General features: G+C 35.0%; 7 protein-coding genes across 11 annotated transcripts in view; all 7 read right to left on the reverse strand.

The window, feature by feature from the left end:
* The window catches only part of LOC100251458 (uncharacterized), a 1,090-nt gene extending 792 nt beyond the window's left edge, over positions 1–298 (reverse strand). The window contains exons 1-2 of the mRNA XM_019218853.1: positions 178–298; positions 1–89 (exon numbers count right to left, since the gene is read on the reverse strand). The exon at positions 1–89 is cut by the window's left edge and continues 525 nt beyond it. Of these exons, the coding sequence (XP_019074398.1) occupies positions 1–89; positions 178–298 (210 nt within the window). The remainder of the gene's footprint in view (positions 90–177) is intronic.
* Positions 299–658: 360 nt separating this feature from the next.
* Positions 659–1,143, reverse strand: LOC100251560 (basic form of pathogenesis-related protein 1). The gene has a single exon (XM_002273319.4). The coding sequence runs from the start codon at positions 1,141–1,143 to the stop codon at positions 661–663; it is 483 nt and encodes a 160-aa protein (XP_002273355.1). The 3' UTR covers positions 659–660.
* Positions 1,144–9,466: 8,323 nt separating this feature from the next.
* Positions 9,467–12,023, reverse strand: LOC109121552 (protein trichome birefringence-like 13). The gene is made up of 4 exons (XM_019218854.1): positions 11,977–12,023; positions 11,609–11,749; positions 10,571–10,631; positions 9,467–9,730 (listed from the first exon to the last, which is right to left on the reverse strand). Exons 1-4 carry the CDS (start codon positions 12,021–12,023, stop codon positions 9,467–9,469), a joined length of 513 nt encoding a protein of 170 aa, XP_019074399.1.
* Positions 11,638–17,136, reverse strand: LOC100246312 (probable E3 ubiquitin-protein ligase ZFP1). The gene is made up of 2 exons (XM_010649699.3): positions 14,968–17,136; positions 11,638–11,749 (listed from the first exon to the last, which is right to left on the reverse strand). Exon 1 carries the CDS (start codon positions 17,134–17,136, stop codon positions 15,751–15,753), a length of 1,386 nt encoding a protein of 461 aa, XP_010648001.3. The 3' UTR covers positions 11,638–11,749; positions 14,968–15,750.
* Positions 17,137–19,480: 2,344 nt separating this feature from the next.
* On the reverse strand, positions 19,481–20,172 carry LOC100256689 (basic form of pathogenesis-related protein 1). Its single transcript, XM_002273163.4, has one exon. It carries the CDS (start codon positions 20,101–20,103, stop codon positions 19,618–19,620), a length of 486 nt encoding a protein of 161 aa, XP_002273199.1. The 5' UTR covers positions 20,104–20,172; the 3' UTR covers positions 19,481–19,617.
* A 2,514-nt stretch (positions 20,173–22,686) lies between these two features.
* Positions 22,687–32,249, reverse strand: LOC100256594 (protein trichome birefringence-like 13). 2 transcript variants are annotated; one of them, XM_059735964.1, is made up of 6 exons: positions 31,686–32,249; positions 30,450–30,627; positions 25,817–25,957; positions 25,144–25,264; positions 24,213–24,347; positions 22,687–23,179 (listed from the first exon to the last, which is right to left on the reverse strand). In XM_059735964.1, exons 1-6 carry the CDS (start codon positions 32,113–32,115, stop codon positions 22,916–22,918), a joined length of 1,269 nt encoding a protein of 422 aa, XP_059591947.1. In that variant the 5' UTR covers positions 32,116–32,249; the 3' UTR covers positions 22,687–22,915. The 2 variants fall into 2 exon arrangements, with proteins under 2 accessions (XP_059591947.1, XP_059591948.1); XM_059735965.1 differs by having other exon boundaries at positions 30,450–30,632; positions 31,690–32,225.
* Positions 32,250–37,849: 5,600 nt separating this feature from the next.
* Positions 37,850–50,402, reverse strand: LOC100244559 (probable pectin methylesterase CGR2). Of its 4 annotated transcripts, none has more exons than XM_002269328.5 (7): positions 50,268–50,402; positions 48,883–49,025; positions 48,600–48,639; positions 48,311–48,352; positions 46,875–47,249; positions 46,029–46,084; positions 37,850–38,337 (listed from the first exon to the last, which is right to left on the reverse strand). In XM_002269328.5, exons 2-7 carry the CDS (start codon positions 49,003–49,005, stop codon positions 38,185–38,187), a joined length of 789 nt encoding a protein of 262 aa, XP_002269364.2. In that variant the 5' UTR covers positions 49,006–49,025; positions 50,268–50,402; the 3' UTR covers positions 37,850–38,184. The 4 variants fall into 4 exon arrangements, with proteins under 4 accessions (XP_002269364.2, XP_010647997.1, XP_059591949.1 ...); XM_010649695.3 differs by having other exon boundaries at positions 50,094–50,274; XM_059735966.1 differs by lacking the exon at positions 50,268–50,402 and adding an exon at positions 49,977–50,066.
* Between the last annotated feature and the right edge of the window lie 21,687 nt (positions 50,403–72,089).

Raw genomic sequence — 72,089 nt, forward strand, 5'->3', positions numbered from 1 at the left:
CAGCCCAACAGCACCTGATCTGTTCCTCACACTTCCGTGAGATCCTACTTCCATGATTGAAAGAGCATTATATTCCCTCTGTACTGTGGCTGGACAAAGGCAAAAGATGCAGAATCCATCACGGGAACCCCGGATTCAAGATGCCATGTATTGAAAGGGGGAGCCGAAGAACTAGACCTTGCTGATCCATTAATATACTGAAAATTCCCCAGGACGCCTTGAACATTCTTTCATTCATCTGTAGAAACTCCAATGACTCCGTGATTGCTGGAAGATGGCAACTGATCAGATGGTCCATGATTTATAGAAACAGGGAACCCTCTGTATCCAGATGAAGGGGTCAAGTAAGGATTATAAATGTTGGTATAATACTTTAGCAAAAGCTGACGTTTTGGGTGACATGTCCAATATTGACAGGTTGGATCTTTCCTGATTCAGTCACTCCTCAATGAATAAACCATATTATTTAGATTAAGGATCCAAATCTGTATGATATATTACCCGAAACTTGCAGAAAAATGAGAGGTACAATTTCATTTTTTTTCTTTGGATTCTATGAATTTTAGGTTAAGATTAATTGCGAAAAAGAAGAGAATGAATTAATTTCATTTTCATTTTATTAATTGATGAAAAGCAATAAGCATGCATGTAAGCTAGAGACTAGTAAGGACGCTCCCCCTCAATATTTCCAGGAGGATAATAGTTACAGGTGATGAACCACCACCCATTTTTGCACTGAACCCTAGCACACCCAAGATGAAGTGAGCCACCCCAAACAATCTGAGTATAGTGCAGGCACTCTCCACCAACACACGAGTTGGAGTTGTGGTCATAGTTTGGCTTCTCAGTCAGCCAAAACTCCACTGCATCTGAACCTGACATTGAACCATACCCTTCAGCAAGGTTCTCTCCGTAAGGCCCTCCTGAATGCTCCATGCTGCACTGCTCAGCAACCCGGCTGCTAGCATATCTCCTGGCGTAAGCTGCCACTGTCTCATTCCATGTGATGGGCTGCACTCCTACCTGTGCCCGTGCAGCGTTGTGGGCGTCCACATAGTCCTGGGGGGAGCTCTGAGCTAGTGAGAAATGAGCCAAGGCTGAACCAAAGATGTAAATGGCTAAGAGAAACTTGTGAAACCCCATTTTTGAGGTTGTTGACTCAAATGGGAGATATGGTTTAAGGGTATTTATAGATAAAATTAGAAATCACAAGGATTAATTAGAAATCAAATATTTCACTGTTCAATCACATTCATGTGGGTGACATCATGGTGATTGGGACCTCATATTTCACGAGCCTACTCTATGTAAGACTTTAATATTTGTTTATACCATATTAAATCCTTTGCAGAGAAAAATACTGGAAAAAAGTCTTAAGAATTATTCACAGGAAATTTGGACTTAGCTTTCTCTGTTGTCTGTTTGTCTGCTGGTTTTATGCTTTTGGGTTTGAAATTTGAGGGACGATGATGAGGGAGATTCACGGAATCAACGGCCACATAATCAGGAATTGATGGAAGATAATGGAAAATTATTGAAGCAGTGGCAGGTCATAATGACGAAATAATGCAGACAAGAAATTGTGCTGTAATAGGATCTAGATTTTTTTTTTTTTTTTCTGCCAACTAAATATAGTAATTGTCTTATATTTTTAAATAAAATTAAAAAAATCAAGGAAAACAAAATAGAAAGAGAAAAAAAATTGAGAGAAAAATAAAACAAAAAAAATTAAATCAATGAATTATTTTTATATATGATATTTAAAATATACAAATTTCTAATTTATTTAACATTTTTGCAATAAAATCAATTGTTAATAATTTTTTTTTTTTGGTGTTCCTCCAATCAAACATAGCATAAAAGTGATGAACATTATCAAACACTAAAGCCCATGCCCTTCGGCCCTGTTTGGATTGAGTCAAAAGTTCATTGATCAGTCCAAAACCCAAATGGTAAAAGAGGTTTTGTTAGCAAGAGTTTTGATGCAAACTTAAATGAAATGCGACATAAGAAGAAGAAGAGAGGCGGATGGAGAGAGAATAGGCAATCTTATTGATGACAATATGAAAGATAACAGAGCAGAGAGGAGATGAGCAATTCACACAATTCCCACAACATCCCTGACCCTTCATCTCTCTCACACTCATATACTATCTCTATAACAAATTGCAACAACTTCTCTAACAAACTCTCGAGAATATCGCTAAGCCGCTTCTCATAGGAATAACAGAAATGAAGAAAGGAAAAGATAAGGAAATGACAGAAAGAAATGAAATAAGTGCTAGCTGGCTTGCCTATCCATTCCTTTCGCATAAAACGCACCGCATCACTTTTCTGGTTTGCATGAAACACACCGCATCGCTAACATGGTTCTCCTCACGGTGTCGTTTACCAGCTGTTCGCATCAATACTCCCTTCTAAGAAACTTCCTTGTCCTCAAGGAAGAAAGCAAGAAACCTCCTCTTCAGATCATCTGCAATTTCCCAAGACGCATCAGCTGGTGATTTATCAACCCAATGTATCAGTAATTGAACAGCTGGGACATTGTGTCTTTTGACTAAACGACGGTCCAGAATAGCTTGTGGGAGCAAGGTGGTGCTGGTATTAGAGATAGGTAAAGATGAGCAAGCTTGAATTGATGCATGAGCTGGCTTGAGAAGGGACACGTGGAATACGTTGTGTATTTGAGCATCAGGAGGCAACTGGAGCTGATAAGCCACTGTTCCAATTCTGTCTATCGCCTTAAACGGGCCATAATAGCGGGGTTGGAGTTTGGGACCTCCTGAATGCATACTGACTTGCTTATAAGCCTGGAGTTTTAGTAACACCATATCTCCAATGTTGAATTCTCTGTCAAACCTGTTTTTATCGGCTTGAATTTTCATCCTCTGTTGTGCCTTGGAGAGATGGTGTTTAAGCAGTTGCAGCCAACTCTCTCTTTCATTTAACACTCTATCAACAGCTTCAACATTTGAGTCCTTTGGAAAATAGGGAATTTGTAGCGGAGGGGCATAACCATACAAAGCTTCAAACGGTGACATCTTTAAAGAGGAATGGTATGAAGTATTATACCAAAACTCTGCTAATGAGATCCAGTTTGCCCATTGGCCTAGGTTATCGCCAATGTTTTCAGAACCGGACCGGTGATCGAACCAGAAAAGTTACCGGTTCACGGTTCACTGGTCAGACCGGCGGTCGGACCGCTATCGAACCGGTATCGAACCGGTGACGTCATAAATATATAATTTATATATTATTAAAATTAAAAATAATTATAAAAATTAAAAATATATAAAATTACAAATTTTAATAATGTTTGATTTTTATATTTGGTATATTAAATTAAATGATAAAGTTTAATATTTTAAATTTTATTAAATAGAAATATGTAATATTTAAGAAAGAAGATATATTTAAGATGAAAAAATTTAAAATATTTAATTTTATCCTTTTGTCTTTGTATTTTATTGTTTTTAAATAATTTATATTATTTTTTATAATTATTATAAAAATAAACAGGAATTTAAATATTTATATTTTTTAAAGATTTTATATGATAAAATTTTGAAATAAAATCAAAGTTCCATAACTTCCATGCGTCCAAAGCAATGTTTTCCTCTAATAGTCTCATTCCCAATCCCACATCGGAAGCACAAGAATTTTATGTGCTCCATGTGCTCTATAAATGCCTTCCAACCTTTAAGCCAAACAAGCCACCAAGCTGGGCCTGGAAGCATGGCCCAAATGCAAGTGTTATTTTTAAATAAAGAATGCTACAAATTGGGCTTGTAGACATGGCCCAAATAATAGTGTTTTAATCTTTTCATTGGACTGGGCCTTAGTGGCATGGACCAAAGATGGTTTATTAGATTTAGTTGTAAGCATTGGGCCTGAAATGGCCTTTTCATAGTAAAAAACAACTTGTTTTAAGTTATGACCGGTTTGCAAAAAACTGGACGGGTCGTCCGGTTCGACGGTCCAATCGTCGGTTTGAACGGTTCAATGCCGGTTTGATAACAAAACGGTTCATTGAGCGGACCGAACCGGATAGTTCACCGGTCGACGGTTGTACCGATCCGACCGGTCGGTCCGGTCCGGTTTTTAAAACCATGGTTATCGCCTGCCATGCACCGAAGATAGGTTTCAATACACCTATTCACCACTTCTGTCTGACCGTCCGTTTGAGGGTGGTACGCAGTAGATAGCTGCAATGAGACGCCCTGTAATTTGAAAAATTCCTGCCAAAAAACACTGGTGAAAATAGGGTCTTTGTCACATGTGATGGAGTGAGGAAGACCATGAAGTTTATATACACTGTCAAGGAACACTTGGGCAACCATCTTGGCTGTATATGGGTGTGGTAGCAGCATAAAGTGACCATACTTGGTAAGCCTGTCCACAACAACAAAAATTGTCGTTTTACCATTAGATTTGGGGAGGCCTTCGATGAAGTCCATTGTGATGTCTGTGAAGACTCCCTCTGGAATAGGCAATGGTTGCAGTAAGCCAGAATAAGGTTTATTTTCTGGTTTGAAGCGCTAACATACAGAGCAATTTCTCACATATTCTCGGACAAACTTCCTCAAACCCTTCCAATAAACTACTGCAGATATTCGCTTTGTAGTCACATACACGCCAGAATGGCCTCCAGTTGGCGAATCATGAAAGTTGTTTAAGATCTCTCATCGCAGTTGTTCATTGACTCCAACTACCAATTTCCCCTTTCTCCGAAGTTCCTCTCCTCGCCAAGAATATTTAGGATAAGCAAAGGGGTCTGCTTCCTTAGCCTTAATGATCTTCTGTAATTCAGGATCTACACCCCAAGATTCTTTAATCAAGTCATACAACTGAGTGTTTAAAATTGTTGTAGATAGAACAAACAACTCTGCTGGTTGGATTCTAGACAAAGCATCCACAGCAACATTCTCTTTTCCTTGCTTATAGCGAATTTCGTAATCGTATTGCATAAGCTTGGCAACCCAAGCTTGCTGAGTAGGTGTAGTTACTCGCTGTTCAAGAAGATATTTCAGACTCTGGTGGTCTGTTTTGATTACAAAATGGCGATCTACCAGATATGACTCCCACTTTTTGATGGCCATAAGAATAGCCAACATCTCTTTTTCATAAGTGGATAAGGTTTGAAACCTGTCAGATAAGGCCTTGCTGATGTATGCAATGGGATGTCCTTCTTGCATTAGGACTGCTCCAATACCCTGACCAGAAGCATCTGTTTCTATTATGAACTCCTTTGAAAAATTTGGCAGGGCAAGCACTGGTGCGGTTATCATCGCCTGTTTCAAAGCCATGAAAGCTTGATTACTTCCCTCTGTCCAGTGAAAAGCGTCCTTTTTAAGCAGATCTGTCAGTGGCTTTGCAATTTTTCCATAATCCTTTACAAACCGCCTATAGTACCCCGTGAGGCCGAGAAAGCCACGAAGTTGCTTAAGTGTAATGGGAGTTGGCCAGTCTCTAACAGCAGCAACTTTTTGAGGATCAGTATAAACTCCCCCGCTGGAAATCACATGGCCCAGATACTCAATACTAGAGTGGCCAAAGAAACATTTGTTGCTCTTGGCATAAAGCAAATTCTCCCGTAAGACCTGCAAGGCAATACTCAAATGATGTATGTGGTCAGAGAAGCTTCTGCTGTATATTAAAATGTCATCAAAAAACACTAGAATGAACTTCCGAAGATAGGGTTGGAAGATATTGTTCATAAGGCTCTGGAAGGTGGATGGAGCATTCGTGAGGCCAAAAGGCATCACCAAAAATTCGTAGTGGCCCTCATGTGTCTTGAAGGCAGTTTTTAGCACATCAGGTTCATGCATTCTGATTTGCCAATAGCCAGAGCGTAGGTCAATTTTGGAGAAAATTGTTGAACCTCCCAATTCTTCAAGAAGTTCTTCAATAACAGGTATTGGAAATTTGTCCTTGACAGTAACTTGGTTCAAAGCTCTGTAATCAACACATAATCTCCATGATCCATCCTTCTTTTTTACTAGAACCACCGGACTTGCGTAAGGGCTCCTGCTTTGTCTAATTACTCCTACATGTAACATTTCACCAATCAGTTTCTCAATAGCATCTTTCTGCACTGCAGCATACCTGTAAGGTCTGCAATTAATTGGTCCCGCTTCATCCTTTAAATCAATCTGGTGATCATAATCCCGGACCGGGGGCAATCCTGTGGGCTCTTCAAAGACGTCCGCAAAAGCCTGCAACATTTTTTGCAACTCCTCCTGCTGTTGCGGGGTGAGAGTTTCCTCTAAATGAGTGTTTTCAGCCACCTGAATAGCCCAGAGAGTGGCATCTGAAAGGTCCTGTATTGCAAACAAGCCAGGCTGTTCTACCAAGCCTTTTAGCTTATCTGCCCAAGGTGACATCCTCTCCTGAAGCTTATTTTTGCCCTGCAAGAGATATGGTTTGCCATTTAATTCAAAACCCATCTACAATGTATTAAAGTTCCACGAGATATCTCCCAGAGTGGCAAGCCATTGAGTTCCCAAGATAAGATCATAAGTCTCCAGAGGCAGAACATAAACCTCCGCAATAAATTCTTGCCCTTGCATTCTCCACCTGAAGTCTGAACATAGAGCTGTACAGTGAAGTTCGTGCCCATTTGCTACGGTCACCCTTATCCCTCTAGCCTTCTGCCAACAACAGTCAACCCTTTTTGCCACCTTAGAACTCAGGAAATTATGAGAGCTTCCTAAGTCTATTAGCACAAATAAGGAGCGCCCCTTGTAATTTCCATTCAAGGTCATAGTTTGTGAGTCTTCATTGCTCATAAGAGCATTAAGAGACAGCTGAATCTGTTCATCCTCCTCACCCAAGCCTTCCATTTGTAAATTCCCTTCAGGCCCCTCACCATCTGTCTCCACCTGAATCTGCATAACATACAGTTGTTTCCTTTTGCATTTATGGCCAGGAGTAAATTTCTCATCACACCAGAAACATAAACCCTTAGCCCGACGCTCGTCTAGGTCTCTGTTAGAGAAATTTCGATGGTTTCTAGTGGTGATTCCAGGATTGGTTTTAGGTATATTGGTTGATGGTGGTAAGGGTAGCAGTCCGGCATTTGTAGTTTTCGGGAAAGTGGTGTTACTGAGGTTGGTAGCATTTTGGGAAATAGAGGTGATTGGCGTGGCTTTGTGGTAATGGTTAGTGGTGGGTGAGTATAGGCTAGGTCCTTTGGAGACTGGTTTTGGTTTGTTCTACAAAGCGGCTACTGCTATTTCTTGTAATCTGGCCAGAGAGTAAGCATCAGCAAGTGTTTGTGGTTTGAACATTCGAACGGGCATCTGGAGTTCATCAATCAAACCAGACAAGAAAAAACTTAAGGCATGGGATTCTTTGATATCAGCTCTAGGATACAATTCATCAAATTCATCCATATAGCTCTGCAGTGAACCTGTTTGCCTTAAATTGCGCAGATCCGCAATCGGATCATCAAAAACATGTTGCCCAAATCTAGCATTCAAAGCAATGACATATTCAGACCAATCAAGGTAGGCTTCATTACCTCTACACTTAATATAACCCTGATGCCACTGGATCGCTTTTCCCTCTAAGTGAAGAGCTGCCAGGCGCACTCTAGCTTCCGGAGGAGTCCGATCGACTTCGAAGAAATACTCCACCCGAAGTAACCAACCATCTAATCCACCTCCATTAAACTTTGGAAAGTCCACCTTGGTCGAATGACCGAGTTGATTCTCCCACCTACGTTCTTCTCCCCTATTGGTCATCACCTCCTGGTTCTGAAGGCTCAAGCCTCCGATCAAACTTTTGAGATCAGCAAAAGATTTGACAGCTTTTTCTTTTGATTCGCGACGCCACAACTCCTGTTTACTTTCGAACTCTTTCATCATCTCAAGCATTTCGCGTCTGACTTCCTGTGAACGAGTTGCTTCTGCCATCGTTCCTTCCACAAGCGAAGAAACGTCGACTCTGATACCAACTGATGCAAACTTAAATGAAATGCGACATAAGAAGAAGAAGAGAGGCGGATGGAGAGAGAATAGGCAATCTTATTGATGACAATATGAAAGATAACAGAGCAGAGAGGAGATGAGCAATTCACACAATTCCCACAACATCCCTGACCCTTCATCTCTCTCACACTCATATACTATCTCTATAACAAATTGCAATAACTTCTCTAACAAACTCCCGAGAATATCGTTAAGCCGCTTCTCACAGGAATAACAGAAATGAAGAAAGGAAAAGATAAGGAAATGACAGAAAGAAATGAAATAAGTGCTAGCTGGCGTGCCTATCCATTCCTTTCGCATAAAACGCACCGCATCACTTTTCTGGTTTGCATGAAACGCACCGCATCACTAACATGGTTCTCCTCACGGTGTCGTTTACCAGCTGTTCGCATCAAGTTTGGAGATAGCCATCTGACTTCATTCTTTGTTGGGGTTGAAATTTCAAATTTGAGCAAAGTTAACGGAATCAACGGCCACAATCAGAAACCGAAGGAAGAAAATTGGAAATTTTTAAGAAGTGGAGGTCCACACAGCCCTTGCCATCAATGTCAGATAATTTAAATGATTATAACGAATGATTAAAATATCGGTAATTACTAATATATCAATACTTCGATTTTATAAATATATCATATAGATCAAAAGCATAACAGATATTTTGACACAAAATATCATAAAAATTAATAAAAATTCTGAAAAATATAAAAAAAAAATCAAATTATATAAGTAAAAATAGATATTTTAAGTTATTTTTAATATATATATATATATATATATATATATATATATATATATATATATAATTTGTCATATTTGATAATAATATGGATAAAAAATATAAATTTTATAAATATACATTTATTATTAAATTGCATTTTAAATTATTTTATAACATTATTATAATAATATGTCTAATTTTAAAATATATTTAATATTAAAATTATGATCCATTTTAATTTAAATGTACTCAATGATATCAAATAAATAATAATATATGCATCATTTTTTTAATATTTATTTTTATTATATTTAATAAATATATAGATTATATAAAAAAGAAAATTATGTTTTTATATTTTTGGCATTAAATTAAATCAAATATAAAAATAAAATAATTATAATTTATTTATTTAATAATAAAAAAAGCAAAACTTGTATGGAAAAATCAATTAAATGTCGATAAAATATCTAGAAATATTGTTTGAAACAAGAAAAAATCAAAAAATTGATAAAATATCTAAAAATATTGGTTAACGGATACATCTTCTCAAATTGGATATATCATAGTTAAATGGAGGATATATCCAGATATTTTAATCCTTAGGTACAACAATGAGCCTTTAATGCTATCATCCAACATTTACCTTTAAAACAAACCAACCTAACCTCAGACAAAACCCACCTGTGAATCAGTGCCAGAAGAATATTCAAACAACTAATTAATAAGAAAATGCAATTTGGGGATGATATGAATCTCAGTTTTGAAACTTGATATTGTTTAGATGCGTTATGAACAAGTCATTCCAAGTATCCGTAGTTCCTGGTAGGCACCAGTCCATACAATCGTCATGCTTCTTTTCGCCAGCTGTGGAGGGATGGGCATCTGCTCTAAACTCGTTCATCCGGGTTATCTCCAAAATATGGAAATCAGAGCCTTTCAAGGCCTTGTATAGGTGCTGGTTCACGAGGCGTGTCTCCACATTTGTCCCATTGTTCTTCAAAGAGAAGAGCTCTTCAACCTGAAAGACAACACTGGAACTTACAACCTTGGTGGTATTGGAAAAAATACGACCCTTCAAACTCCGAGTAGCAGGAAGGACATGATAACATATGGGGAAAAGCCCATAAGAGGAATGAATGTAATAGGGGAGAAATTTCCCTCAAACCAACTAATGTGGTCATTTGTTGACCAGAAAGAGAAAATCCAGATGGGCATGAATTTAAGCAATTTTTAAGATTATGACTGTCCGGTGTTCTTAGTAGTTCCTTGCTTATGAGTCTATAGCGCTTCCTTGAATCTTATTTAAAATTTAGAAAGTCTTCTTAGCTGGAAATTACTTAATTCAAGAAATTTCTATTTCAATTCTATTTTCTTTAGGTTTTTGTTTTTGATGAGTATCTACTTCAATTTCAATTATAAGTGTTTTCTTGGGTTCCAAACCAGCCCATCAGGAATTAAAGAAACTCAATTTCATATAAATCTTGGTTAATTTTGTTCGTATAAGATTCTTTTGCTAGCCTAGAAAGTTTTCAGGAGTCCAAACAAGATGTTATTCACCAAAATGAGCTTAGAGTTTGATTAATGGAAATATGAAAGTTCTAGTTTGAAGATTGAGCATCACAGACATGATTGTCTAGGTTCTTCTTATTTTGTCATTTTGTTTAATTGTTCCTTTTAATTTGGTGAATCATTACGTGAACTTTTCACAAGATCGACCCTTTCAATAAGTATAAGCAACTTTTTAACCAAGATACTCTAACCTATCTTAACCTCACCTCCCTATCACTAAAATCGTAAGTTTTCCTTGTTAAGAAATTACAACAAGCATTTCCCTAAATTGCAGGCCCAATCATTTAACCAGCAAACCAAACACTACTTCCTGGCCTGTAAAACCATAAACTTTCCCAAACCTTGGCCAACTGGTAATGTAGAGCGTAGAAACTATTATCTTGAGATCAAACCATCACCTACCAACACAATGTTCAATGACACTCATAATACTGAACGATTCTTCTCTCCACAAATGAGATCTATCAAAAATGTAAATATAAAAATTAAGAAAATTAACACTCCATAGTAAAGAATGTGGCATTTTTGGCACTGCCAAATCTCTTCATCCATCTAGGCTCAGGTCTGCACCCCTAATATGTGACATGTGATCAGTTCTTAGATTATTTCACAACTTTTCCTCTAAGATAATACTTAAATTATTTATCCACAAAAGAAGAAACTCATATAAGCCAATAAAACAAGTAGTCATATCACAGTTTAAACAGAGGCAAGAATTTTAAGAACAAAAATGAATTCAAGTGTACTAACAAGACAAGCATTGATGCCTCCCTACTGCTTGGGTTTGAGAACACAAATCATGCCTTGCCATTTTCCCATACTTGTGCAAATGTAAAAACTGTATCTTATGAGAGAATTTTCAGAGTGGTCAAATGCTGGTTTACAGAATTATGGCTGCAAAACAGTCTCCACATTCTGCAACTACTTGAAAATGAGTGTTTAGATCAGTCTCTAACATCCTCTGGTAAAACAAATTTTACCATGCCTAATGTGAATAGTTGATTTAGAAGGGTTTTCATCTTATATCACAGCCAGAATCTTGAAAAACAAACATTTCTGTACTGAGCATTGAAGGAACCATACACAGAATATGCCAGGTTCTTTTAACTGAAAAAAGGAAGGGTCTAGAGCCCAAATGACAAACATTTCTGTCCCACCATGCTAGTTTCATGCTCCCCAGGTGCTTTCAATGAAATTTACTAAGTATGCAGCCAGATACATACATTTGCCACCTTCATAAAGCAAAATATAATTCACATTAAAAATCTAGCCTAAGTTGTCAATGGAAACTACAGAATATGGGGTTTCAGGGGAAAAACAATATTACCAGTGTCCTGTGTTAAAGATAAGAATATCATGGAAGCTTGGAGCCTCGGCCCATGTACCATCTGGGATATCAACATCAACTCGAAAACCCTCTTTATATCCAAGTGATTCTAATGTGCCACCATTAGCATCAGCTGACCACCTACATGAGATAGGAGTGAAGCAAGCCTCCATAACAGTGCAGTAGAAGAGAAAAAAATATATATATAGCAAGACACAAAATCAACAAATCCAAAACCAATGCTCAAAAGTCAAAATGAACCCAACTAAACACCATCAGTGAAATTCCAGACAATCTCATTTATGTGACATCCTAAAGGAAAAGAGGGAAACAGCATCCGCAGTGACTACATGATCTACAGCACTAACCCAGACTGGGGAAACAGGAGTTCAAAGAATGTGCCAGATGACATCATGCCCGCATCAATAATGATTCACCAGCACATGATTATCATGAAGCTTAAACTAAATGACTCATCCTGGCAGAGGACTTCACTTTAAAGAATAATATCTAAAATTGCCAATGGTAACTGCTTTACATCCAATGCCTTCAGATTTGACTGAACCCCAATTATTTTTGTACCAGCAGTCAGAACTCCATTAATACAATGTAGAAAATAACATGCCCTCTAGAATAAATCAAGCTTTTCTTCATCCATGTCAAAATTTTCTGGTTCTGAATTGTTTGGGGTTGAACCAATTAATGCATAGAAATGTAATCACTATCACTTCCAAATTCATAGGCCACAAACTTAGAAAAAGTTTTTTTCCAAGCTGAACACAATTTCAATAAAAAGTCTCTACTTCAAATACTAAGATACAGGTTTTCACAACACTTTTTCCATTACCACAAATAGGGAACCATCATCTCATGAGCATCAAGGAATCATTTGATTATGTGAACTCCAAGTTTTAGAGCTCATCAGTAATTAGGACTAGATACATTGAGTTTTAAATATCTGATTTAAACTCCTAATAGAAACAGGTTGTAAAGTTTTCGACCATTCATAAATTTGGTCAAATTAATTAAAATTACATCTAAAAAATTGTCATATAAGGATATCCCCAATTCCCCCACAAGGGTTTGAAACATAGGGAAAATCCTAGCCGATCATGCAATTATTTTAGTGCAATTGATCTACTAATTATACAGCGCATCATGAAGCTTTTTGCTCTTTATGGCCTGTTTTAAGGGAAACCAAGAACCTGTGCATTTTGAATATGCATAATTATCTGTTAAACAAACTTCAACCAATGACACACCTTCATTACATTTAGGAAATCATGTCTTCAACAGATACTTGCCCTCCACCATCAGAGATCACTAATTGATGGGTCTCATTTAATATATCAAATGCACAAGAGGTCAACTAGATTATTGAGTTCTAAATATCTTATTTTAAATTTTTATTCAAAAGCATATGAAAGGTTTTCCACCATCACAAATTTAGTTGAATTTGATTAAAACTATACTATAAAATCAAGCCAATTTTTGTGCTTTTTAAAAAAAAAAAAAAAAATTGAATCACTATAGGTATCTGCAGCACTACTCCTATTAGGGTTTTGGGCAACAGGACTAATCCCTGATTCAGTCCAAAGAGGCATGTTTTAGAGGAACACAAACCAGTGCACTTAGAACTATATCGAAGTCAATGTACTTTGGAACTCAATATGCAACTGATTGTACACCAAAAAAAAAAAAAAACAGAAGGATTCTTGAGGTCAGTGAGATAAGCTATATACTCACCTAGATGGGCATCCTTCCAATTCCACAATATCTACACTTGATGATAGACTACAGGTTGACAAATCGGATTCTTATGCCATTCCCAGTTCTTCAAATCTGAGATAGTTAGCCTCTTTCTATCAACATTCTAGCATGACTTAACTGGAAACAGTACTGTAGCATTCAAAATTCTCTACATCAAGTTGACATACTCTCAGGAGGATTTTATTTGGACCTACCCATCCTACTAGACTAAAACATTGGAGATTTCCCTTCTAATCCATCATAGATAATTCAATCACCAGTCCAGTAAAGATATGAGACTAGGAAATTAAGTTTCTAGCTCCTTATGAAAGGGAAATGATTACTCAACACATTAAACACACCCTTGTAGGATATATGTTCCCACAAAGCAATACAATCAAAATAACGTTCAGTGGTTGCTTCTTTGAGAATCATGTCCAAATAGAATTAGGATATTTAAATAGAAAACATGGAGCATCATGTTTTCCTTTTTCTAAATGTTATTATGAAAGAAATCCACCAAGGCAGAAATGGTAGCTTCCATAATGGTCTATAGAGGAGAAGCACATACAGGGACCACACACACATTTTGGTAACTTTAACAATCTTATGCTTAGGCAGGTCATACAGGGACCACACACACATGTTCACCTATCCAAATTCTTAGTTATATCTAGAGAACAGACATATTCACCTATCCAATTCCTAGTCACAATCTTATTCTTGAACAAAAAGTTTGTGAACAATTTTTAGTTTAATAAATGAGAATTACATATTCAGTCTGCATTAACAGCAATCGGAATGAATCCCATAAAAGTACAACTGCTTCAAAAAGAAGATTAGCATACAAATAATCCATTTTCCCCCATAACCAGAAAGTAAACCAAAAGAATAAAAGGAGAAAAATAAGTATTTAGCAACAATATTACATTTCTAATATGAAGCCTTTCTACAAATGACATTCCTAAATTTTGTTTGAACCTGATAAAGGCAAATCAATGGAAAACAAACCCTTTTTCCAATTGGCTCCAATTTACCCAATCTTTCATTTTCAGGTTCAACCAAGGTTTAAAATTACATGATTGCTTCAAAACTATGATGATTATGCTGAATTGCACATGACCCAAGCTTGTAACCAAATATTTTACAAACAAGCAGTATTCAATTTCTCAATTCCCTTCACATGTTTGGAGGCCAAGAAACTACAGGAAACTAAAAGAATCAATAATTTAAAGTCTAATCATTTTCATCCTGCAACCCCACAGAAAGGAGAAATGCCTGTCTACCCAGTTCAATAGAAAACAATATCTACCTTACTTTTAAGCGAGTCACTTGGCCAAAACAATGCAAAGCACAGACATTAAAAATTACAGGCGCTGTGGCATTTTTGAAGACAAAAGAATGAACAAATTCATTTTTATTGTTTTCAAGCAATGCATTTTAACAAATTCGAAAAGAATGAGTGAAAAATAAATATAAAATGTTTTCAAAAACAGTTCTTGAAATCGTATCAGCAACTTTTCGGTTCTGTTTTATTTTCCATTTATGCCACCAAACTGGCCTATAATTTCTTTTTTATTTTCCAAGAAATCAAAAGAGAGGCAATTTACTTTTCAAGTGAAAGAGAGTACAGCGATGGTGTTCCTGAACCGCTCCAAAAATCGAACCGGATCAAATCGAGGAAGATCACAGCCTTTGGGCTTCCAACGCCACTTGATAATATCCAAACCATTGGATTTATTACTGGCAATGCAATTCCATCCCTTGAAAATCTCCTTACATGTGTGATCATACGGCGCAGATCTCACACCGGGATCATAGATCCAAATCCCATCCGAATAATCGTACGGCTCAACCAAGATCGGAGTTCCAGAGGAATCGCTACGTTTGAATTGGAGGTTTTGGTGGTTATGAGGAGAAACATAGGATTTGAAGGGAGAGTGGACGAGGAAGGGAGAGGCGAGGCAGAGGAGAGAGGTGGAGCAGGAGGAGGAGTGAGAAGCGTTCGGATGGCGCAGCTAGAGGATTGAACATCAAGATCGGACTCTATATTTAATTATTAAATAGAGGAACTATAAAAATCGTGTCTTAATCATTGTAACAATAAAGCATTAAAGGGGATATGAAGATGCCATTAAAGGCACCATGGAACCGACGTTATCATTAACAGGAAGTGACAATAAAAAGAGAATCTCAGCATGAACAAAATACACAGATTCATCAACCCATAAAGGCTGTATACTAATCTTAAATTGCATCAACATTTATTGGTTGGCACAGTCCAAACAATCTGAAGGTAAAGCACAAGATATTGAAGTCAACATTACAACACTACATGGTGTATTTCACATCAAGCCAAGTTACTGAATAAGCTTTCAACCATCGTCTCTCCTCTATACATCCTTCTTTTTTGGGGTCATCGCTGGGGCTCTGCAGAGGGGGCAGACATTCTTCACCAGCACCCACTTCTTCAAGCAATCTGCATGGTACTCATGCCCACAATCAAGAAATCCAATCTTCTCTTCATTCTCATACTCCTCCTGGCATATAATGCAAGAATCATTTTCCTGATCCATACTTGCACCCTCTTCCAGATTCAGACAAGTTGAAGATATATAAGTTCTAGTTTTTAGACAATTTGTAATGGATTCCTCTGAAAGCCCTGTGCTTACTTCCCCTACTTGATAAGATGCTGAAAGATCTAGTATGGCAACTTCTTCTTCTGGGAGCGTTCTCAAGTAAGGCAGATTACCATGTCTCGATGTTGCCTCAGGTGCGACTCCCCCTCGATGAGATCGATCTATCCTGATCCAAGTAGGTGGAACAGGTCCTGGATGCCTGTGCCCTGCCTCTACACCGACCTGAGGAGGCACAGGACTACGTGAACTAATCGTGGCAAGTCTATACGAAGATGCCACTACTTGAGGGTGGAAATGGCTTCTTGCCCCTTGCATAGGTGGTGGTGGTGGTGGATAATGAAGATTATGGTGCCGGTGAAGGACAGGAGGTTGAAGGTAATCTGTGGAACTTCTGCCACTAGATGTATCATGATATCCCTGTATACCCACATTCCCAGCCTCTCTAGAACCTCCACTGATGTTGCTCCCATGCAAATAAGGTAAAGCAGGTCCATGATTCCAGGCCAAAGTTCCCCCACCACTACCATTATTGCCTGATTGTTGGTCAACCCAGGGATCGCCAGAAGGCTGAAAAGGATGGCCAATATAGTTTCCTTGCACCAAATGGTAATGATTATGTGCCAGAACAGAATCCAGCCCAACACCACCTGATCTGTTCCTCACACTTCTGTGAGATCCTACTTCCATGATTGAAGGAGCATTATTCCCTCTGTACTGCGGCTGGGCAAAGGCAAAAGATGCAGAATCCATCACGGGAACCCCGAATTCAAGATGCCTTGTATTGAAAGGGGGAGCCGAAGAACTAGAGCTTGCAAAGCCGTTAAAATACTGAAAATTCCCCTGGATGCCTTGAGAATTCTTTCGATCATATGTAGAAACTCCAATGACTCCGTGATTGCTGGAAGATGGCAGCTGACCAGATGGTCCATGATTCATAGAAACAGGGAACCCTCTGTATCCAGACGAAGGGGTCGAGTAAGGATCATAAATGTTGGATCGAGGAGCAACAGCTATATCAAGACTTGGGAGTGGATGATGAAGGCGAATCCCATAGAACATAGCAGAGCCATCATAATGCTGAGGTAAATGAGGCGCATCAAAATGACTTGAATTCTCTGGAGCTGAAAACATGGTGGGCATAACTACTAACACTAAACATTTGGTAATCTACCCTTTATAACAACTAACACTTGAGAAAATAGAAACACTTGCGAAAATAGAAACTTCTAATTCTAATATATTTCTACCGTTTAAAACTTTACATCTCAGAAATAGAAAGAAAAAAATATTCTCTTTTCACTTTTTAGAAACCAAATCTTATTATTATTATTATTATTATTATTATTATTATTATTATTAAAATGATTTTTACAACTTTAATTCAAAAAAATCCCACCTCATTCTTATTAAAACAATTTTTTTACATAATCCTTAGAAAAAAAAAATATCTCCAATTCCAATTGAAAGAAGAGAGTTTTTTTTTTTAATTTCATTGAAAATGTATCTCACAAATTGAATTTAACGTTTAAAAAAAAAAATCTTCAATTTTATTAAAAAGAGTCTCAAATTTTATTCTAAGATTTACAAAGAAAATCAAATTTATTAAAAACTATAAATTTTACAAAAAAAGCTTAAAAAATATTTAAGAAAAAAACACAAAAAGAGTTCAAATTTATTTCCTATTTTTTAAAAAAGATTTTGTAGTTTCATCCAAAAAACATTTTTACAACTTTTATTGAAAAAACATTACTTTAACTATTATTATTATTATTATTATTTAATAATATTAAAAATGATTTTTTTTTATTTAATTTTTAAAACATTTTTTTCATCTGACTTGACATTAGTTTCACCTCTAAATAAGTGGTAGGTGGAGATGTCCCTTTCATGAAGTCTAACAACCAATTTAGATGCATACGAGGAGTCATAGACTCATAGTAAGGTGGCACATCAAAGTAGGAAATTTTGATGCATGTGAGATCAAGGTTGAATTTCAAGTGCATGAATAACAATGGAGAGGATGGTCTTCAATGATATGAAACATGACAATATTGCACAATGAGGGTCTTATATATAATTTTAATATAATGCAATAATAACAATTTTCCTTTGTTTATGCAGTGATTGATAACATGTTATATTTATACACAATCTATGCATTGATGGATAACATGTTAATATCATGCAGACTTCTTCTTTTTTTAAATAATTTTTAAAACATTTCTTTCATCTGCTTGACATTAGTTTTGCCTCTAAATAAGTGGTAAAGTTGTCATTGTTTGTCAAATTTCAGCCATGGCGGGTGGAGATGTTCCTTTCATGAATTCTAACAACCAATTTAGATGCATATGAGGGGTCATAGACTCATATAGTAAGGTGGCACATCAAAGTTGAAAATTTTAATGCATGTGAGATCGAGGTTGAATTTCAAGTGCATGAATTCGATCAACATCAATAACAATGGAGAGGATGGTCTTCAATGATATGAAACATGGATGTGACAAATGACAATATTGCATAATGAGGGTCTTATATATAATTTTAATATAATGCAATAATAACAATTTTCCTTTGTTTATGCAGTGATTGATAACATGTTATATTTATACGCAATCTATGCATTGATGGATAACATGTTAATATCATGCAGACTTCTTCTTTTTTTAAATAATTTTTAAAACATTTCTTTCATCTGCTTGACATTAGTTTTGCCTCTAAATAAGTGGTAAAGTTGTCATTGTTTGTCAAATTTCAGCCATGGCAGGTGGAGATGTCTCTTTCATGAATTCTAACAACCAATTTAGATGCATATGAGGGGTCATAGACTCATATAGTAAGGTGGCACATCAAAGTTGGAAATTTTAATGCATGTGAGATCAAGGTTGAATTTCAAGTGCATGAATTCGATCAACATCAATAACAATGGAGAGGATGGTCTTCAATGATATGAAACATGACAATATTGCATAATGAGGGTCTTATATATAATTTTAATATAATGCAATAATAATAATTTTCTTTTGTTTATGTTTAGAGTTTATTCTAATTCTAAACTTCATAGGCCCATTGTACTATTTGGTTAGTTTGAGGATAAAATTATCTAAAAGGATCACATTCTCTTTACCTCATAAGTCCCTCAAAGGTTATCAAGTTTACAAATTATCTTGAAGTTGATGAGTCATATTTACAAAATTTGACTATCTCATATTTCCAATTATATCTTTTGTCTGTCTTTTTCTTCTATGGTCATTTACCTTTACTTTTCTAACCTTTTTTATTATTATTATTTTGTCCTTTATTTGCTATATATATTAAGACTAATTCCTTCAATTTTCTTCTTTCCCCATTTTTTTTCATATTTTTTTCCTTGGATTTTTTAGAAGTTTTTGTGTTTTCAAGTATGGTAGAACTACCGTTTGGTATGAAGTCACAATAGAAAGCAAAATACATAAAAACAAGTGATGTTATTTATCTTGTGGGAATCAATACATACCCTTTGTGTGTTCAATCGTTTCCCATCTATATGAAGTTGTATTCCCAAATATTAGAAAAGAGAATGAAGAGCTTTATATTTATTTTATTAATTGATGAAAAGCAATAAGCATGCATGAAAGCTATAGACTAATAAGGACGCTGCCCCTCCATATTTCCAGGAGGATGATAGTTGCAGGTGATGAACCACCACCCATTTTTGCAATGAACGCTAGCACACCCAAGATAAAGTGAGTCACCCCAAACAATCTGGGTATAGTGCAGGCACTCTCCACCAACACATGAGTTGGAGTTGTAGTCATAGTTTGGCTTCTCAGTTACCCAAAACTCGACTGCATCTGAACCTGACACTGAAGTACCATACACTTTAGCAAGGTTCTCTCCGTACGGCCCTCCTGAATTCTCCAAGCTGCAATGCGCAGCAACCCGGCTACTAGCATATCTCCTGGCGTAGGCTGCGACTGTCTCATTCCATGCGATGGGCTGCACTCCTACCTGTGCCCGTGCAGCATTGTGGGCGTCCACATAGTCTTGGGGGGAGGTCTGAGCTAGTGAGAAATGAGCCAGGGCTGAACCTAATATGTAAATGGCTAAGAGAAACTTGTGAATCCCCATTTTTTATGTTCAGGGAAGACAGGATTTGAGGGTTGTCGAGTCAAATAGGAGATCTAGTTCAAGGTTATTTATAGATTAAATTAGGGTAAAGAAGTTCTTATCTTCTTAAGGGGATCGAAGGACATCATCATCTCAGACGAAGTCACAAGGGTTTAAATGGTGTTTCCTCGGTCTCACATGATTTCACAGGATTTGGTGAGTAAATTTGGAAGATTTGTTTAGATTTTTTAATATTTGTCAGGATTTAACTCTTTACTATAAGGATTTGGTCATTTAATTTGTTATTATAACCATTTTATTTTATGAAGATTTATAAAATTTCAATTAACCCTTCAAATTAATGGAACGACTAATACTATTAGCTTTTATTGATTAAAATAATAAATAAATAAATAAATATATATATATATATATATATATATATATATATATATATATATAACTACAATTCTAAGGTCTGGTTTGGGATAAATTCTTATTTTAGGTTTTAGTTAGGAACTAAAATCAAAGTGAGAGTAAAAATTTTTAAAAATAATATTGATATTGAAAGTGTTATTAAATGTAGAGGAAATTTTTGTATAAGTCAAAATAGAGTTTATATAAGAAATAATATTTTTCTAACTTTTATATTAAATTCTTTTTTAATTCATAATTTTTTAAAGCAAAATTAAACAATCAAATATAAAAAGTCTTATTAATTTTAAAATAAGCTTTTAATTTCTCAATTTTTGATCCAAATTGACCTAAAATTTGTTGTGACAACTATTTCTTGTTTTATTTCAAATTAAATGAGAATCTTGTTTTAACTATATATGCATTTATAAATTTTCTATAGGTCAGGCGAAGACATCTCACTGTTGTCTACAATTATCAACATGCACCAAAAATAATAAAAGAGAATTACCTAATAGAGGTTGAGGGTGAAAATGAACCGAAAGGGTTACTCGATATGATAATTCCTAAAAAATGAGTGTTTTTTTTTCTTACCTATTTGCTCTTTGAGTCAATTTTAAAAATAAAATAAAACTTGTTAGAAAAGAAAGAAGGAATAGAAATTGTACTTCCATTCATAGTGCCCTGTCCATCGAAGGCTTCCATTTTCTCATCATCATCGGGGTGTGTTCATCGTCTTCATTGTACCCTCAACATCACTTTGGAACTATAGTTGTCATCATATGTCAAATATTTTCTTGTATTTTATATATTTATATTTGACAAATGTTATTTTCTTTGATTTCACTTTATAGGGTTCTTTCACACTTATTTCAATTTCTAGATATTGGGAATGGGAGAGAACTTGCATTTGTATTTCTTCCGTAAGATTAATAGTTTTGAATATGAAATATCTTGCAATTCCATCAATCATGTTACTCTACTTTTTGGCCCCCTACACAAGATTTCTTCGTTTATTCAATTTTTTTCCCCTCATTTGGCTACAAAGAAAGTATATAAAATAAATAAATAAATGAATGTTGGCTTTTATAATTCATGTTGTTTTGGTTTTCATAAAATAAAATAAATCAACCTCAACTAATCCATATAGTTTAACTAACCCTAGTTCAGTTGGTCTTGACTTTATTTCATTTTTTTTTCTTACATTTTCTCATAAACCAAATGAAGCATTATTTTAATTTTTTCCATAATTTTAATGTCTAATTTTGTCTTGATGTTAATATAATCAGTATTTTTACAAAACTGGCATTTGGAGGAATTTTCACACTTTTAGCCCATACTTTAGAGGACTTATCAACAGGGGTTACCCTTCCAAGTTATTTTCACCCTCAACCCACCCTAATGGGTAATTCTCCCAAATAATAATAATAATAATAATAATAATAATGCAGACAACACTGCAATATGATAGCATTTAGATTTCTTTCAACAAAAAATAGTAATTATTTTTAAGGTTAAATTCCACTTCTAGTTGAGGCATGTTTTGTCCAAACCTATAGCCGGTATGAAATTAATCCTTATCTTTTTTAAAATGTCGACATATAACTTCCTACCTATTTAATTCACACGAAAATGAGGATAACAGAGATAATTAAGCATGACTATGATTAGACAAGTTTAGGTTTTTTCAAATTATCCAAATATTTTATGTCACAAAATAAAAAGATTTTTTTTCCCAAAAAAATTGACGAAAAGTAAAGAGAAAAGAGAATACAAATAAATAAAAAAAATTAAAAACAAATAGGATGAAAGAAAGATAAAGAATGATAAAAAAAATTGATTTAAAGTTAATAAATTATTTTTATATTTTATTTTAAAAAAAAAATTATTTATTTTAATTCTTATATATTTTATGTTATTTTATAATTTTCGTGTAAGGAAGTCTTTTTCATTTTTCTATTTTTTAAAACCAAACATATCATAAAAGTGATGAGCCTTATGACACATAAAACCCTAGCCCTTCAGCCCTGTTTGGATCGAGTCAAAAGTTCTTTGATTAAGTCCAAAATTCATATGGTAAAAGAGGTTTTGGTTTGCAACAGTTTGGCCATAGCCATCTACTGACTCCATGCTTTTTGGGGTTGAAATTTAAGCAAAGTTCATGGAATTAACGGCCACATAATCAGAAACTGAAGGAAGAAAATTGGAAATTTTCAAGAAGTGGAGACCCACACATCCGTTGCTATCAATGTCCAAAGATTTAAATGGGTACAATAATGGGGCTTTAATGCCATCATCCAACATTTGCAATTAAAACCAACCAAGCTAACCTCAGACAAAACCCACCTGTGAATCACTGGCAGAGGAATATTTAAACAACTAACTAATAAGAGAATGAAATTTGGAGATGATATGAATCTCAGTTTTGAAACTTGATATTGTTTAGATGTGTTATGAACAAGTCATTCCAAGTATCCGTAGTTCCTGGTAGGCACCAGTGCATGCAATCGTCATGCTTCTTTCCACCAGCTGTGGAGGGATGGGCATCTGCTCTAAACTCACTCATCCGGGTTATCTCCAAAATATGGAAATCAGAGCCTTGCAGGGCCTTGTATAGGTGCTGGTTCACAAGGCGTGTCTCCACATTTGTTCCATTGTTCTCCAAAGAGAAGAGTTCTTCAACCTGAAAGACAACACTGGAACTTACAACCTTGGTGGCAGTGATAAAAATACAACCTTCAAACTATGAGTAGCAGAAAGGACATGGTATCACATGGAAAAGCCCATAAGAGGAATGAACATAATAGGGGAGAAATTCCCCTCAAACCAATTCATGTGGTCATTTGTTGATCAGAAAGAGAAAAATTAGATGGGCAAGAATTTAAGCAATTTTTAAGATTATGACTGTCCAGTGTTCTTAGTAGTTCCTTTCTTATGAGTCTATAGGGCTTCCTTGAATCTTATTTAAAATTTAGAAAGTCTTCTTAGCTGGAAATTACTTAATTCAAGAAATTTCTATTCCAGTTCTATTTTCTTTAGGTTTTTGCTTTTTATGAGTATCTGCTTCAAGTTCAATTATAAGTGTTTTCTAGGGTTCCAAACCAGCCCATCAGGAATTAAAGAAACTCTATTTTATATAAATATTGGTTAATTTTGTTTTTATAAGATTCTTTTGCTTGCCTAGAAAGTTTTCAGGAGTATAAACAAGGAGCTATTTACCAAAATGAGATTGGAGCTTGATTAATGGAAATATGAAAGTTCTAGTTTGAGGATTGAGCATTTCAGACATGATTGTCTAGATTCTTCTTATTGCTCTCATTCTTCAGTCCTTTCTTTTAATTGTCCCTTCTAATTTGCTGATCATTATGTGAACTGTCCACACAATCGGCCCTGACGATAAGAATAACCAACTTTTTAAATATGACACCCTAACCCTAGCTTAACCTCACCTTTCTAGCACTAAAATCTTACATTTTCCTTATTGTCAAGAAATTACAAGCAGCATTTTTCCTAAATTGCAGGCCCAATCATTTAACCAGCAAACCAAACAACATTCTTCTACTTCACTGGCCTTTAAAAGCATTAACTTTCCTAAATCTTGGCCAATTGGGTGAATGGAGAGCGTAGAAACCATTATTTTGAGTTCAAGTATTTTATCATGTGTCACCTACCAACATAATGTTCAATAACACTCATCATTACAGAATGATGCTTACTTGTTCTGGCAACAAAGGCTGTAGGTGCTGACAAAAACCACCTTGGTCCCAATCACCTCCTTCAAAATGTCTTGGGGATTGTGTGCGGAAGAACTTGATCCCACCGGTTCGCATTCTTCTCTCCACAAATGAGATCTATCAAAAATGCAAATATAAAACTTAAGCAAATTAACACTCCATAGTGAAGATGTGCAGAGTAACATCTAAAATTTGTTCCCATCGAGACTTGTTATCATTTCATTATTTTACTTCACGTTATATTGGTCATCTGATTTAAAAATTAAAAAACAATTAAAAAGAGAAAAAAAAATGAAAATCCAGACGATGTCACTGGATAAATGGTAGCAAAGAATGTGACACTGTTGGCGTTGACAAATCTCCTCATCCATCTAGGCTCAGGTTTGCACCCCTAAACATGTGACATGTGAACAGTTCTTCTTAGATAATTTTAAACTTCTGTGCCTGATTATTGCACAACTTTTCCTCAAAGATAATTCTTAAATTATTTATCCATAAAAGAAGAAACCCAAACAAGCCTATAAAACAAGTAGCCATATCACAGTGTAACAGACAAAAGGATTTTAAGAACAAAAGTGCATTCAAATGTACAAAACAAGCATTGATGCCTCCCTACTACTTGGGTTGGGGAACACAAATCATGCCTTGCCATTTTAGCCATACTTGTGCAAATGTAAAAACAGTATCTTATGAAAGAGATTTCTCAGAATGGTTAAATGCTAGTTTACAGAATTGTGGTTGCAAAACAATCTCCACATTCTGCAACTACTTGAAAATGAGTATTTGGATCAGGTGTCTTAACATCCACTGGTCAAACAAATTTTACCATGTCTAATGTGAATAGTCGATTTAGAAGGGTTTTCATCTTATATCATAGCCAGAATCTTGAAAAACAAACAGGTAAACGTCATACCATGTGTTTCAAAACCAAATCAAGGCCAACATGGGGAGGTAGAGCAGGAATCAAAGGCAGACCGTTCTCAAAGAAAAGCATGGGTGACTTCACAGGGTCAAACTTTGAAGGAGCCCACCACCTAGAAGCAAAAAGCCAAATAAGGTGTGAGAAAAATCTAGTAGCACCTACGAAATTGTTTCAAACTCAAAACAAATTTAATGTATACAAGAGACTAGTCATTTTCGTCCATAAAAATATTCCTCCATATAAAAAATAAAAAACAAAAGAAATTCCTATCCAAAAGAAGAAAAAAAAAATAGAATTGAACTAACTTATAACTTATAAGATAAATGTGACTATTAGGTGTGAGGAGCTGGGCCCACATACCCCTGAATAAGTGCACTGAGCATTGAAGGAACCATACAAAGGGAATATGCCAAGTTCTTTTAACTGAAAAAAGGAAGGGTCAATGACAAACATTTCTATCCCACCATGCAAGATTCATACTCCCCAGGTGCTTTCAATGATGGTAGCACTAACGTTTCTTAATATGTCTCAATTTACTAAGTATAAAGCCAGATACATACATTTGCCAACTTCATAAAGCAAAATATAATTCACTCTAAAAATCTAGCCTAAGTTGTTAATGTAAACTACAGCATATGGTGTTTCAAGGGGAAAACAACATTACCAGTGTCCTGTGTTAAAGATAAGAATATCATGGAAGCTTGGAGCCTCTGCCCATGTACCATCTGGGATATCGACATCAACTCGAAAACCCTCTTTATATCCAAGAGATTCTAATGTGCCACCATTAGCATCAGCAGACCACCTACATGAGATAGGAGTGAAGCAAGCCTCTGTTACATGCAACTAAAGGATAGCAGGAAAAGTGGGGGGGAAATGTAGCAAGACACCAAATCAACAAATCCAAAACAAATGTTCAAAATTAATCCAACTAGACACCACAAGTAAAATTTTAGAGAATCTCATTTGCATGATATCCTAGAGGGAAAGAGGGAAACAGCATCAGCAGTGATTACATGATCTACAGCATTAACCCAGTCTGATGCAAAAGTTGTTCATAGAACATGCCAGCTGACATCATGCACACATTCATGATGATTCACCAGCATATGATAATCATGAAGCTTAAAGCAAATGACTCATCATGGCAGAGGACTTCACTATAAAGAATAATTTCTAAAATCATCAATGATAACTACTTGACATCCCAATGTCTTCACATTTGAAATGAACCCCAATTATTTTCTACCAGCAGTCAGATCTCCATTAATACAATGTAGAAAATAACATGCCCTCTAGAATAAATCAAGCTTTTCTCCATCCATTGCAAAATTTTCTGATTCTTAATTGTTTGGGGTTGAACCAAATGCAAAGAACTGTAATCACTATAACTTCCAAACTCATAGACCACAGACTTGGGAAATGTTTTTGCCCAGGCTGACCAGAATTCCAGTAAAATGTCTCTGTTTTAAATATTAAGATACAGTTTTTCATAACACTATTTCCATCGGCACAAATAAGGAACCATCATCTCAGGAGCATCAAGGGATCATTTGATTTACGTGAACTCCATGTTTTATAGAGCCCATCAGTGACTAAAATCCACCACTTGATGGGGGTCAAGTGTAAAAAAAATATGAACTAGAAACGTCAAGTTTTAACCATCAGATTTAAATTCCTAATAGAAACAGGTTGTAAAGTTTTCCACCAAGTTTAATTAAAATCACATCTAAAAAATTATTATATCAAGCTCATTTTAGACTTTTAACGTACTTCTTTATAACTAAGGATATCCCCCCCACAAGGGTTTGACGCATAGGGGAAATCCTAGCATATCATGTAATTATTTTAGTGCAATTGATCTACTAACTATATAGTGCATCCTGGTGTTTTTTGCTCTTTAGAGCATGTTTTAAGAGAAACCAAGAACCCATGCATTCTGAATTATACAGTGACTCGTTATACATAATTATCTCTTAAACAAACTTCAACCAATGACTCACCTTCATTACATTTAGGAAATCATGTTTTCAACTGTTACTTCATCCACCATCAAAGATCACCAATTGATGGGTCTCATTCAATATATCAATTGTACAACAGTACAAGTTCTAAATATCTTATTTAAATTTTTATTCAAAACCATATAAAAGGTTTTCCACTGTCACAAATTTAGTTGAATTTGATTAAAATTATATCAAAAATCAAGCCAATTTTTGTGCTTTTTTTTTATTATTATTATTTGAATCACTATAGGTATCCCCCCCAGCACTATCCCATTAGGGTTTGGGCAACAGGACTAACCCTTGTAGATCACATCATGTTTTTTGTCCACTTAATCTACTAATTATACAGCAGGTCCTGATTTATTCCAAAGTGGCATGTTTTAGAGGAACACAAACCTGTGCATTTAAAACCATATCTAAGTCAATGTACTTTGAAACTTAATACACAACCAATCATGCACCAAAAAAAAGGATTCATCTGGTAAGTGAGATGAGCTATCTTACCTAGATGGGCACCCTTCCAATACCACAATATTTATACTTCATGATAGACTAAGGGTTGAATGAATCGGATTCTTATGGCATTCCAAGTTCTTCAAATCTCAGATAGTTAGCCTCTTTCTACAACATTCTAGCATGACTTAATTTTAAAAATAACAGTACTGCACAATTCAAAATTCTCTATATCGAGTAGAAAATGCTCTCAGGAGGATTTTATTTGGACCTACCCACCCTACAAGACTAAAACATTGGAGATTTCCCTTTTAATCCATCATTGATAATTCAACCACCTGTCCACTAAATATATGAGACTAGTAAATTAAGTTTCTAGTTCTTTGTGAAAGGGAAATGATTACTCAACACATTAAACACCAGGAATGCACATAGCACCGATACTGGAAATATATCACTTGCTAATCATATATTGAGGACTTCTGATATAAATCACGGGCACGCAACTGTTATATTGTTTTGACATATTTTCAATGGAAATACAGGGGTATTGATATTATCACGCTAATCTATTGATTATTCTTGATATTTTATCCCTTTAAGTACTTATTAAGAGAAAAAGAAAATAACTTTAAAGTTACTCTTGACTAAGACAGGTTAGCAACAAGAAAAGAGAAAGAGAAAGAAAAAGTGATTTAACATGTGTGTATGAGAGCGAGAGAGAGAGAGAGAGAGAGAGAGAGAGAGAGAGAGGGGTCAATCAAAGCCCACCCTTTTAGGATATAGGTTTGAACAAAGCAAAACAATCAAAATAATGTTCAGCGGTTGCTTCATTGAGAAGCATGGTCAAATAGAAATAGGCCAATTAAATAGTAAACATGGAGCATCATGTTTTCCGTTTTCTAAGTGCTATCGTGAAAGGAATCCACCAAGACAGAAATGGGAACTTTACTAATGATCCAGAGAGAAGCACATAAAATCAGGACTTTTTTTTTTTTATAGGTAAGTAGAGCTTGTATTAGAAGCGCCTAGAAATGGTGAAAACAGTACACACAAAGTATACAATCAGAATGCCAAAAGAGCTAGGCAAAGAAGACAAAAAACCTTTCCCCTAGCTAGACATATAGCCATTCTATAAAGTCAATCATAGACAAAGTATGATCCTCTATAAACACCCTAGCCCAATTTACAAGAGTATACAAAAAGGAATGTTTTAAAGCTTGGTTCAACCGTTCGATGTCACTGAATGCTCTTTCATTTCTTTCATTCCATAAGGTCCACATTTAGCATAAAGGGGCAGCCCTCCAAGCCTTCTCCCTCCTCTTACCCACAAAGGCACCATGGCAAGCAAATTCCTTTTAATTGAAGAATGAAAAACCCACTGCACACCAAAAAGGGAGAAAATCAAACTCCAAAGCATTGTAGCCTTTTTACAAAACAAGATTAAATGATCACTAGTTTTCTCTTTCTCTTTACACAAGTAGCACGTATTCGGCATATTCCATCCCCTCTTTTTTGAGCTAGTCGATGGTCGAAATTCTCTTCCAAGACGCTTCCCAAGCAAAAAAAACCCACCCTCATAAGAGCCCAAGACCTCCAAATAAGACCCCAAGGAAAAGGGTCACTATAGGCCCTCATGAGGGAGCGGTAGAGGGATCTAATAGAGAAAATGCCATCCCTACTTTCTTTCCAACTCAAAGCATCCTCCACTTCTCTTCTCACTACCAAAGGATGCAATTTTCAGAACAAGCTCTCCACCTCTTCCAATTCCCAATCATTAAAATGCCTTGAGAAGTGAGGATTCCAACAACCCAACTCCCCACTCCCCTCCCAAGCATTTGACACCCACTCATCTTTGTTTACCGCCAACCAGTATAGGTTAGGGAATGCTTCTTTCAATGTTTGGTCTTTACACCACAAGTCCTTCCAAAACTTGACCTTTCTCCCATTCCCAACAATAAAGCGAGATCTGCAACGAATACCCTCCCATTCTTTTCTAATAGCTTTCCACAACCCCATACCATAGCCTCCCCTTGCTACTCTCGAACACCACCCTCCTTCATCTAACCCAAACTTGTTGATGATGACGTAAAATCAAGACTTTCTATCATTATTACTAATCATCGCACGTTACTTCGATGCTATGATCTCCCACATTATTTGGGAGGGACAAGTTCCTGTGTAAGGGACAACCACTCTAAAATGAGTAGTCACATTTTAAAGACATGAGGGTTAAGGGAACCAAAATGGATAATATCTACATAGGAAAGAATGTTGTGATAGATGAACTTCCTATGGATGAATCCTCATGTTTCCTGATAAATTCTCCAATAAACCACAGTCAAGTGCCCCTATTTTTATACCCCTTCTCCCCATCCCTCCTCCCCCCACTCCCTCACCTCCAGTTTTCATTTCCCCCAGACAGCATTTATTTTGGTAACTTCAACAATCCTATGCTTAGATGGATCATACAAGGACCACAACCACCACACACACATTTTCACCTATCCAAATTCTTAGTTAGTTCTATAGCACAGACATATGCAGCTATCCAATTCTTAGTCGCAATCTCATTCTTGAACAAAAAGTTTATGAACAATTTTCAGTTTACTAAATGAACATTACATATTTGGTCTGTGTTAACATCATTTGAAATGAATCCCATAAAAGTAGAACTGCTTCAAAAAGAAGATCGAACATACAAATAATCCATTTTTCCCCACAACCAGAAAAGTAAGCAAAAAGAAAAACAAGAGAAAAATAAGTATTTAGCAATAACATTACACAACCTTAGTAAAACAATTAGTTACTCTAAGCACTACAGTTAGCACAGCTTACCTACCATAGCGCGCCAAAAGATTTGTTCGATGATATGCAATAGTAAAGTTATACTGAAGAAATGTAAACCCCCGATCAGCACCAGCAGGACGCCACTTTTTCACTTCACTTGACGCTCGCTTCAGAGTGCAGAACAGAGAAACAAACATATTCCTATTCAAGGAATCACCAACAAAGCCTGCACTGTTGAAAATTCATAATGTCCATAAAAAGCATGACACATCCAAGTAAATATAATTAAAAATAAACCAAATTAAATTAATAAAAATCCAGAAACACATAAACTGTAAGATCGACAAGAGTGATGGAGAGTTCCCACAGCAGGAGCTTCAGGCACAATATCCATAATTGGAATATGAAAGCCTTGGTGCAGAAAATGGACAAGATGAAGGCCAAAAAGAAAGTGAATCGAGGTGGTGAAAAAAGACTCAATTGCCAAGAACTAGAAGGAAGTAGTTTGCTGATTTGAATTTAGTAATATAGTGCAACCTCATTTCTAATTTGAAACCCTTCTGCAACGTATTTTATGTCTTAGGTTGTTAGAACTCATAAAAATGACATTCCTAAATTTTGTCTGAACCTAATAAATGCAAATCATCGGAAGACAAAACCCTTTTGCCAATCAGCTCCAATTTACCCCATATTTCATTGGCAGGTTCAACAAAGGTTTCACATTACATGATTATTTCAAAACTGTGGTGTTTATGCTGAATTGCACATGACCCTAGCTTGTAACCAAATATTTCACAAACAAGAAGTATTCAATTTCTCAATTTCCTCCACATGTTCCGTTGACAAGAAACTACAGGGAACTAAAAGAAACAATAATTTAAAGTCTAATAACCTTCACCCTGCAACCCCACAGAAAGGAGAAATGCCTGTCAACCCAGCTCAATAGAAAACAACTGTCTACCTTACTTTAAGTGAGTCACTTGACCAAAACAATGCAAAGCACAAACATTCAAAATTACAGGTGCTCTGGCATTTTTTAAGACCAAAGCAATTAACATATTCATTTTTATTGTTTTCTAGCAATGCATGTTAACATATGGAAAAGAAAGAGGAAAAAAAAACATTTAATGTTTTCAAAAACAGTTCTTGAAATCGTATCACCAATTTTTCCGTTCTCTTTTGAAAAAAATTCCCATTTATGCTAGCAAACTGACCTATAATTTCCTTCTTATTTTCCAGGCAATCAAAAGAGAGGCAATTTGCTTTTCAAGTGAGAGAGAGTACCAACGTTGGTGTTCCTGAACCGCTCCAAAAACCGAACCGGATCAAACCGAGGAAGATCACAGCCTTTGGGCTTCCAATGCCACTTGATAATATCCAAACCATTGGATTTATTACTGGCAATGCAATTCCATCCCTTGAAAATCTCCTTACATGTGTGATCATAAGGCGCAGATCTCACACTGGGATCATAGATCCACATCCCATCCGAATAATCGCACGGCTCAACCAAGATCGGAGTTCCAGAGGAATCGCTACGTTTGAATTGGAGGTTTTGGTGGTTATGAGGAGAAACAGAGGATTTGAAGAGAGAGTAGACGAGGAAGAGAGAGGCGAGGCAGAGGAGAGAGATGAAGAGCAGAGACGTGGAGCAGGAGGAGGAGTGAGAAGCGCTCTTCTTCGCATGATGGAGGGAGTGACCTCTGATGGGCATGGCGGATGCTGCAGCTAGAACCAGCGCATGTTAGCCCACACAATCCTTGACGCTCTCATCTGTTTGGTTAGTGGGAAAAAATAGTCCATCGCAAGTCTCTAATCTCAATCGCCAATATTAATATTTATAAACAATAAAACAAGGAAAATGATTGAAAAGATAAAACAAGAATTCTAAGATGATTCTGCTTCAAATTTTTATTATTTAATATTAAGATAAGTTTAAAATAAAAAATAAAAAAATTCATAATGGATTTTTATTTAATGCTGTTTAGTGATTTTGATTAATGATAATTAAGATTAATTAAAAATTATTTATTTAATAAAAATTCAAAGGAAAAAATATTTTATTCCATATTTACATCTTTTATTATTTGATGCTAAAATTATTTAGTAATTTTATTTAATAATAATTTTTAATAAAAAATTAAATAAAATTATTTTTATTCATAAGAATATTAACATTATTTACTAAATTTAATTAGTTATATTTTGAAAATAATTAAGAGTAGGATATTTTATAAAATATTTAATTAGACATCAATAAATAATAAATGCTTATTTATTAAATATAAAAAACTTAATTAAATATAATTATATTAGTTATGATTAATTAATTTAATAAAAAATAAATATTTTTTATGTAATATCTAGATTTGTTGTAACATTTATAGTAAAAAAATAAAATAAAGTAAAATGCTAAATGATACTGCCACGTCAATGACCATTTCTACCACCTTTCTATGCCACATGGCAAAGGGTAATACTAACAATTTTTTTTATTTAATATATGAGAACCACCTTTTATTTCATTTGATCTTGCTAGTAAGTACCATGCTGTTATTGAAGAGCAAAATAAATAACATATATTTTACGTTCATATAAAAATAAAATTCCGGTTATTTAATTAGAAGGGTTTTTGAAAACCCCAATTTTGAAATTTAACCACCCATCTTTTTTTGACCTCATTTGGACGAAAAGAAAAATAATCTTTTTAAAAATCTACATGTAAATACATGAAATAATAAAGGATATTTATGTCAAAAATGAGTTATATTTAAAAAAAAAAATTGAGAACGATTTCATGATTATTTCATTCCTTTTAACCAAATATTTTATAAAATATTAAAATATGATGATAAAAATTAGATTATAATCATTTTTTATATCAGCTTTGATTTATAAATATGCTTTTCCACCACCTCATTTTTAAATCATCCCAATCCAAAACCAAAACCATACCCAATTCTACAAAGAGAGATTGGTCTTAGATTGGAATCTTGTCACCAATAATACATTGAATTTATTCGATATTGATTGTTATGAGACTATCAACACATGTAGGTTTGAGCCCCCGTAAAGAATCCTAAAGATTTGACCATTGAAGGTTCCTCAATTATCATAAAGAAAGAAGGGAGAATTGTGTTTTGGGCCCAAAAATTGATAAAAGATCCTCATAAGTTTCATATTTAAACCCAACACCTAAAGAAAGTCTACAAATTGAAAAGAAGGATATGAAACATTTAATTTTCCGAAAATGCCCTTTATTGTCAACAAGAAAAAGAAAACAACTAACTTCTCACTCTCTTTCATTCTTTTTTTCCTTCTCTCTTTCATCATTCACCTTATCTTTTTCTCTCACATATTAATCGGTGGGACATGTAAATTAATTCTTTTCTAGAAAGGTGTTACTATTTTCATCAATTATTTTTCTCCCAAAAACCATGCCTAATAAATTAAATATTGGTAATCAATGGTTGAAAAGGATTATTACTATATTTTTAAAGTAAAATTTTTTTAAATACCTCATAAAATATTTTTTTTTAACTTACAAAATATATAATAAATAATTTTTAAACACCTTAAAAAATATTATTATTCTTTTTTATCCAATATATATATAAATATCTTTAAGGTTGTAGACAATTATTTGAATATTTTCCCTATTTTTTTGGACAATACATTGATATTATTTTAATATATTATTTTGTAACATGATCATCTTTTAACTAATAGTGATAATTAATTTTTAATTGAATAATGTATTATAACTTAATAATTTGAAAAATATTCAAATGCCTTTTTAAATCTAAAATAGATATGGACTTGACATGATTTAAATTATTAAAGCATGATGTCATTAAGTCAAGCAAATGTATCATATTAAGAGATGTGTATGTAAATTATATCATAGTTTTCTCTTTTTTAATTTTTTTCCTCGTACATGATATCTTTTGTATAAAGTTTTGTAGATGAAAAATAATAAAATCTTTTGTTATGTAAAGAGGTATAACAACACATTAAAATTGAAAAGAGAATATAATGGAATACAAATTAGATGAAAATCACTTTAAATAAGGATATAATAGAAAACATATAAATGTAAGAAAAAACAAGTTTAGATGAAATTTAAAATAAAAAATCAAAGAAAATAAATTAAAAGTAATAATATAAAAATCGTAGAATCTTTAAAACTATAATTACAACAAAAAAATTATTTTAAATTAACTTGATAATTTAAATTAATGATTTTTTATAAAAAAAAATTACAAATGTTACAAAGATAATTTTTTATCCTTTTTAATTCTATTTAAATATGATTTTTTTAATATCTGCTAACATTATGTTTATAAAGGTAAAATAGTAAAAATATATATTTCATTCGGTTTACTTGTAATAAACATTTTAAATGTGATTAATTTTAATTTTATTTCCTATGTTTTAATTTTGGTAGAGAAGATCTAAATGACATAGTTTGGTAGAAAAATATTCATAATTTTTCCTCAACAGTTATTATATGTTGTTTATATTGTCTTAAGTTATTTGAAACAATGACATTAATGTGTTATCCATTTATATTAATTTGATTTCACAAAAAAAAAAAAAAGGCAATACCTAAATATTATGGTTAATTTTCCTTTATATAGGATGTAAATGTTGTAAGAAAAAATATTGTTAAAACTAGTTAAATGAAATATGCAATTACAAATTTTGGATGATGAAATTTAAAATTTCAAATTAAAACAATTTTTAGGTGAAAGAATGTGTGGGGGAAAAATGTTCAATCCTTAGGTGACAAGAAAAAAAAAAGTTCAGAATTGATTAAAATCTTGTATAAAATATAACCTTGTACACCCTTGTATAATTAGTACATTTACCCCATACAGTTAGTACATTGCCTTACATAGTGAGTGGAATACTCTTTTAGAGTTAGTGTAACACCCTTATATAATAGTGCAAATTTCATAAACAATTTATGGGTAACAAAAAAAATAAAGAAATGATTCAAAATCGACTAAAATCTTTCACAAATGGTAACCTTGTACACCATTATACACTTAGTATATTTCTCTTGTACACTTAGTACATTTCCCTTGTACAATTAGTGTAACATCATTATACAATGGTGCAATATATCCCTCTTAAGTTGTGTGTACACGTAGATATATTAATCTTATTTCTAATGGTTTGGCTAACAAAATGGTGGATGAATTATGATTAAATTTTTTTTCCCCAAACATTATTACTAAGAAAAGTATCGAAATTTTCATGTGAAAGTTAAATAAATTGCATGACGTAGGTATGCAATCTATGGGTGACAAGGAAAATGAAAAAGTGATTCAAAATCGATTAAATTTTTTTATAGATGGTAATCTTGTACACCTTTGTACATTTAGTACATTTTCCTTGTACACTTAGTACATTTCCCTTGTACAATTAGTGTAATATCATTGTATAATATATCTATCCTAAGTAATATGTCCATGTAGGTGTGTTAACCATATTTCTAATGGTTTATCTAATAAAAGGATGGATGAATTAGGGTTAGTTTTTTTGGTTAGTTTTTTTTTTTCCAAACATCATTATTGGGGAAAGTATCGGAATTTCCATATGGGAGTTAAATAAAGTGCATGACATGAATATGCAATTTGTGGGTGATAAGGAAAATAAATGAGTGGTTCAAAATAGATTGAAATCTTTTATAAATGGTAATCTTATACACTGCTTGTACACTTAGTACATTTCCCTTATACAGTTAGTAAATACTCTTGTATAGTGTCACAAATTTCATATTCCCGTAGTGCATATATGCCTATATTTGTATTAAACATGATTCTAGTAGTTTGATTAAAAAAATGATGAAAAACTTCAATCCAATTTTTTTATGAACATATTACATTTTTGTGAAAAAAATATACAATTGACCAATTCCTTTATTTAATTGTGAACATATTATATTTTAAAAATAAAAAAGAATAATTAATAAATGAAATTTAATTCTTTTTATTATCTTAGTACTAAACAAGGTCTTCAATTTTCATTTTTAAAAATATTTTTCATTTTTTTAATTAAATGTATTTTCAAAAAAAGACAATATAGAAAATAAAAATAATTTTTAAAAATGAAAACATAATAAAAACTAGAAAAAATATTTTAAAACCAAACTCAAACATAATCTATATAATTTTTAACTACTTGTTTTTATTTAAAATGAGTAAACATATCATTTAACCCTTTTGTATGAGAAAAAAATCAATCTCTACTATACTATGTATTGATATAATCAATTTCTAAATACGAAAACATTTTAGTTGGATATTTAAAATAAAAACTCTTCATCTATCCTCTTTCTCTCTTTTTCTTTTTTCTCATTTCAATAAATTTTCAATTAATTCAAATCATTAAAAAAATTCCTTAATAAACAAATTTGGAACATTCATATAACTTATTACAAAAATCTATATTCAAAAAATTATTAAATTAGGGAAAGAAAAAGATTAAAAAAAAAAAACCTTTAAACTTTTTATTTTATAATAATAAAAAAATAAACTTTAAAATACTTTTTAGTATAAAAGAAAAAAAATAGTAAATATATTTATTTTAAATAGTGTTTTAATCATTAAATTATTTACTTGTAAAATGTAAAAAATAATTTTCATTCATTTAAATTAATATTTTTTCAAAAGTATATTCCAAAATAATTTTTGAATCATTAATATAATTTTTATTTATTTATAATTTAAAAATAGAAAATAATGTTGATTTTTCAATTATTTTTAAAGGAGTTTAAAAAATAAAAAAAATGATTAAATAAAGGAGAATTTTATGGATGGAACATGTAAAGAGTGATGATATAAAGACAAAATGACGGGTGTAAGTAAAAAAAAGTATTTTTGTCTATTCCAACCTGATATCCTTACAATCAATTATAGGTGTTTGGAGGATTTTTTATTAATTTTTGGGCCTAGCTGGGCCCAAAACACAATTCTCCCAAAGAAAGAAAAGAGAGAGAGAGAGAGAGAGAGAGCCAACAAAAGGAAATGAGTGCAAAACCAAACAAGAAAATTTTTGGATCCATGCTAAAAAATAAATTATCTATCAATAAAAAAAGGTCGTGCGAGAGAGAGAGCGCAAAACCAAACAAGAAAAATTTTGGATCCATGCTAAAAAATAAATTATCTATCAATAAAAAAAGGTAGAGAGAGAGAGAGAGAGAGATTCACATGCTCCGTAACACCCCGATGATCTAATGACAGGTACATATAGCGAAATCGTAATATGGCAGAAAATTTCAATTCCTAGCAGTAAAAAATGGTAACAATGAAGCTGATGATTCCTATAAATGTGTTGGCAACAGTTGAAGCTTCAAAACTTACAATCAAATCGGCCCTTCCATTCAGACCGACTCCAGGTACTTTCTCCAACCTGGCAGAACAGGAAGAGACATCCAACGGTGAAATATATCTGTGAGACACTGCCATAAATATGTCATACAAAAATAGTTATAGTCTGTTTCATATTCGTCAGAACTATGATGGGAATTACAAGCAGCAGCAGCAGCACTGGGAAACAACCACCTAACTTACAAAGAATACATTTTAAGAGGCCAGTTCACAAGAATTTACTACCACAACAAAAATAAATTTCAATCAGAAGTATTTACAGTCTTATGAATGCATTACAAATACGGCCAATACAAGTTCCACCTAAATATGCTTTCCCTTATGCGAGATGAGAATGCTTGTCATGTTCACTGAGCTAAAAGAGTCGAGATGCGGGGCTCAGATTATCAGTGGTTTGACTTGAGGTGGAAAACTTGGCATGCTGGCTTGTAAGACCTCTTCATTGAAGTCTGTTCAAACTTCTTTGTTGCAGCTTCATTCTCTTCTAAGCTGGTTTGAACAAAAAACCTTATCCACCAAGATGAACTCCGCAATTTTGCCTTCACAGAAAAATGTTCCACATTGTCATTTGTTTTAAGTCACTGAAGTTTTCTTAGCAGCAATAAAAACTCACAAGCATGCAAACAAAGGCCATCAAAATGAAGAGAAGCTTGCAGAAAATATGAAAGTTGTCATTTACTAAATGCATTCTACCCTTGTTTATGCTTTTATGATTTCCTATTTTCAAGAACTGCCATGATATGTGGGCACAGATGATAGTGATGATGTTGTCTAACACAGGCATGAGGTGCGAAACCCTAAAGATTACCCAAAATCTAGAAATCAGGACAAGTTTGAGAAGCTATGACATTGAGAATATATAGTAATCTCATGTTTAATTTTGATTTCATAGAAAGAAAAACAGTTCAAGCTTAAAATAATAAGAAAAGTCTGAGCATGGGATATGCTTTTAACATGACTGATGGTAAAATACATAACTAGCTGCTATGTCCAACAAATTAAAAAAAAAAATTCTAATTTCATTTGAAGTAACCTTAAACTCGTGTTGGTCATGCCTTGGAAACTTCAATTTAGCCTATGAGATAAAATGAAAGGGAGCAGCTCAATTCCTTAGCCATGTCCATGAGTCCCAAAAACTGTGAATTAGATAGCTCTGACATTAAGACACACCAGTGCCTGACACTGGAACCTGTCCATGTAATATAGCAATTATATTTCCTATTCTTGAGCACATTGTTTTGAGTAAATAAAAGTAGACACTTCTACAAGTCAGCATGCCAATCAGCTACAGGGAAAGTTTTCCACAGATAATAGATCTATAATATGCTCACTGTCTAACAAAACTTGCATAGGTCATTTTCTTTAATCATTTTTCTAAGACCAAATTCTTTTCTCCTTGATTTTTTACTTACGTTTTTTTATTTTCAAAATATTGCCAACCTAATTAGATGGCATTAGGCTAGTTCAGCAGAGCTGTCCTAAGTCTAACTAAAAACATGGGTGAGCTCCCCAGGCATTGCATATAACACGCACTACTCCGAAAAATATTAGGAATACAAACATGAGGGTGATCGGATTTCTCTTGAACCATTTCATAGATCATCATTCTGATGCTAAGTACCCGAGCAAGAGGCCAGATGCTCAGGCCCCTGGAAGGGGTATCATTGTTTGGTTGTTGCCAACCGGAGAATCAAAGGAAGGGGATCAAGCTGAACAGGTTTCAGGATGCTTGAGCTCCATCAACCCATAAAGGCTGTATACTAATCTTTTTTTTTTTTGATAAATAAGCGCAACTTTATATTAAAGGGCAAAATAAGCCAAAAGCATACAGGATGTATACAACCTCAGCCCCACCCCAAAATGCAAGAAAGACAAGCAGCCTCACACGGCCCTTAGGTAGCCGCTAGCCACTCCAAAAAAAGTAAAAGCGAAGAGGACTCCTCTCCCATGTACACTCTAGCCCAACTCCACAAGTTACAAACAAAGTAATTTTTGAGTTTCTGTATGTCTAAAGAACCCCCTCGAAAGGCTAATCTATTTCTCTCCTTCCACACCGTCCAAAAAATACACACCGGTATGGAATTCCAGATTTTTTTCCTCTTTTTCCCCACAAAGGAGCCCCTCCAACTAAGTAACACCTCTATGACCGTCTCTGGGAACACCCAATGAACCCCAAACAAGGCAAGGATGATATCCCAGAGAACCCTAGCCACTGTACAGTGTAAAAGAATGTGATTTACATTTTCCTCTTCACAACCACACAAAAAACAGCAATTAGTAAGCTGCCACCCTCTTCTTTGGAGCCTATCCAACGTAAGGATCTTCCCCCATGTAGCTTCCCAAGCAAAAAAAGCAGCTTTAGTAGGGACCTTGTCCACCCAAATGCATCTAACCGGGAAATCAATGGAGTTAGGAGCAGCCAGCAGATTGTAAGCACTTCTGACTCCAAAAGTACCTTGACCTCCGCCTCTCCAAACCACCGAGTCCTCCTCTTGAGAGATCTTGAAATCCCTCAGCATGTTAAACATAGCTTCTATTAAATCCAGCTCCCAATCATTTGAATCCCTAGTAAATCTGAGGTTCCAACCTCCTTGACCAAGGCTAGAGTCCCAAACCTCACTGATAGTTTCATTTTTGTGCACCGCCAAAGCAAATAATTGAGGGAAACTTCTGGACAGCGCCTCATCACCACACCAGTGATCAGTCCAAAAGTTTACTCTCGTCCCCTTCCCCACCTTAAACCTAATGTTATCCCAACACCAATTTGCCTCCTTCAAGATCTCCTTCCAAACCCCAACCCCAAAGGCTCCGCGGGCTTCATTTGTCCGCCAACCAAGGCCTTCTTGACCATATTTCACCCCAATCACTTTCTTCCAAAGAATATCCTCTTCAAAGGCAAATCTCCAAATCCACTTGCTCAATAAGGCTTTGTTAAGGAGATCAATCTTCCGTATTCCAAGCCCACCATTCACTTTGTGAGTGCACACCACCTCCCATTTGATAAGGTGAACTTTCCTTTCCATCCTCCCCCCTCCCCAAAGAAAATCTCTTTGTAACTTTTCAAGCCTTTTCGCTACTGACTTTGGCATCCGAAAGAGGGACAATTGATAAATTGGAATGCTGGCCAAGGTGCTCTTGATGAGGGTTATTCTCCCACCCTTAGAAATGTATTGTCTTTTCCAAAGGGCTAATCTTCTCCTCATTCTTTCTTCCACCCCATCCCACATAGATATGGCCTTGTGATGGGCTCCAAGGGGCAGCCCCAGATAAACTGAGGGAAGAGCTCCCACTTTGCACCCAAGCTCCACTGCCATTTCCTCAATATCTTCAACCTCCCCAATAGGGATTAGCTCGCTTTTAGCTAGGTTTATTCTTAGACCAGACGCCGCCTCAAACCAAGCCAAAATCCAGCATAAAGAGGTTAGATACTCTTTCTTAGCTTCACAAAAAATAATTGTGTCGTCTGCAAATAGTAGATGAGAAACCTCCATCACCAGCCCTCCTCTCCCCTTAAGGCTGCACCCTGAGACGAACCCTCCCCCAACAGCCCTTCTTATGAGAGCACTTAACACTTCCATACCCATGACAAAAAGATAGGGAGATAGAGGGTCCCCCTGACGCAGCCCCTTGGAACTTGGGAAAAAACCTGCCGGTACCCCATTTACCAAAATAGAAAATTTAGCAGTTGAAATGCACCACCAAATCCACTCCATCCACCGAGTCCCAAATCCCATCTTTTGTAAGACCTTCATAAGGAACTTCCAGTTGATGCTGTCATATGCTTTTTCGATGTCCAATTTGCAGATCAACCCCTTCTCCTTACGCTTGTACCAGAAGTCAACCACCTCATTAGCAATAAGGGCGGCATCCAAGATCTGTCTCCCCCTCACAAAGGCGTTCTGGTCCATTGAAACCACCTTTCCAAGGACCTTCTTCAATCTATTTGCCAACACCTTCGCCACAAGCTTGTACAAACCCCCTAACAAACTAATAGGCCGGAACTCCCCAAGATCCTCTGCTCCCCCTTTCTTAGGGATAAGAACCAAGAAAGTGGTGTTGAGACTCTTTTCAAAGGATTTTTGCACATAGAACTCCTTGAACAAATCCATGATCTCCTCCTTCACAAATTCCCAACAGTTTTGCCAAAAAGCCCCTGTAAACCCGTCTGGTCCAGGAGCTTTGTCCCCATTCATGCCCATCAAAGCAGAATGGATCTCTTCCATAGTGAAGGGCACCTCCAAACCTTCAGCCTCACAAGAATTTAGGCGAGGGAGGTGCAGCCCCTCAATATCCGCTCTCCAACTTGGCTCTTCAGTGAGAAGTTGCTGGAAATTTTGCACAATCCCCTCCCTTACCTCCTGCTCCTCAGCCCTCCACACCCCATTGATTTTGATTCTGTCCAATGAATTATTTCTACGATGGGCATTGGCCATGCGATGGAAGAAACCTGTATTTTTGTCTCCTTCCTTCAACCACAACTCCCTTGACACTTGTCTCCAATGGGTTTCTTCCAGAAGAACCCACTTCTTGAAAGTTTCCTTAGCTTCCTTTTTCATTTCCGTTTCGTTCTCTGACAGGCTCCTTTCACTCTCCACCCTGTCCCAGAACTCAACCTGCTGGAGGGCCAAATTCTTGTTAACTTCAAGTCTGCCAAACACCTCCCTATTCCACTCTTTGATTTTCTGTTTCATCACCTTCAGCTTAGAGGCCAATCTAAAGCTGGCCTTCCCCCTCACCACAGTCCCCTGCCACCATTCCCGAAGGAGGTCCTTAAAGCCATCAACTTTCAGCCACATATTTTCAAACCTAAATGGAGATGGGCCTCGTCTTAACCCTCCACCCTTCAGCATAATAGGGAAATGATCAGATGTGGGCCTCGGCAACCTACATTGAACAATTCCACAAAAATTGTCCAGCCAGCACTGGGTCACAAGGAATCTATCCAATCTTGCCCATGCTTGGTTATTTCTACCCCCACTCCATGAGAACACACCACCTTGCAGCGGAAGATCTAGAAGCTCTAGATCGTCAACTACCTGGGCGAATCTTCTCATTGCACCACTTATCCTTCCCTGACTGCTCCTTTCTCTTTGAGACAGGACGACATTAAAATCGCCCCCAATACACCACGGGTCACTCCATATGCCTCTAATTGCCCCTAACTCTTCCCAAAAAGCCTCCCTGTCCACCCTAGAGAACGGCCCATAAACACCTGTGAAGGTCCAGACAAACCCATCCTCCATATTCCTTAGCCTACAGGAGATAGAGAACTGACCCACTTCCATCTCAATCATTTCCAAGGTTCTTTTATCCCAACAAATCAGCACACCACCCGCAGAGCCATGAGCATCCAGAGCACCCCATTCCAGGAACCTCCCAGTGCCTAGACTCCTAACCACTCCCTCAGCCATAGGTTGGATTTTTGTCTCCTGGAGGCAAAACAAATCCACCCTTTGACTCCTAATCATGGCCTTAATCACCTTCCTCTTGGAGCTGTCATTAGCTCCCCGCACGTTCCAACTTAACAGTCTTAACTTCATTGGATAACCAACATTTGATCCCCTCTTGCTTGCATCCCATTCCTCAGCTTCTTCCCCCTTTCATAATTAATGGAGCATTCTAATCTTTTCAGCTCCCGTTCAAACTTCGATTTGTCCAGAAGAATTTTACTATGGACCTTTTCCCTCCTTTTTCTGATCTTCACCAAAAACTCCAATATATCCTTCTCCAAGCCTTTTGTTGAAAACCCCAGAAATTTGCTAAACCTGGCCAATTCACTATCTTCCCACTCAACCTCTTCCCATCCTTTGTCTCCCTGTGTCTCTGTACGGATCAGACGTAGCTCCTCTCCACCTTCACCATTACTACCATTGCTGGCCTCCATCAACTCCCAATTGGCTACTGCCCCTTGCTCCATAACCTCTACACCGTTGCCACTGCAGCCCTGGGAGTCTCTCTGGGCAACCTCCCAACCAACACCAGAAAAGTCGTAATACCCCAAAGGGGTCCGACTAGAAAAAATAAGGGAGGAAGCAGAAGCAACAGGGACCAACAATCCACCAAGGCTAGATAAATTTCCATACCTCTGAGCTTCTTCCATAAGGGCACCATCAGTATTTGGACTCCCCGCAGGGCTTGGATCCTCCAGCTCCTCCATGCTCTTCAGCCAGAAGGGAGAAATACCTGCATCTGGCCCTTTCATCAACCGTGGGCCAGTCCATCCCAGCATGCAAGCCTTTTTTGACGGGCCTAACTCTTTATACTCCAGCCCAGACTCTACTGGCTGCAAAAATGTCTTGGCCCGTTCCACCTCCTCCCTTTGCATGAGCCCAACATCATGTGGTCCATCCCCCAACAGTCCAGACGACCCACCCCGCGATGGCCCAACCCCGCTAGCATTTGGGTCAGGCCCAGGAGGCCTAAAATTCAACACATTATTCCTAGGGACAACATCGGAGCCCCTTTCGTTCAGCCCACCCAAACGGGCCTCCACCGGACTCCCCGACCCACTAGACTGGCCCCTTGTCCCATCTACCAGCTGCTGCAGAGCCTCGATCCTAGCGACATCCTCCATCTCCATCACGCGCCTCTGTGCGCGTGCACTAGCCTCACCCCCAACCTCGACCACTGCAGCTTTCTTCAACCCTCTCAACCCTGCCGACCCTACCTTCAAAATCGGCCTGACCTCCCACCAAAGGGTTAACACATAGCACAGATCTTCAATCCATACTTCTACCACGTTGGGTAGTTCTTCTCCTTTCGTCTTTACCAGGATCCGCGCCCACTGAAGTTCTTCAAGCCTCTCTGTTTGGGGATCGATTGCTAGAAACCCCCCACACTCCTCACCAATCCTTCTCAGAATGATCTGATCCCAAAGAGAGACCGGGAGGCCCACGATTCTCATCCATGCCTCCCGCCTTCTTTCCCCTTCCAGCATGCACCCCGTCGCAGGCCTCCATTTTTCCAGTCGGACCTGAGTCCCCCTTACCGTAGTGCTTCCGAGACCTAGAACTCTCTTTGCTTCTTCCAATCTTTCAAACTCCAACAAAATCTTGCCCCTCTCCAGCTTTGCAATGCCCAGATTACCCTTCAGTTCCCATTCTTTTGCCAAGAGGGTTCCCCAAACCTTCAGGTCGTCCCCTCTCCCAGATCTAGGGTTCCAAGACCCAACCAAACAATGACCCAGTTTTTCCATATTTCTATTGATCTCCTTCTCTCTAACCGCCACTGTGATTGCTGCATGATCTTTCCTCACCGGCTGTTTTATCACCTCCGCAAAGGTCTTTGTCGTGATAGGCTTCAACAACATCTCCTCAGTCTTCTTGCCCTCATCCCCTTTCGTAACAATACTCAGACGCCTTAGCGCCTCGATCATTGAGGTCCATCCCCCCACTGCTCCTCTCCCTTTGGGGATAAAAATACTAGCATTTTTGTTCTCCAAATCCACCACTCCTAATCTGATGTACCCCCCGCCTCTGTTCTCATCTCTTAACATAGAGTAAACCCTTCCATTTTCCTTCCAGCTTCTTCTCTATTTCCCACCATTCATATCTTTGCAGCAGTGGACTAAACCCTCGAGAAAAATCCCTAGGCTCTCTACTCCCATCCGAACCCACGACGAGGTCCCTCGTTTCCTCTCCACCACCACCAGCTGCGATTTGCCCTTTTTTACTTCCACCTCGAGCTCAAAGGTCTTCGATTCGACACTGAACCTGTTCTTCCTAGGTTTATCCCGGTGCCCCAAGAGATCAGCTCCCTCTATACTTTCACTCCGGCTCGAGTGCCCGCGATCTTCTCCCCCGCTCCCATCCAGCCGTAGGAATCCTCTCTTTTCTTCATCGGTACCCTTCGGTCGCAGAAGCCCTCGCTCTTCGCCTTCGCTCTCCTTCGATCGCAGACCCCCTCGCTCTCCTCCCTCGGATTCAGACACCCTCACTCTAACTATCTCACACTCTCGCTCTCTCTCTCTCTCTCGCTCTCTCTCCTCCATTCTTTTTCAAGGCTGTATACTAATCTTAAATTGCATCAACATTCTCCAATTAGAGAAGTACAATTCATTGAATGACAAGTCCAAACAATCTGAGGGTAATGCATACAGCAGGTAAAGCACAAGATATTGAAGTCAACATTGCAACAATATATGGTGCATTTCACACCAAACCAAGTTAATGAATAATACTGCTCAACTAGTAAAGAACAGGGAGAAACACCTAAAAAAATAGTTACTTACTGGGCGGCCAAATTTGGATAGCTCTGCAACTTTAGCCCTATGCTGACCTGGATAACCTACATAACCAAATGAAAAATCAGCAAAATTTTGAGGAGATGACATTTCTTTATGAGAAAATAAAAAGGGGGAAAATCACATGAGCAACTGATGGAAATAAATTCTGCAGCAATTTATTTGATCATTTTCAGAAGCATTAATTGGGTAGACATTCAAACTGCAGATTCATAGCTCAAAGTGGTTGTAGTTCACTGGTGAGAATTTTGTAGAACATCCCATCAACTGGAAACACAAGAATTCTTCCCCAAGAAATGTGAACACCAGCAAAATAAACTCATAACTAACCCACAACAGTAACACCAGTTGATTGAATTGAATATTTCACTATGACAGACCATAAGCTTAGTTTACTTCCAACAGGAGGAAACGCATACTAACAACTTGACCAAGGCTATTGTCAAAATATTCAGGTCACTAGAGAGAGAAAGAGATGCTGACAATACCAAAAATTAAATTGACCAGGAGACAGAATGGGAAGAACGAATAGAAAGGCATCTGCGGGATTTTCCTGACATTCCAACTGATTAAGATATCAGCTAACACCACCAGTAAACCTTGTGTCAGTTGGTTAAACTGAATTCATCAAACCAGACTTAATGACCAGGTTAATTTCTGGTTGTTGTCAGGTTTTTCTTTTTTCAGCCCCATTGGGACTTGAACCTGGGAACCTCCCATAAACTCACCCCAACCCTTTACCACATGAGATCTGATTTGCTGTCTATACAATTATAACTAACATGAAATTCTTTTCTATATGATGAAAGAACACAAAATGTTTAAGGGGTTTACCAGCAAAAATAACAAGACCTTCAGCAGATACCCTAGCCAGTTCTGGAAGAGTCCTGTTAAGGTATTTTGGAGACAAGTAATCTGATGCATCTGACATAATGACAAGAGAAAACGATTTTGCTCGATAGGGTAAAGGAAATTTGATATCAGCCACACGCACAATGCCTTTGCGCACAAGACTTTTGCAGTTGGCATCAGCATCATCTATGTCATAAGGTTCCACACCCCAGGCTTCGGTATCCTCTTCTTTTAATAATTTAGAGACCACCGAACAAGTGTAAGGCCCCACATGCAGTATCTTATGCATGCTGTCACCATATACTTTCTTTAGAATAGGTAAAGCTCTCTGAACTTCTAATGTGCATGAAACACCACCTGCATATTCAAGTGATCTTTAGATTGGGGAAAGTTACTCCATCTAACAAACTTGCATACCACCAATACTATACAAAAAATCATAACTAGTACAGCTAAAAAATTTCTTGAAAGAAATTTAGGAGAGCATGAAATATCCACATTCAGAAAGTTAAAAATGCACTTTCCTGCCAATCTCAGAGGCAGTTCATACAAATGATTGAACAAGTACGTGTACCAAGAACTCCATGCATGCCTAATTTCCACCTGCCTCATCAGTTACATGTTTCCGCTAGTATAAAACTAAACTAAAAAAAAATCAGATCCTTCATGGACACAATCCAAGCATCTCTGCAAAATCAAATAAATTCAAATGCAAATCATCATTATAAAAATTACAAGAAAAATGGCAATTTATAATCTGATCGAATAGTGTTTCTTTAATTTGATTTCTTATTAGCTGAAGACCCTGTTTAAGTTATTAGATGCCAAAGAGTGCAACATCATTAAGCAGAGAATCTCATAATCAAATGTCAAGAATCTCAGGAGTGGTTCCATGAAGAGATTCTCTCTAACCTGACTTCTTCAGGTACTTCTAGATTGGATGAGTTTAATGTAGGTTGCCCTCTTGCCGACTAGTATTAGCCCTATTCCTCACCCACCACCAAAATGGGCTCTAGGAATTTCACATAAATTCATAGAGGATTCACACCAGGTTGGCTGTTAGTCAGAAAAATAATAATAATAATAAAATCAAAAAATAAATCAACCCCCAATAGATCTTACTTCCATAAAGCCAACTGAAATAGTTGGGATAAGGCTTTGCAGATTTTGGTTCTTACATTTTAAGAAGGGTCAGATGTGCATTATGGAGTTCCACAGGTCCTGTATATAAAACATGTATGCTAACTTATAGAAGTAACAGTCTACTGTCAGCAACTCAATAACTGAAACCATTAAATATGAATTAACAAACAAGACAATCCCACATGCAACAATGTACTTGAAAACCATATTCAATTTGTAAAATAATACTGGAAGCATGAAATTTAGTAGGACATGAAAATATCAAATAAATTTACCTTCAACTTTACTTAAAGCCTCTTTGTCACTGATGGATCCACCTGTCATAAAAAAATAAAGTTCAAAATGCATGGCAAGAAAAGGCAAATAACCCCATATTTTAATCATACAAAATGTTATGAAAAATATTATTGAAACTAGAGAATAACATCTACTATTCACCCAAGATGGCACAAGATAAGGAAAGGATCTACTAGCAAAATGTGGGCCAGATAAGTAGAAAACAGAACTTAATTCTTTCATTCACAATAGACAAGAAATATCAAGTTAAAAACCCGAAATACAGACCTGAACCACTATAAGCATAGACAATAAGAAGGATTGCGCCCTGAAAATTTTCAAAAAACAATTTGGTCAGTGTTTTTCTTATTAAAATTACATCCATTTGTGTAACTGTGTTCAAGACCCAGTGTTTGCTAAAGCCATCCACTTGAAACAGGGAAAACAAAGCTCCAGCCCTATATGCTCATTATTCCTAGAAAGGATAACAGGTGCTCGTTGAATACCACTAGCAGCAATGATGGCAAAGGAGAGAAGTAAAAGGGAGACTAAAATTTTAGATGAGAAGTACCAAAACCACAAGCCCAATAGATAGCAAAGGTGATGAGCGTGATCTGGAATGCAATGAGCCCATGAATGGAATGCCTCCGCCATCAGCAAACCGTCGAGCTGAACCTACTGGCCTCCTTGACATGGTTCTTCAATACCCTCGAGCTAGAAAACCAAGCATTGATTTAAAAAAGAAGTAAAAATACTAAAAAAAAAAAATGTATGGAACCATATATGCTCAGCCAATAGATCAAATTAATAGCCTGAACAATGATTAATATATAGCAAAATTGTGGTACAGAATGTTATAACAATAATAGCAATAATAATATAAATTAATGGGGTGGGGGGGCGGGGGGGGTGGAGGGTGGAAAGAGTGGCATCTAATCTCTCCTACATTGTTCTCAAATAATACCACTAATATATACTCAAGTATAATTAATGCTAAATAAGAGAAATTGCAATTAGCAAGACGAAAAAATGACAATGAATTCAGACAGGAGCATTAAACTGCCAAATAGCCAAGGGAGAGAGCCCAAGATTGGAATTAAAGAACATGAAAGTGACAACAAACAACTATAGTAAGTTATTAATTAATTATGTTAATGGGTTATATTTTATCTTTCAAAATAGACATAAATATGAGTCAAATTCAAGCAAACAAGATAACTAAAGAAAACACACACACACACACACGAAGTTATCCACAAATATATCAAAAGTGAGGTCGTCCAAACAAGCCTAAATCGATAATTTCCGCAAGAAATCCAGAAAACGTCTAAAAGCAATCATTGTAGCCAACAAAAAGACATCAACTCCTTGCTTGGCTGCTAAGCAAATTTTGGGCGAGAAAAGAAAATTCCAAATCCTAGATTTTCATTGTCGAGACCTCAGATGATAAAATCTCCCTTTGCTTAAGCAACCATTCGACTTTGATGCGCAGGTTTACATTTTTTAGAAATCAAACAATATACACTCAAGATTCTCTCCTCTCCTTCGTTTTCTAATCAACCAAGCAACCCTTAACACAAAATGAGGGAGTCACTGTCTCAGACAAGCGAACAACCCAAAACCGAAAACCCCAACCAAATCGCACAGAAAATAACTGTACAGCACCTCGAATTCAAATTCCTGCATAAAGACCTAAATCCCAAACACAACCCTCCGTTCGGACACTAAGAAAAGCTTGGACGTTTAAGAATCCTTAAATCAGCCTAGAAATGAAAACCTCACCTCAAAGTACAGCGGTATGAGTGTCAGGGAAATGAAAATTTCCTATTCCGGGAAACAAATAAGGAAAAATCTAAAATTGGAAGGTCTAATTTGTTCTATGTTGCTGCATTTCCCGGCAACCAAACAGACGATAAGGAAAGGTGAAGTGAGATCTGAGCAGTAGTAGAAGTTTACCTGAGATGAACGATCCAGATCTGTGAGTTCTCACTCCCTTGATTCTCTCATGAGAGAGGAGCAATACGGGATTCGATTCTATTTTATTAATTTTTAATTAATCAATCTAAGCTTCTAGGAGAAGTCCTACGCCTTATTAATTTAACCCTTCAATTTTTTTTTTACCTCATTTTCATTAAAATACCTTTATTATTTTCATGTAAAAATATTTTTTTTTAAAATCTATATATATATTATAAATATTTGAAATAGTACAAAAATACCCTCATTTATTTTCATATAAAAACAACTATTTCCTTTAAAATATATTATAAATACTTAAAATAGTTAAAGACATTTATGTGGAAAATTGGTTACTTTTTAAACAAAAACAATTTATTTTAAAAAAATTCTTCTTTCAAGAAAAGAACAATTTTTATATTTTATATTTTAAATTTATATCACTTTTTCTCATTTATATAAGAGATGAGATTTAAAAATATATAAATATTTAAAAAAATTAATGTATTTAAATTTTTTATTTTCTATGATGAATTAAATAAAAATTCTTCTCTTGTATATATATGTTTTTTTTCTTTTTAACACTTTTCATGATTTAAATGTTTATCATAAAATATTTTTTTAAATAATTACATTTAGAGCACAAAAAATTGTCTATTTATTGAGAAAGGTTTATAATTTATTTTGCATCGTAAAAGAGAAGAAATGGAAAGAGAAATAGTGGGAATAATCTACGTGTTGGTTCTATTAGTAGGTCTCCATTTTTTATAGAAAGTTGAGAAGAGGTTAACAGTAATATTTAAGATATATCAAGGAACAAAGGATCATTCATCTTAACAATTCTCGTAGTAAACCCCTTATTTCATAACTCTCTCCCTTGGATGATCATAAGAATATGTCTCATTAAATCCTTATTAAGAGGAAAAAAAATTAATAGGAAGTATCTTTATGAAGAAAAATTAATGTAATATTCTTTAAATGATTTGATTATCAAGATTGTGTCGTTAAAAGCATTGACATTAAAACTTTGTGGGACAACTTAAACGAAGTTAAAAATAGTGCATTATACTCATACTTATAGCTTCATCATGATGTGAACATGATTATACTTTCTTCAATGCTTCAATTTATAGATCCCTCAATTGCTGCATTTCAATGTTTTATCTTAACTTTTTTAAAGTAGTAAATGATAATGCTTTTGTGAATAAATATGCCAGATTATCATATAATTGGATTTGTTGAACATCAATTTAACCATTCTCTTGAATCTCATGAGCACAGAAGAATTTGAGAAAGATATACTTAGTTTTTGTCATCCTTTATAAATCCTCCTTTAGGTTACGCATTACAAAAAGTATTATATTCATATAACTAGGTCAGATTATCTTTAATGAAGGATAGTCATCATGATTCTCTAACATGTTGGATTATCAACCTTAGTCATATACTCTCATGACTGTGGACTCGCATTTTTCACATGTGTCCCCACTCGATCGGCGAGACTCGCTTTTTATTTGTGAAAAATTAATTTTAGAAAAGTTGGAGTCGCCACCTATTTTATTTTTATTTTAAAGGGAAAATAAAACAAGAAAGAAAAACCCTAAAAAAATGACTCCATAGTTTTGGAAAAAACATGTCTTTGGGAAACCTAAGTCTAGGTCCGGGGATCAGGTTACTTATTGGGAAGGTACCTCTAAGAGGTAACACCCCTTTAAGCCCTACGAAGGTCTCTACTGACTAAGTTGAGGGAGATGTGGCAATTAATTGATTAACTAAGGGTACCTAGGTTGACTAAGGTGATCACAAAAAATAACATGTCAAACAAGATCAAACCACAATAAAGAAGAGTTAGGGTGCGTACCTGAACCACTTCTTAAGCGCTATCATAAAACATCAATGGTTAGTTTAGATAATATATCACCTAATATGCATTTTATCATAGATAATCGCACAATGAAGCTTATATATTAAAGCACCCAAGGATTATATTGAACATGGATATGATCTTCAATAGCATACATCTCTATAGAATTTTTGAAAGTGAGTGAGGGAGAGAGCGTACCTGGGTAGCAAGCTAAACGCCTTTATGGAAAACAAGGTTAGCTAAATAATAGATTCAAAATAATCTCACATATACCACAAAGAGAAAGCACAATATCAAACAAAAAGTGTTGAAGAAAACATCATGGATGTCGGGCCCCCACCAAAGCCCTGATTGATTTTGCATGAGTTGATTCTATGAATTTCATTGTTTGGAATCATGAAGTTTGTTCATGCTTGTTGAAAATCGAGAAAACCATGAAAATATCCGAAAATCAAACAAAATAGTGAAAACGCATGCCGGAAGGAAAATGACAACAAAAGTTTTGTTGAATCTGGATTTTAAGCCTAGAAACTCCTAAAGAAGCTTAAAGAAAAATAGAGTTATTTTGACGGAAAATGGTTTTGAAATCTAGATTTAAGACGTATAAGATCACAAAAAGAAGAAAAAGAAACATTAGAAGGAGTATGATGTGTGGCAAGGTGGCTAAGCTGGATTAGTGTCTAGGCTGCTTTTGAGATTGAATTACTTAGGTTGCCTGAGGATGCTTCTGTAGATTGCTGAAATGAAATTCTTCACAACCTGAGCAAGAACTTGGTGCACTCCGACTGACGTCTCCCAACATTTCTTCTAATTCAAGTTCAGAGAATGTTATGAGGTCGTTTGAGTGTAATTAACATCTGAGTTCTGCTTCTATCGTCAACTTGGTCACATATAATTTTCTTCAACTGAGTGCTCGTGTCCTAATTGATTTTCAGATGTCCAGTTCCTCTGATGACTCCTCATTCTTCAGGCATATCAAATTGTCCATAATAAAAAATTAACCCTCAGTCAAAAGGATTCAACAACTTAGTCGCATGTGTGAAGGCAAATGAGTAGTAAGCTAGAGACTTTCTGATGGATCCTACATCTCTGAACTTTCGAGAGTGGCTGCCAAGAAGACACCAAGCTCCACCATCCTCTCGTTCCTCTTGAAGGTTCCTTCTCAATAGGCTTCTTCTCTGTTCTATGAATCAGGACCATCACATGAAAGGCGCAAAGTTGGATGATCTGCTCGTTACTGATGTCTTTTGGAGCTGTCAAGATTTTCTTGAGTAGTTAGTGCTTGAATAACAATTTGGCCTATTCCATCTTGAATCTATGGCAGTGTTTCCAGGCCTTAAGCCTGTTATGCTTATCATATTCTCATAATCTATGGCAATGCAATGGACTTCCACTCCAAAAGGTTTAATTTGAACAATGGCCTTTGCTGGACCTAGAACTGTAGCTGAATCTCCATATCAAACTTCATGAGTTCAACATGATAGCAAGTCCAATCTATTCAGTCTGACTTCCCAATAAATTCCTGAACTGTCATCTTCATCCTTGTAAAGATTGCTTCCAGCATCTGAACCATCTATGTCATCACTTTCATACTCAGAACCATCATCATCATCTTCTGGACTCCCGTGACCTTCATCCCTCTCTGTGGGGAAGAGCCAGAATTGCTTATTTTGATTTAGATACAACATGTAGGGCTTAAAGTCTGGATTTCCTATTTCTCTCTCTTCTTGCTTGATTAATTGATCACATCCAGATGCATTAAACTCTTTCTGAAGATGAGTTCTTTTGATCTCTCCTGTAGAGGTTTTCACATCTACAAGGTAGAGTAACCTCTGTAAGCCTTTCAGAATCAGCAGTCTGTTAGTGTGCAATCACAAAGTCCTGAAATTCTTGGCTTGACGTCAACAACTGATGATAAGGTGCCGCATGTAGGATCTTCCCATCTGACATTAACAAAACAGAACCAAAACAGGAATAAAATCAACTTGGTGGGTCATAAGTAGGACTGTTTTCCTTGATAATGCACTCATTACATGTTCATTCAATAGATTCATTTCAGTATGTGCTTCAACTGCACTGAATGGGACGTCCAAGGGATATATACCGACATCTTGGTAGAGTGTACGAGCCAGTTGGATTCGCTGTCTTTCAGGTTTTAACGCATCAGCTTCTTGAACAAGTCCTGATGCTTGGTTATTTAAATGTCCTCCATTACTGTCACTTCTACCAACCAACCCTCACTGAACGTTTCAGGCCTGGTCAGGTCGGAATTGCTTGAATCTGTCCACCCAGGTTAGCATCGTTTTCAATGGTCTCTTCATAAATAAGTAAATCATTCAAGCCTGGGAAGATATGTTCTGAATTTATGCAATTATAAGTTGGATACTTGACTATTCCCAAATCAACTAGTAGAAATGCTGATATATCCTGCTCTCTATTAAGGAAGAAAAGCCTCAAAGCGCGCCAAACAAGGGACTCTGTTTTGGAAGAGATCCGAACACAGGTTCCTGTTCTGTTTAGAATTGCTCTTTATAGGAGTAGGCATAATCCATCTTCATAAGTAGGAAGAAGTGAGGCAATAAGACCTTGCTTTCTTATACCAGTCTCTGCTCTAGGGTAAGGTGTTGCTGCAAAGTTCTTTCTAATAGGGCAGCCACGTGCACTTGCTCTTTTGAAAATATGAAACAGAACGTGAATTAACGGAGAACCGATAATAACATAGATGATTTGAAATAAGCTCTTGTCGCCTGCATGCTTAACTCTGGAACCTTTACCTTTTCTCTTTGGCAATGACTTCTGGTTCACTTCAAAACTATCGCATACTTCTGAGCATTTGAAGCATGAATCATGTGTTGTGCCAGCAAAAGCTTTGATACCAACGACGTTAGTTCAAGAACACAAAGATAAAACAATCACACATACGGTACACGAGGTTTTAACGTGATTCGGCCAACCATGCCTACGTCCACTGATGAGAGAGAATAATTCCACTATACAATAGAGAATATTACAGAGGATAGAACCAGATACAACTATTGGGTTCCCGAAACATCCCATGTTTCCCCACTCCTTGTATCCATACCTTACTACGAGACCTCTCGCTCCACCAGGTACCTCCCGTTCTTCCTCACATCTCTATCCACCTCGTATAGTCTTTATAGGCCCATCTCCATCTCATAACTTTTTCCCCTCATGACCTAGAATATTTATAGAGATATTTCTAACAACCTTCCTTATTCTATAAGGAAGTCTAATATTACAATAATATATCAACCTAGAAATATTCTATACAATATTCTTTACAAAAAGGAATATTTACTAATTAGGAATTTGAGACAATTCCCAACAATCTCCACCTTGGACCAAATTACATGAAGTTAATCTTCAATCTCTCCATGACACAGACCTTTTTGTATCATATCACCACGAAAGAGCAATCGACTCCACCTTCAGTGAAAATTCCTTTTGTTTTCATCTTGTGTGCTTTGTGATCTTTTACTCTTCCAGAAATCTTCAACCCAAGCTCTGATACCAATTTTTCAGCCTTCGGTGTCCTGCCAATTTTCAAGAAGCTCACTTTTTTTTGCTTTCCTAAAATGCAACTTTCACACATGTCAAAATCAATGGACTTCAATTCTGGTAGTTTTCCTTTTGACAACAACATCTTCATCCCTTTCTCACTCATGTGACCAAGTCTGCGGTGCCATAGGCTTGGACATGAGGTCATATACAGAGTGCCAGTCTTCTTTCCACGAGCCAATACCCTAGCTCCCTTTGTAACCTTCCAAGTACCACCAACAAATAGTATTGCATGTCTTTCATCATCAAGTTGTCCAACAGAAATCAGATTCCTTCTCAGGTCAGGAATATGTCGAACCTTCTCCAGTAACCAAATAGACCCATTGGGCAATGATATCCGGACATCTCCCAGACCCACAACATCCAAGGCTGAACCATCAGCCAAATACACCTTACCAAAATCATCTGCAACATAATTTTGTATGATTTCTCGGTGTGGAGTGGTATGAAACGAAGCTCCTGAATCCAAAACCCAATCATCAAGTGGACTGTCTACTGCAAGAAGTAATGCATCTTGTACCTCTTCTGTTACAACATTAGCAGAATCATCTTCATTATTCTTCTTAGGGCTTTTGCATTGCCTTTTAAAGTGACCTGTTTTCCCATAATTCCAGCATTGTACTTGTTAGCCTGATCTAGATTTGCTTCTGTTCCGATTAGAATTTCTGAAATTTGATCTACCCTGATTTGAATTTCTATTATTACCTCTGCCTCTTGTCTCAAGGTTTAGGTCAGAACCAAATCCCGAGGTTTCACCTGCATCTTTTCGGCGAATCTCCTCAGCCAGAATTAAATCTCGTATATCATTGTACTTGAACTTTTCCTTTCCCGTAGAATTGCTTACTGTCATCCTCATTACCTCCCAACTGTTTGGCAAAGAAGCCAAGACGATCAGAGCACGAATCTCATCATCAAAATCAATTTCTACAGACGACAATTGATTTGTGATTGTATTAAATTCATTCAGATGTTGTGCTACTGATGCATTCTCTGCCATCTTCAAATTGAACAATTTCTTCATCAGATGCACCTTATTGTTTGCGGATGGCTTTTCATACATATCAGACAAAGCCTTCATCAGATCTATTGTGGTTTTCTCCTTTACAATATTGTGTGCAACAGACCTAGACAGAGTTAACCTAATAACTCCTAGAACCTGTCTGTCAAGAAGCGCCCATTCCTCAGCCTTCATACTCTCAGGTTTTGTCCCCAAAAGAGGCAGATGCAATTTTCTCCCATAGAGATAATTTTCAATCTGCATCCTCCAATACGCAAAGTCTGTGCCATCAAACTTTTCTATTCCAGACGCCTTTCCTGCATCCTCTGCCATTGCTCCCACTCAAACCTAACCCTAGGCTCTGATACCAGTTGTATGGAATTAAACCGAATTCCCAACCCGTGAAAAACAAAAAATTAGAGAAAACACATGTAAAAAAAAAAAAAAACAATCACACGCACAAGACAGTATTTACGTGGTTCGGCCAACCATGCCTACGTCCACGGATGAGAGAGAATAATTCCACTATACAATAGAGAATATTACAAATGATAGAACCAGATACAACTATTGGGTTCCCGAAACATCCCATGTTTCCCCACTCCTTGTATCCATACCTTACTACGAGCCCTCTCGCTCCACCAAGTACCTCCTGTTCTTCCTCACATCTCTATCCACCTCGTATAGTCTCTATAGGTCCATCCCCATCTCATAACTTTTTCCCCTCATGACCTAGAATATTTATAGAGATATTTCTAACAACCTTCCTTATTCTATAAGGAAGTCTAATATTACAATAATATATCAACCTAGAAATATTCTATACAATATTCTTTACAAAAAGGAATATTAACTAATTAGGAATTTGGGACAATTCCCAACATCATGACCTTCAAAACCCTTATCATGACAAGGATCACCATCCCCATTGTTACCTCTTTCACTGCATATCTCATTTAATAATTGGTGTCGTCATCCTTCTGAACAAAACCAGAGATGATGATAGTCTGGGAAACTACATTGTAGATTGGCATTCACAAAAATTCCTTCACAACTTGATCCATATCCCTGCATTTGGTATTCAAATCAATGATGGCAGTCCCCACAAAAAAAAAAAAAGCATCTTCTCCTCGAATCTGAAAATGATGTCTTGAAGTGAGGCATTGCATAGGAAAAAATGTTGCTTTAGTCACAAAAGCTTTCCACTTTCTGTAGCATCTTTAGGATATAGAACTACACTAATCTGCTGAGCTTGAGAATGAAGTTGTGCAGCAGCTTCATATTGTCCATCATTAAAGTTGCCCATCTACCCAGAATTGCAGCATTCTGATCTCCTACAACATTCTTATGATGTCTCGCATTCAATCAAATATAGAGAGCCACCTCAACAGTTTCAGAAACTCTCTTACCAAACTCTATGCCCAACATACTGCCAATTCCAAAAGGAATTTGTTTATCATGCGCTGAATGCATGCTTCAGTCCAATATCCATCAGGTATGGATGTTACTATTGCTTCAGACATTTCACGGTCACTCTTCACTTCAAGTTTAAGAGTTTGGACGGAGAATTCAACAAAGAGACCAATAACCTATAAGCACTATGCCTTAAGGTCAGTTCATTGGATGACATATCATATACACAATGCGACAAAATAACCAGTGCCTGATTCTCTGGGATAGTATATAAAAGAACTCCATGCTAATCTTTTCATAAGCATGAACTATGGTGTCATAATCTAGGCCATCCATTTCCATAACAGGGGTCACATTCAATTCACTTATAAGACTTGCCACAGAGTACCGAAGGGTCGGTTTCAACAAGAACACCAAGAAGATCACAAATAGCCAAATGCATATCCAGTCCTAGCGGAAATTAGAAGAGAATAAACAGCATTCGAAATTTTTTTTTTGGAGAAGTTTCACTCCTTGAAACTTGTATAATATCTCGAGTAACTTGCAAAGCTTCCACACATGCATCAGAATTATGAGTTTTCTTTCATAAAAGGGGAGCAAGTTATCAATGAATTCTCTTGCTTGCAATAAATCCTATAAATAACTAAATCGGTTATGGAAAATGCCAATAATCCTATTCAAAAGAACTGGTATATATGCTTCACAAATCCTAGCAATAGAGAGGTCCCCCTATATTTTAAAGATAGATAGATTGACTTTCCTACTGGTAGAAATTGAAAGAGGTGTATCTTCGATGGAGAAGAGGATGTGAAGAACATTATTGCGCTGTATTTCTGCATAAAAAGTAGGAGAAACTTTAGTTTGCATTTTCTTCTCAACTGGCTGAATACTTGTTTCACCATTCAGAGGTTCATAGTAACACAAAATTCTCAGAGTTGAAACACAAATACCCTTGTCTAGATGGCTCAAATTCTCAGAAAATATGTCAAATACATCCACAGCCTTCTCGAATGCACCCTCATCAGTCAGTGAATTGGCACTCCGAATGGTCTTACCCTGTTGGAAAATATGCCATTCAACCACCAAAGCTTTAGTTGTGAGGACGTATCCCTGGTGATGTGTCACTAAAAACAAAAGGTGTTCCGCAAGATACAAGAAGCAAACTGGTAACAAAATCAAATTCTTTCCTCCGCTTGGCATGGCAAGTATCTTCCAGAGCTCCATGATGCTTCAAAATCAGTGAAGGATCTTCTTTATCAGCAACAGAACCGCTTGAAAACCGTTATGATCTCTTAATTACACAAAGTTCCTTAATGAATTCTTTCTGTGGGTAATCCTTATTAAAGCTTTCCGTAGATTCGTCAGTTAACTTACTTAACCCAAGCATAATTATCATTGCCCTCTCAATTTAACCACACACTGCATGCATATAAATCAGAGCATTGGGAACTAAAAGAAACAACTGAAACCTGAGTTTCAGAGCACGAACATGAATCTTTCGACTAGACACGATATCGGAGACTCGAGCACTGGCCTTGGAAAGAAATATATGAGTCAAAATATTCTTGATCATTCCTTGGTGATGCATACGGGTATACACGTGAACTATTTCAACCGGATGGTCTCTTTTGTGACAAATCCGGGATCATATGGTCCCAAACCACCAGTGTGTGACATTTAATCTGATTAAAAACGAGATGGGCTTTGTGTGGTTTCGTGGATGATAGTCAATACGACCTCTTGCATTATATGGGAGCCATCTTCGCATATCATGTTGGCTTGAATAGTACTAATGATATTTGCAATATTATCCCTCCATGACAGTAGTTTTGATCGAAGGCATTGCCACTGTTGAGACAAGAAAAAAAAAAAAGCTTACTAGAATTCCAGCCCAGAATACCATGAACAGAGAACTCCAGAAATAGAAGCAACTGTTGTATCCAACTAAATCACATCCGGAACCCGGTTTAACAACTTTCTTGCCTTGAAGAAGAAATACCCAATCTGACTCAACAGACTGCAACCATGTGCCAAACCCCACAAGCAACCCACATTCTATAGTCTTTATAAAGTTTCGACCTTTCTTGGAATACTCATGGTCTCCATAACCGAGAACACCAAAGTAAAGAAGAGGAAGAAACGTAGATACAAAAGCGTAGAAAAAGAAACCAAGAAAGAAAGAAAAAAAACAGGGAAAAGGAAGATGATGGGTGGGTAATCAGAATAAGTCACATTTTATGCTTTTCAAAATGGCTTGAAGAATTGAACACATTAAGACAAACTTAGTTCAGATTATATCAAGATTTCACAAACATTAAAGCTCAGCCATAAATCTCTGTTTCAGCTATTTGTAGAAAGAATCTAATAAATCAAGAACACAATCATAATAGAGCAAACTTGAAGGAAATTTCGATTCAACAACGTAAATAAGTGGCCCTCAATGTCCATTCCAATCAACAAGAATAACTTCTCGAAAATAGCCAGAGAATCTCGAGTGGAATGTAAACGGGAATACCAAAAAAAATAAAAAAAGAACAAGAAGCGTATCTGGCAGATTCCTAGCTGCAATCTCCCTTTTCCTGCTCTTCTACACCTTTCCACCCGTCACAATCAAAAGAATCCTCTCCTTCTCCCTTTCTTCTCTTTCTTTCCTTTCTTTCCTTCTTGTAGTCGATCTCCACATGGAAGAAGTATATGTGTTGTCCCTCTAAAAATAAAATCTCCCATTTTTCAAAATTATGGTGATTCGCCTTCCAAAAAAAAATGGTTGCCCTTTTCCTCATACCAAAGATAAGCCAAGAAATCTGAGTTAGAAAACTTATAATATAATAAAATAAAATAAAATAAAATAAAATGAAAATAATAAAGAAAGTCATGCAAGCCACACAAGTCATGTAGGCCATGCAATCATGCAAGTCATATAAAAAGTGGGTTTAAAAGTGCTTAAATGGGCTTAAGTGAACTAAGCCTAATGAAGTGTTTAAGTGGGCCTAAGGCGTTTAGGAAAGTGCCTAAGTCTAAAATAGGGTTGCCAAGGATCACAACAAGGGGTCAGATAATCCCTCAACCAAAATCTCCGAGGTGACTCAGAAAAAGGTAAGTTGTACGAGTAGTAATGGGCCACCAAGGAACTACCGTGGAGCACTGGAAATGAATTTTAAAGACATGTGCTAAAGGGACAAAATTGAGGGTCTACAATGACTTACTTCATAAATTGTTAATTATCTCTTAATGTTTTGAAGAAGTGACTACCATTGTTTGTTCAACTTATTTCCACGATATTGTTGTACTACCATAGGTAAATATATATCCTATTTGATATTGAACTTTATGAGAATATGAAAGATAGCCAACATTTGCATCTCTAAGTAACTAAAACTATGATCCTTTCGAATAAAATAAACTCATGTCAATTGTTCCATGAAAATGTCTTGGTACATGTTGGACATTATTCTAATGTTTTTGAGTTGGTGTGAAACTATATCTTGTAAGCAAGTTGATAAAAAATGTTATATCTAATCATGTACAATTTACAAGGTACATAAGTGCACCTATGATACTAAGCTATGGTACTGCTAGGCCAAGTATAACTTCATTATCTTCTTTAAGACGAAATGAGTTCTTTTTTACTTTTGGTGAACGAACTACAATTAGAGAATTTAGAAGATATGATTTATCTATATGAAATTAGTTCAAGACTTCTGTTTTTTTTAGACACTGACTCGTAAGTTGAGACAAAATTGTATTTCATAGATTTTTTTCATTGAAAATTCTTTTTTCAAATAGTCAATTGTCCTTATGAGCTCTCCAATAGCCCCAACAAGATTCAACTCATTCACATACACTGCAATCATCACAAATCCAATTGTATTGACAAATAGGATTATTCATATATCATTCCTATCATAAATATTCAATGAGATAGTTACACTACATGTGTTCAAATTGTTTTCATCAATACAAGAATTGTTATAAATTAATTTTGTACATGCTATGAGATTTTAAATAATTTATTTCGAGCATTTTAAATTCTTAAAGAATTTCACACGTTTGAGATTTTTAATTATTTTCTTGAGACATTTAAAATCCTTCAGGGATTTACACATACATATATATTAATATTTATATATCTATAACAATATTGAACTATGAAGACCTCATTGACAAAAAGTCATTCCAATGGAGTAAAGGAATGCTCTAGGGCTCATTTTCTCAATCTAACCAATTACTTATTGACATCGAAAGAATATTAACTCAAAGAAAGAATGGAAAGGGAAACAAGAAATTGAACATTTGAATACTAAAATCAAATATAAAATTGCATAAATCAATGATAACAAAAAATATTCAATGACACTTTAAAGAAATTGAATTCAAGATAAGGAAAATAATCTAAATAAGAACAAGAATATAAAGAAAACGTAAAATTGAATGTGGTTCCAAAATCTCCTCTCCCAAGGTTGACTTCAAGAATGATCAAGAACTTTCCCCCCAAAGAAGAAGATTCAAACCCAAGATGGCTGAAAATCCTTGCTTTTATAGTTTCCCAAACCAGCTCAAGTCTCTAGCCATGTGAAAGCATCTCCTATGCAAGTGGAAGATCTAAGGGTGGTTGGAATGGGTTAAAACAGGTAAACTTAGCCCATTTCTTCAAGTTTAACGCGAAGGGGCACCACTTAAAGACCACAGGGTATCACCATAGAGCTTGTTGCCCTTGTGGGCTATAAAACAAGAGCTCTTTGGAGAAAAAGGGAGGCAAGTGTAGGGTGGTGCGCTTTGGTTGGGGGCTTCACTCTTCTTCTTTTAGTTGGTTTCTTGAGAAAGTGACCTCCAAAAATTCCAAAACTTGGTTAGATTTAAGTTTAAGAAGTGAGGAATACAAAAAAAATTGGTTTTAGCTCATTTGCACATCTCCAACCCCCTCAGCACCTTTTTTCTTGAGTTGGTTTCATGGGCAAATAACCTAAGAGCCTCATACGATCTTAGTTATTTGTTTCAATTCAAACCTCATTCTCACATTTGGAATGTTCTAATATGATATGGTTGATTGTTTCATGTCATATTTTTGTATAGAAATAAGGGTAGTGATAACATCTTAGTTATTTGCAATGAAAAAAATCTATGAAATACAATTCATGTCACAAGACTTTTTTTTTTTTATAGATTTTTAGTAATAAGTCAAATAAAATAAAATTGTTTTTTAATATTTTTTCTTAATAATCTAGAGAGAATATGTATAAAAATTAATAAAAATATATTATAAGTAGGAAAAACTAGCTTGATGGCCAATTTTTACCTTTCAAAGGTAGGTTCGAGTCCCATAAAGCCTAAATTTTTCAAAAATTAATTGGTTAAAAATGATGAAATAATCCTCAAATTAATCTATAAACCTAACCCATTTTATATTTTTATTTAAAAATAATTTTTTTACATAAATGTCTTTTACCATTTCAAGTATTTACATGTAGGTTTAAAAAAATAGTTATTTTTAGAGCAAGGAGTGAAAACATTTTTGTCAAAATAAGACCAAAAATGATTGAGGATTAAATTTCCAAAATTGGGTTTTGGATAACTTTTTAATCAAATAACCCATTTTTGAAAGTGGCCTAGGTTGGGTCCAGGCCCATGAGCTCCCTTTGATTGATCAATGGGCTTTTTGACCTGGGGTTGGCCTGGGCTTTAGGATTTCCAACCCAACCAAGATGATCCACTCTCTCTTTCTTGTATGATATCATAGTCATGTGGTGTATAACAATTGCTCACATGTCAACCTCCAAGTGGGTATCAAAAAAATGAAAATTCATATTTTTAAAAATAATATATAGCCCCAGTTCAACTATGCAGTCCTTCTTTAATGAATAAATAAATAAAAATTTAATTAATGCAATAATTAATTCTGTCTAATGATCTTCAAGCATAAAAACAGAAATATTTAATGTTTAATTCTGTCTAATTTATTGCAGAAATTTAAACATAAAAACACAAATATTTGAATCTGAAAATATACCTTGATTATAGAGAGTTGATGAATACAAGCCGGTTGACAGCAGAGGGATGACTTAGAGTGATGAATACAACAGACTAAAGGAGGAAAATTACATGAGAGAAAATTTTTATACTCTCAATTTCTCACTATCTCAAGCTCTTTCCAAACTCTCTTCTCCCCTCTATCTGTTGATGAATTTTGCAGCTCTATTTATAGGCGAGGATTCAAACTTGAAGAGAAGTTTTGAGTCTTCAATTTTGAAAATTTTTTAATCCACTTCCACGTGCAAGAGAATGAATGAAGTCTGCAGAATGTTTATTCTTCTTGTCTCCTTTCTTTCTTTTCTTTTCCATCACGTTGCATTTGAGTCATTTGGTTATTTTTGAGTCATGGTGAAAAAAAACACTATTCATATTTTTTTTTTTTTTACTAGACAAATACAAATGTACAAAAGATTCTTGATATCTCTTAACTGAGCATTTCTAAGAGGTATTTTTCAAAAGTTTGTCGGGCTTCTTTTTCAAGAACATATTCCTTTTGTACTTATCAACAAGATAAGTAAATTGAGTCTAGAAAAGAAGAGGGACTTCTGGAAAATTAGTTGAAGAAATGATTTTTTGAATATTGTCTTCAACAATGAGATTATAGTTAGAAGAACTATAAATCTCAGAATCAAGATTTCTTGAAATCATTCTTGATCTCCAATGTCTGATTTGTTTTTTGAGGCTAAATTTAGTACAGGGCCAAGGGCTCTCTGTACCAAACAATTGATGTTTTCTTTGATTGGCCTTGAGAAGGATGATGTGTTGAGCAAGGTAAACTCCTCCATCATTCGACCATTCAGGAGGTTTGCTTTCTATAATGAGTTCAACTGATTTGAAATCTCTGATGAAGGCATTTAAAATACAGACTGCTAATTTTCTTTCAAACCCAATTGATAAAGAACTCCATAATTCATGAGAAGAGAAAGAGTTAGTTCTATTGACTCATTGTTGAACTTAATGATTATTGGTTTGTAGTTGTCTAGGTCAATATTGACTTTGCAAATACTGTAAGTAAGAGCACACTTACAGTCATTCCTTTATAATGAAATTTCCTTACACAAGGGATCAATCTTTGGACAATCATTGTAAGTGTTGTCATAATGAGAAATCCAAGTGAAGCTCATCCCTTGAATAATAATTCCAAAAGTGCTACAGTCAGCAAGAAATTGCATGATATGCTCTTGCTTTGCTTCCCCTGTGGCTTAAGCCTTTTCATTGATCATCTGTCTAAGGTTTTGAGGAAGATCCAAAATCTTTTGCTTGAAAAATGAAAATCTGGAAATTTGAAATTCTTGGCTTTCATCATAAAGTTTTAGAACTTCATTTTGATTTGGAAATTCCTTTTGAAATTCATTTTGAAAAGATTTTGAAAATATAACCTTAGATTCTTTTGTTTTTTTCTTACAAATGAAATTTTCAAGATCTATATCCATTAGGATGCAATGTCTATCAGAACTTGAAGTGTTAGAAAAACTTTCTAATTTATCATTTAACTGTTTAAAATAAAAAAATAAGGCATTTAAAACTTCCAACTTTTGAATATCACTTTTTGCATTCTAGAGATTGTCTAAAATGCATTTTTGTGATATGTCTACTTCTTTTATATCTTTATGAATCCTAAACGATAGATTACTTTTAGGAATTACTGGAAGAGTAAATTTCCCAAATGTAATGCTTTCTTGCTCCATTTGTAAAGGAAATTCAAATTTTAGTATTTCTTTTGAAGAATAAAACAAATACCTAATGTTTTTGTCTTTATCATACCAAAATTGAAAATATATTGAGTTTATGAGAGACACATAATTTCGAATAATAAGATTAAAATGAGGTTTTGAATATTTTGAAATCACATTTATTGATTTATATGAGCATGCACAAATACCATCATAATCTTTTTTATTATCTGATTCTTCTTCTAGACTCGACTTTTCACTTGATATTTCTTGTGTTATCAGTATTTGATTATCTTCTTCTGAGTCATAATTTTCACTTGATTCTTCATTTTCTTTATCAATCATTAATCCTATCATTAAATTTTTAAGTTTATCACTTATTTCTAATGAATTGATCTTGTTTTCTAATTGACAATTTCTTGAGTAATATCCTACTTTTCCACATTTATAACATGTTGGTGTTTTCTTTTTTAAAGTTGTTTTATTTGAAGATTTTGATTTATTAGGAGTAGATTTTACAAACTTCTTTTGAAATTTTGACTCTCTGTATGGTTTTTTACCTTTTATTTTATTTTATTTATTTTTTCTTTTTGAAGGAGCAACTATTGTATCATAACCATAATATGAACAAAATTTTCCTAATTCTTTTTTACTGTCTTGTTTTTCTTTTTTCATTTGACTCTTTAATTTAAGATCTGTACAAAGAGCTAAACCTTCATTATTGACAAAAGTAATTAGTTCTCCGTATATTAATGACTCATAAGGAATTCTACCATTATAAATATTTCTTATTCTTTGTCTAACCTTTTCTGCAAATAAAGTGGGTAAACCAGATATAAATTTTTCTTTCCCATAATGACTTCCACAATCATGTCTTGTCATAACTTTGACCAAAAACATATCTTTATACCACTTGAAATCTTGAAGTGTTAGACATCTAAGATTATTAAGGATTTCAGAAGTTCTTTCTTGAAAATAAATTGGATCTCCTATCAAATGTTTTGTTATTGCAAATATTAATATATTGACAACATCTTCTTCATAAGATTGGACCGATGTTCCTTCTTCTTTGACTATTTTTTTTTGCATTTAATATGTATTCTCTATCATTTTGACTTAAATAATGATCCCACCAACCTTTAAGTAAACTAGTGAATCCTATTACTAAGGCGTCAGCAACATGAAAGTCAAAATTACTAGTTTTGATTCTATAGGCATTAGCAGCCATCATCATTTCATGAAGTAAATTAATTATTTGATGTTCACTCATTCCATCTACCATCATAACTAGCAGCTAATTGATAATTTCTTTCTTCTAATTGAACATCAGGAAAAGAGGGTTTTGAATAATAATTTTTTCTACTTACAAAATTATTAGAAATTGCATTGACTGTTGCAAGGGGTTTTTCTATTGAATCAGGAGACATTTTGAATTGTTCTTCTATTTTATTTATTTTTTATTTTCCTTTTGTTATAGTTTGAATTTGATTCTTATTTTGATTAATACCATTAATATTGAGTTTATCTAATCTAATTTGTATTTCTTTTAACATTGTTTCTGTTAGTGTGACTAATTGAATATTTGATTTTGCAGCATTTATAAGAATAATAAAAGGTTGTTCTAAAGATTTGGAAGAAGATGATGACGATGATAAAGTTGAGGAAATTTTTGAAGATTTTGATGTTAATGTTTCTGTTTCTCCTATCTTCCCTCCCAGGGCAGAAGAAAATAAAAAATTAGAAATTTTTATTGTTTGTTGACTTAAATGTTGAAGAGAATGATTTGTATAATTTAATTGTTGTTGAACTTGTCTAATATCCTTGTAAATTATGGGACTTTGTTCATCTTTGGTTCTTGGAGTTTTGAAGGGTGATGCAGAAATTAAATTATTGTCAAAATTAAATTGATGATTATTTAAGGGTGGTTGTGAACCTAATTCTGAAGTTATTGTTAAAATTCTTTTTTGAATATTTTCTGAGTGTTTTATTGCTAATTGGTGTCTTTCTTTATCTCTTAAAGTTATAATTTGTTTTCTTTGTTTTTTAAGTTTGAAAAACCAATAGAAAAAAGGAATTGTAATTTTTTTTTGATTCATATATTTTTCATATTGTTTTTTTAATGCATTTCTAGTTTGAGGAGGAAATGTTTGAAAATAAGCTCTTTTAGTATTATTATAAGGGGCAAAATAATATGATTTTATCCATTCTACATTAGGAGTAAAATGAGTCTTTTTATAATTTTTCTTATGAATAATATTGACTTGGTTATGATACATATCCGAATGAGTAGGTGACGCAGGAGGAGATTTTTGTTGCTGATATACAGGAATAGGAATTTTTTGAGTAAAATCAACACCATTTAGACTAGGATTTGAAGTAGAAGGTCTTGTAGATATAAATCTTGATTAAATGAATATCTGAAAGCTGAACTAAATTCTACTTGAATAGTACCATCTATATGTTGTATAATTTTTTAAGGAGTTGTAGAGTTAAATCTTTTAATTCTCATTGACCTCTTTGAGTAATTTCATTCCATTTTAATTTTTTAGGATGAGTATTATTAGGATTATATTGTAATAATAATATTTCATCTTTGACAAATTGACATATAGTTTTAGGATTTAATTGGGTTGTCATGACTTTATAATATATCCTATAAATTATTGCTATAGTTTGAGCTTCTTCTACAAAATTCATATTTTTGGTTTTAATGTTTAAGGTTAAACTTTAAAGAATACTTGGGTCATTTATATTCATGGAAAAGTTTGGAAAACAATTAAAATAAATGGGACCATTGGCAAGGTTTGAATCAATCATGCTAAGGATGGAATCAGTAAATCTTGTTGACCTAACGTCTCTTAAACAAACAAAAACAAGAATATCTAGACCTAAACGAAACAAAGGTTTTATGGCAACTTGAACTAATCCTATATGAATATAATTAAATTTCTTCCTATGATGATTAATAGTGTTTTGACTCAATAATTGAAGACTTTCTAAATTTTGATTAAGAGATATAGTTTTTTCTTCAGTTTTAATTGAATAATTTTGACTAATTTCGAAATTTCCTTGTTGATATATTGTATTAATTTTCATGTGAGGAATTGACCAATTATGTAATTGATTTTCTATTTGTGCTATATTTATTTCTTGACTATTAACAATATTTTATGCAAGTGATGTGTATGCAGAATTATCTGATGAAGATGCAGAACTATCATTAGACCTAAGAGATCTGGAAGAACTACCTCTACTTAATCTCCTTATAATATTACTCATTGTAATAGAAAATAATCACAATTTTATTCTTAATCAATTCAGATAATTTCTTGAATAGGGACCACCACAAGCGGATCAACACGAGACTTACGCTCCTTCTGCCCTTAAACACCGCTATCACAAGCTGACCAATCCGTTCACAGGAAATTCAACCCGAACTAAGTCAGGACTAAATTTGTGATTAATAACTGTTTCAACTCGTAACACCACTCGGTTCTCAAGCAGAACGTGGCTCTGATACCATTTGCACTTAGTACATACAATAGTTCATGCATGCAATAATTAATTTTATCTACCAATCCGTTCACAGGAAAGTCAACTCGAACTAAGTTAGGACTAAATCTGTGATTAATTACTGTTCCAATTCGTAACACCACTCAGTAATCAAGCAGAACGTGGCTCTGATACCATTTGGTGTTATGAGTTGGAACAGTAATTAATCATAGATTTAGTCCTGACTTAGTTTGGGTTGAATTTTCTATGAACGGATTGGTTAGCTTATGATAGCGGCGTTTAAGGGCAGAAGGAGCGTAAGTCCCGTGTTGATCCGCTTGTGGTGGTCCCTGTTCAGGAAATTATCTGAATTGATTAAGGATAAAATTGTGATTATTTTCTATGACAATGAGTAATATTATTAGGGAATTAAGTAGAACTAGTTCTTCCAGATCTCTTAAGTCCCATGATAGTTCTGCATCTACATTAAATAATTCTGCATATGATTTAGAAAGATCTTCATATAAGATAATCAGCTTTGCTGCATCATTTTATAGTCATCACATAAAATTTAATATTTCAAAAATAGATGAAGAAATGAGTCAAATAGAAAACCAACTAAAAAATATGTCAAACTTTGTTTCGGAAATTCCTCTTTTTAAAGAAGAGTCTGAGTCAATTATTTTCTCTCATAATGAACCTCCTTTAAACATAAATATCATTAGAAAAAGAAATATTAAAAGAAATCATTTTGTTCCTGAAGTAGAATTGATCAAAGCAAATTATTTTTCTCCTGAAAATACCAAAAAAAGAAATTATTTTCAACAACTTCCTCCTCAAGTTAGAAATGCTTTAAGAAAACAATACGAAAAATATATGCAACAAGTTAGGATGACTATTCCTTTTTTCCTTTGGTTTTTCAAATATAGGAAACCCCTTAAAAGAATTGCAACATTAACTTCAAGAAAAGCAATAGAAAATTCTCTACATAATAAAAAATTATTAGAGCAACAAAACTCAAATCCAGAAAAGTCAAGTAAAGAATCAAAAGAAGAGTCAAGTAAAACAAAATTTAATCAAATTTTGTTTTCTTCTGCCCCGGGAGAGGTGGAGGAATCAAATATAGAAGAAAAAACAATAAAAGAAATTAATGAAATACAAAAAATAGAAAATAAAGAAAAAACAAAAACAATAAATGTAATATCTTCAAAAGTAGATAAGCAAATATTTTTTGATGTTGTAGATAAAATTCAAGATGAAGAAACACAAAGAAACTATTTACAAAATTTTAAACATTTAATTCTCAATGAAGATTCAAATAAAATTCAAATTAAACCTACACAATATTCAATGGATGAAATTTATAATAGATTAAAAAAGACTCAAAGGCCAATAACTATTAAAGACTTGGAAGAAGAAATAAAAGAAATAAAAACTCAAATAAATCAATTAAAATTACAAAATGAACAAATAAAACTAGAAAACGAAATAATAAAACAAGAAAATGAGCAAATAAAACAAGAAAATGAACAAATTAGAAATGTAATACAATATAAACAAGATTTTGCTGAAACATCTGATAATCAAGATCCGGGAATAATAATACCTAATAAACAAACTCCTATAGAATCATTTATAAATACAATAATAAAAATAGGTTTTCAAAGATGGTATACAAATATAAAATTCATAGTAGAAGATTTTGAAATGGAAATAGTAGCATTAATAGACTTAGGAGCTGATATGAATTGTATCCAAGAAGGATTAATTCCTGTTAAATATTATGAACAAACAGGACAAGAACTTTTTGCTGCAAATAAAGGAAAATTAGAAATAGAATTTAAACTTCAAAATGTTCATATATGTTAAAATAATTATTGTTTTAGAACTCAATTTCTATTAGTACAAAATATGACTGAAACTTTAATCTTAGGAACTTCTTTTATTACATTACTTTACCCTTTTCAAGTAAATGATGAATGTGTCAAAACTACAATATTAGGAAACACCATATTTTTCCCTTTTATATATCCATTAACTAAAAAAGAAATACATCAAGTCCAAAGTGATTCAATAAATAAAAGAATAAATTTAATTCAAAGAAAACAAGCTCATATAAATTATCTATCAAAAGAAATTCAATATAAAAAGATAGAAGAACAACTTGTAGAAGAAAAGGTTCAAAAGAGAATAAAAGAAATCCAAGATCTTTTTCAAAAAGAAATTTGTTCTGATCTTCCAAATGCTTTTTGGTCCAAAAAGAAACATGAGATAAGTCTGCCTTACATTCAAAATTTTGATGAATCTAAAATTCCTACTAAGACTAGACCTATTCAAATAAATGAAAAACTTTTAGAATATTGTAAACAAGAAATTGATTCATTATTAAAGAAGAAATTAATCAGACCCTCAAAATCTCCTTAGAGGTGTGCTGCTTTTTATGTATAAAATGATGTTGAGATAGAAAGAAGAGCACCAAGATTAGTCATTAATTATAAACCTTTAAATAAAGTATTACAATGGATAAGATACCATATTCCTAATAAACAAGATTTACTCAAAAGACGACATAGTTCTGTAATTTATTCAAAATTTGATATGAAATCTTGATTCTGGCAAGTTCAAATTAAAGAAGAAGATTGATATAAAATTACTTTTACTGTCCCTTTTGGTCATTATGAATGGAATGTCATGCCTTTTGGTCTCAAAAATGCCCTTTCTGGTCTCAAAAATGCCCATTCTGAATTTCAAAATATTATGAATGATATTTTCAA

The sequence above is a fragment of the Vitis vinifera genome, chromosome 3 (assembly GCF_030704535.1).
Source record: "Vitis vinifera cultivar Pinot Noir 40024 chromosome 3, ASM3070453v1".
NCBI lineage: Eukaryota > Viridiplantae > Streptophyta > Magnoliopsida > Vitales > Vitaceae > Vitis > Vitis vinifera.

What these genes read in the sequence shown, in the direction of transcription:
- LOC100251560 (XM_002273319.4), bottom strand. Translation starts at nt 1,143, where the DNA reads ATGGGGTTTCACAAGTTTCTCTTAGCCATTTACATCTTTGGTTCAGCC.
- LOC100246312 (XM_010649699.3), bottom strand. Translation starts at nt 17,136, where the DNA reads ATGCCCACCATGTTTTCAGCTCCAGAGAATTCAAGTCATTTTGATGCG.
- LOC100244559 (XM_002269328.5), bottom strand. Translation starts at nt 49,005, where the DNA reads ATGTCAAGGAGGCCAGTAGGTTCAGCTCGACGGTTTGCTGATGGCGGA. An exon ending in CTATGCTTATAGTGGTTCAG is followed by an intron (nt 48,353 to 48,599) that starts GTCTGTATTTCG and finishes TTTTTATGACAG; the next exon opens with GTGGATCCATCAGTGACAAA. An exon ending in AGGTCTTGTTATTTTTGCTG is followed by an intron (nt 46,085 to 46,874) that starts GTAAACCCCTTA and finishes TTGGTTATGTAG; the next exon opens with GTTATCCAGGTCAGCATAGG.
- LOC100256594 (XM_059735964.1), bottom strand. Translation starts at nt 32,115, where the DNA reads ATGCCCATCAGAGGTCACTCCCTCCATCATGCGAAGAAGAGCGCTTCT. An exon ending in ATCTTTAACACAGGACACTG is followed by an intron (nt 25,265 to 25,816) that starts GTAATGTTGTTT and finishes TTTTGCTTCTAG; the next exon opens with GTGGTGGGCTCCTTCAAAGT. An exon ending in AGCCTTTGTTGCCAGAACAA is followed by an intron (nt 23,180 to 24,212) that starts GTAAGCATCATT and finishes GTTGTCTTTCAG; the next exon opens with GTTGAAGAACTCTTCTCTTT.
- LOC109121552 (XM_019218854.1), bottom strand. Translation starts at nt 12,023, where the DNA reads ATGATGTCATCTGGCACATTCTTTGAACTCCTGTTTCCCCAGTCTGG. An exon ending in ATCTTTAACACAGGACACTG is followed by an intron (nt 10,632 to 11,608) that starts GTAATATTGTTT and finishes CTACATTACCAG; the next exon opens with TTGGCCAAGGTTTGGGAAAG. An exon ending in AAGTAGTGTTTGGTTTGCTG is followed by an intron (nt 9,731 to 10,570) that starts GTTAAATGATTG and finishes GTTGTCTTTCAG; the next exon opens with GTTGAAGAGCTCTTCTCTTT.
- LOC100256689 (XM_002273163.4), bottom strand. Translation starts at nt 20,103, where the DNA reads ATGGGGATTCACAAGTTTCTCTTAGCCATTTACATATTAGGTTCAGCC.